General features: G+C 41.1%; 1 protein-coding gene and 1 pseudogene across 1 annotated transcript; both read left to right on the top strand.

Annotated features, from left to right (window-relative positions):
• The first annotated feature begins 16,944 nt into the window (after positions 1-16,944).
• LOC126514850 (voltage-dependent anion-selective channel protein 2-like) lies at positions 16,945-17,745 on the top strand (annotated as a pseudogene).
• Positions 17,746-27,527: 9,782 nt separating this feature from the next.
• LOC126514905 (alpha-2-macroglobulin-like) lies at positions 27,528-70,514 on the top strand. Its single transcript, XM_050164134.1, has 36 exons — positions 27,528-27,809; positions 29,688-29,871; positions 30,759-30,915; positions 31,069-31,121; positions 32,790-32,810; positions 33,052-33,220; positions 34,027-34,111; positions 35,814-35,934; positions 36,620-36,734; positions 36,881-36,990; positions 39,463-39,624; positions 40,770-40,997; positions 41,422-41,485; positions 42,853-42,995; positions 43,574-43,723; positions 45,406-45,573; positions 45,936-46,014; positions 47,200-47,326; positions 50,515-50,743; positions 52,485-52,611; positions 53,150-53,271; positions 53,720-53,771; positions 57,590-57,673; positions 58,449-58,625; positions 58,920-59,007; positions 59,803-59,959; positions 60,234-60,308; positions 61,208-61,388; positions 63,115-63,338; positions 65,814-66,032; positions 66,189-66,316; positions 67,116-67,206; positions 68,018-68,086; positions 69,535-69,637; positions 70,068-70,109; positions 70,410-70,514. The coding sequence occupies exons 1-36, from the start codon at positions 27,712-27,714 to the stop codon at positions 70,424-70,426; spliced, it is 4,419 nt and encodes a 1,472-aa protein (XP_050020091.1). The 5' UTR covers positions 27,528-27,711; the 3' UTR covers positions 70,427-70,514.
• Positions 70,515-72,089: the final 1,575 nt, after the last annotated feature.

The raw sequence follows: 72,089 nt of genomic DNA, 5'->3' as shown, positions 1-72,089 counted from the left end.
GCATTGCCTGCTCTTCCAAAGGTCCTGAGTTCAATTCCCAGCAACCACATGGTGGCTCACAACCATCTGTAATGAGGTCTGGTGCCCTCTTCTGGCCTGCACCACAGACAGAATAAATAAATAAATATTTTTAAAAAATGAAGTTTTAGTAATATAAGACAACATAAAATTTCTTATTTTGCTAAGGTTGCTAGCATATTATTGGATGCATGCATAATCTTACCAGGCAACCATCTATTAATTATACCTGATTTCAAACTTTGTTTTTATTCACTTGCCTTAGGCTTAACCTTGAAAATATATATAGAAGGCCAAAGCTTGACTTTTTAAATTAATTATATTTGTATTTAGTATGACTACAAATTTAGTTTTGAGCACATTAAAAATCTGATCACTTATAAGGTGACTGAACATTAATTTGCATTTTAAAATTATCTTTAACATCTTACAGCAAGTTAGTAGTTTTTATAAATGTGGATTTTATTGTTTCAGACATGTATCTCTAAGTAAGTTTTTGTTAACCTGAGTATACCTTTATAACCTTAGGAATTTACCACCACACAAAAACCCATTATAATCCAGAAATTCTTGAAAACTTGGCATTGTCTCCTTAGTCTAATAAACATAAGATTAATTGTTTGGTTGAAAGCATCACCTCAGCTCCCTGACACCCTTTATACAAAGAGTCTGGAATGTCTGATTGGGGCTTCACCCCAGCCTCCCCCAATCTATTTTAGAATGCTGGGTGGAAAGTTCCATTCCAAAGCTCCCTCCCCTGGGAGCTGCCTCAGTCCAAACTCCACCTCTGAGAAAGTCCACCAAACGGTGACCCCTCCCCAGGGAAGGTCAAAACAACTTCGACAGGATATTTAAACTGCCCCCTCCAAGAAAATGAACATATGGTCTCCTGGTTTTCTGTGGTTGTTTGGTCCTCCTTTCCCCATCTCCATGTTTTCCTGGGGGTCACCTGGGAATTCTGACATTAGACCTGGGCCTTTTTTTTTTTTTTTAAGGTCGGTCATCTGACCAGCAGAATGGCCGACCGACCTGGGCCTTTTCTATTTGATCTGATTTGGTCTAATTTGGATTATTGTGTCAGTGGAGAGGCTTGTTGGTCAGAAAATGCTTAAAAACAATAATAAACAAAAGCCTTAGTAAGACTAAGTTTTAAGAGTGTTGCCTTAGTTGGTTTAAACCATGTGGAAACCTTAAGATGGTGGTGAATTACACGGCATTTGATTTTAGTAAAGATGACTCTCAGTCATATGGTCTTTTTTATCCTGATGATGACCAAGATGAAGATAAGATGTGTGGTTATTTATCATTGTCATTTTATACATTATGATATAGCAGACCTAATTTTTAAAAACAAGAGTTGAATTTCTCTCACACACATTAATTAAAATTACTTATGTGTAGATATAACTATTATCATTTTGTTGATGGTTTTTAGTTAAATTTCTGCTGCAGGTTTTATAGATTTTGTAAACTATATACAATGAATTTATAAATCCTGAGATAAAGAGTTTATATAGAACAAAGATACCTCTGTCCTTTATGTGCTAATTTATACATGGAGTCAGTTAATATCGAACCTTAATCTTCCTTCAGGATACCCATTTTGGTTGAAAATGTGAAAACTGGGGATCCAAAGCTGTTTATTATGACTATAAGATTGATTCTTCTTAGTTCAAAAAATAAACTGTCACCTGAATTTAAATAAGTATCAGAGTCAGTTAAAATGTTCAATGGCTGAGAAACATCTGAGAAAAGATGAGCGATTACAGCAGGCTTAGACTTGAGCTATATCACCTGGGATGGGTACAATCTCCGAGGAACTTGTAGAATTTTTATATGAAATATATGCTCCTTGTTATTTTAAATAGTCATCTACAAAAAAAGCATTAAAAGCAATCTTTGTTAGACTTCAAAATCTATAAGATTTTTGGATAAAGATTTTGACAATACTCAAGGGATATCTTTAAAATTCTTTTTTTCTTTTTGAGAATAACAGAGGGTTATTTATTTAGGGTAGACATACAAATCAATATTCTCTGCTAGAACGGTGAACAGCAACCGAATCTTGCAGCCCGAAAAGAGACCAGACACGTGCTTTACATTGGCATAGATAGTATAAGAGGCCACGCCCAAATGCATGGGTAACTTAAAGGCTATTGGCAATAGAAATTCCTACAGCACCTCCCCCTTTTTGTTAAGTTAAGTTCTAAGCCTAATACAAAATTATGTACAATAAGAACAAATATATCAAGCAAGAAACATGTGATAAATGTTGCAATAATTATCCTATCCTAATGAGTTTAAGTCTTGTATGATAAATAGCTTGGCCAAGTCATGAGAGGAAAGTAACTACAACTATCTAGTCTTCAACCCCATTGAAGATCCGAGAAATGAGATAATATTGCTTCAGTAGACAGGAAGTGCAATCAAGCAACTTCCAAAAATGTACAACAAATGACAGACACAACTGGCTACCTGAGCAACCCAAAGTCTCATTTGCAATGTTGAAGCAACCAGCTTTGGGTAACTGACAGACCATTTTCAGAGGCAGGAAATTTTTCAAAACCATCTTACCCTGTCTTGGCAAGATTTGACAGTCTTTTTCCTTGTGTCCTGCTTATCCATTTCTGGATGCCATGTACCTTGTCAGTGGTTGAGGCATGGGCAGTTCCTTGCCCAAAGGCCAAATGTGCCAAGAAGAAAACAAACTCCGTGTGGAGTGTCTTTGGTGCTCAACATTCTGCCGGGAATAGATCAGTGATGCTAGGAGCAATCATGTCTCATGTCAACAGAATCCTAAGTTATTTAAATGCCATATTCTACAGCTCTTTGAATTGGTTGAAGATTACCTAACTATGTAGGATACAATCTCTATATATCAAAAGAACCTGATTAGTCTAACTATAAGTATGACAAACATAGATGACTATTGATCTATAATTCTTAATACCTATATAAAGACTAAAACTTCATATAAGAATATTATACAATAAACAACTATGCAACAGCTGAGGACAATGACCTCAAAATGTAAACAATGTATAAGTATCTTGATTAGAGGTAGAAATGTACATTGCAATATGATAAATATATCCTAAAAGTGTATCAATATGCAAAAATGTTTTAAGCAGAGGTAGGAGTATGTATGCATACAATATGACAAAATAACTTTGCCTACATATACAAATATTGTAGATGAAAGTAGAAACATATTCAATATAATTTAAGTTTGTATTGATATACAAGAATCTATACCAATGTAAATTGCCTATAAACAATAATAGCTCACAAGTATTGACTCTATTACTTACTATTATTATTAATGTGAGTAAGACAACACTAATCTATTATCCCATCCAATTTCGCCCCATTTTTTTCAAAGAGATCCCTGATCCTACATAATTTTCTCCCCAACTCTCAACCCTATGCAAATTATAATCAACCCATAAATGATGTCCCTAACCCTGAGGACAAACTTTGTTGGGAGAGAGGATGTTGTCTTCTAGAATGACTTCCAGCTGTCATGGAATTTTGGATATATATCTGTAGATCCCTAGTAACATGCTAATGCAGCCTGCCAATTATTATCAGTGTGAAAAAAAATCATCCTGCATTTTACCTAGTGACACAATGATTTCTATAGGTTCTTTGTCAGTGAGGGATTATTTCTGAGTTACCACTTTAGCAACCACATTATTTAACATATTTATAACCTACTCTGCTTTAGATGTTACATTTGTTGTAGAATTTAACCAAGAGTTTCCAAATCCCTAGAAGTGATAAACAGATAATAGAGTATTCAATGATATGATACATTTGTTTAAGCATTAATTAGACGAACAGAAAAAGAGAGCATCCTCTATAGAATGAATGACTAATACCTCTGGAAATTTAAACAGCATTGGCTTAGTGCTTTATGCCCCGATTGTAATTGTTTCTGTACTAGAAGTTGGGCTTGCTTTAGTTTTTGTTTTCTCCCATGAAGAGACCATTGATAATTGTAGTGATGAGCGGTGGGCTACGTTCCTGGCGCCCGGCCGCCCGCATGGCTAGCTTTACCCGAAATAATTACATGGAAACTATATTCTTTTAAACACTGCCTGACCCATTAGTTCCAGCCTCTTATTGGCTAGCTCTTACATATTGTTCTAACCCATTTCTAATATTCTGTGTAGCCCACAAGGTGGCTTACCAGAGAGCATCTTAACCTGCGTCTGTCTGGAGTGGAAGAAACATGGCGACTCCTGACTCAGCTTCTTTCTCCCAGCATCCTGTTTTGTTTTCTCCACCTACCTAAGGGTTGGCCTATCAAATGGGCCTAGGCAGTTTCTTTATTAGTAAGAAATCACTCCCACATCAGATAATTGAGTTATTTTTACTATGAAGGAAAACAAAACAAATCAAAAAACTCATTTTCCACAAAGGAACCTTTAATATTGAATTATTCCCGCTTTGAGGAAAAAGCAAAAACATTTAAACAAATACCAAGCAACAAATAAAAGACTAAATTCTAAGGCAGCCCAGCCAGCTCATGTTGGAGTCATGGGGCTCCATGGGTTATTCTTGGAACTCACTGTGTTCCACCAGACCCTGGTGGCCAAAAAACCCTGCAGGGTGGAGGGCTACAAGTTCCAGCCAGATCTCTCATGATGGTGAGAGCCCCAGTATGGCTCTGTGACCAACCACTCACTGGGAAGCCTGAACCTGATTTGACCCACCCTGCCAAGACCTGCCAAGAAATGTGGCAAAAAATTATCTGTCTGTCTCTCTCTGTGTCTCTGTCTCTGTGTCTCTCTCTCTTTCTTTGTTTTTCTCTTCCAAGCAATACATTAAATACATTACTGTACTCTAGCTTGTAAAATAATTAACAGGGATTTTCTCTCCCTTTTCATGGATTATATACTTATGAAGCTGCAGAGCTGTTGCTCTGCACATTTTGCTCTTTTAGATCTTAACAAAGATCTCAGTAATTGTATAGAATGCTTTGTCTCAAAGGACCAAGAAGAACCCGTGTTGATTTCCACTCTCTCACAGTTGTGAACACTTGGGTGAGAAGTCTGAGTTTCCTAAACCCCCAATTTCTCTTTAAAGAAAACGTTTCTTACCTTTATGGAAGGTCATATGTCTCAGGTTGTGGCAACAGCTTGGTGATTTCCTTGCAGGTGTAACAACAGGCAAGGAAAAGACAATTCATGAAGAGACAAGAATGAAATGGCTCAGCCCAATTTTATTGTAACCTCCACTGGACCAAGACTTTGAGTCCTGCCCAGATCATTTTACTTTAGCCATATTTAAGCATAGCACAATTTTGGGGAAAAGGTTTTAAGATAACAATTAACTCAGTTCCAAATGCACAACAATTTAAGTCATGTTTGCATTGAAATTCTTTACAAAGTTCATCTGGCTTCTTTCACAAGAATGGGTCTGTTGACTCAGAGATAGTGCCCATGATTTAGGGTCTAGGGAGCTTGACTGAGGTAAACATAATGCCTGAGGGAGTCAGGGTTAACCTGGTCCTAAGATAGCATAGAAGTTACTTAGGCTGCTGTAAAACACAACTGACATCCTTTCTAAGAATGGGTTTTATGGCCCAAAATTTGTGCTCAAGATTTAGAAGGAAAGGATCTGAGATAAGGAAATTCTGTGAGATGAGGGCAGAGTCTGTCTCATCAGAGGAAGAAGGACACTTAAAATAAATCCCAGCTCAGAATTGAGAAATGGATGGTTATTTATTTAGTGGCAGACTCATAAATCAGAATCCTCTGCTGGAACTGAGATCAGAAACCAAATCCCACAGCTGGAAAAGAGGCCGGTTGCATGCTCGACATTGGCATAAATAGTATAAGAGGCCATGCCTCACTGGGTGTAGTCTTTTTTATAGCACCTCCCCCTTTTGTTTAAATAGGAGAGTTCTAAGCCTATTACAAAATTATATACAATAAAGAACAAATATATTCAATAATTATCCTATCCTAACTAGTTTAAGTCTTGTACAATAAATAACTTGGCCAAGTCATGAGAGGAAAGTAACTACAACTATCTAGTCTTCAACCCCATCAAAGATCTGAGAATGGAAATAATATTACTTGAGTAAGCAGGAAGTGCAATCAAGCAACTTCCAAAATGTGCAACAAATGACAGAGACTCTGGCTACCTAAGAAATCACCCAAAGTCTCATTTGCAACAATTTAGCAACTAACTTTGGCTAAGGCCTAGAATAACTGACAAAACATTTTCAGAGGCAGGAAAAATTTCAAAACCGTCTTACCCTGTCTTGGCAAGATTTGACAGTCCTGCTTATCCATTTCCAGATATTATTTATCTTGTCAATGGCTGAGGCATGGGTAGTTCCTTGCCCAAAGGCCAGTTTTGCCAGGATGAAAACAAGCTCCAAGTGGAGTGTCTTCGGTGCTCAACATTCTCCTGGGAATAGATAGGAGCAATTGTGTCTCACTTCAACAGAACCCTAAGTTATTTAAATGCCATATTCTACAGCTTTTTGAAGTGGTTGAAGATGACCTATTTATGCAGAGTACAATCTCTATGCATCTAAAGAACCTGATTAGTCTAACTTAACTATGACAAACATAGATGACTATTGATCTATAATTCTTAATACCTATATAACTTTAAGACTTTGTATTAGAATATTAGACAATAAATAACTGTGCAACAAGTGAGAACAATTACCTCAAAATGTAAACAATGCATAAATATCTTGATCAGGGGTAGAAATGTACATTGCGACAATATTCAATATAATTTAACTTTGTATCAATATACAAGAGTCTATACCAATGTAATTGCCCATAAATAATAACTCACAAGTATTCACTCTATTACTCACTATTATTATACTCACACTAATCTATTATCCCATTCAATCTCCCTCCCTTTTTTAGAGAACCCTGAGCCTATAAAATTTCTCCCCCAACCCCCACCCTATACCAATTACAATCAACTCCTAAATGATATACCTAACCCTGAGGACAAACTTTGTTTGTCTTCTAGAATTACTTCCAGCTGTCATAGTGATGGTGTTCTTTCTATGGGATCCTGTGAAAGTAAAATGATGGCTAAGTTCCAAGATTATTGTCTGGTATAATTGAAAATAGTCTCTGAGTATTTGGTATGTTTTTTCTGAGGTTTCTATTTTGAGGTCTGGCCAGAATGTTGTAAAACAGTGCACCATTTCAGCTAACCAAGTTTGAACCATCTTGAGCAGCTGGTACCCAAAACAGGCCTTATAGCAGCACTATCAGCATTATGACGTCATAGCAACCAGTTGGAGTTGTCATTGTGGGGCCCCATCTTCTTCCTGAAAACTTCAAAGATTACTGCAGGAAAATTCATTGTTCATTGTGGAAAACTTAAACATTGTTTAATCAGATATATATTCAATGAAAAGTACAATAGAGACAAAAATAGGTATGATAAAAAGTAAATTTTTTTCTAAATTCTTTCTTCTTTCTTTTCCATAACAGATGGCTCCTGACATGAGACAGAAACTCTGAATTTTTCTTTTAACATCATGCTTGGATTTAGAGGACAGGGCTGTTGTCCAACTCCAAAGCCAGCTTTGATTTTAAGTGAGTCGTGACTATTATTATTGTAGGTAGCATAAATATATATTTATGTTCAGTAATTCTTACCCTCAGATGACCTGTCTTCATCAGTCATAATTCTCTTTGCTTGGTAATCCCAGCTGGATAATTTATCTTTTCCTCTTTAGGCATCTAGATGTCCAGGGTCTCTTGACTTTTTGAAGATGAGTATTTTCCTGCAAAGACAAGAACAAAACCCTGAATGATTGTCACCTCTGTAGATAAGCCATCATTTCTCTTTCTCAAGCAGTTTCTCTTTTTCAAACCAAATCTTTATTAATTTTTCTTTTCCTGTGGAAATGAGAGTGAAACCCCTTCCCCAACGTAGCACATCTTTTGATTTCCATTGTGATGTCAACACATCCTTAAAATACACCGGCCTATTAATTCAGAAGATTTTTTTTATTATACAGTGTCTCTCTGTTGCTGCTGTTCCTTTCTTATGAGCATTAAGAAAATTTAAGGCTAATAAAGCATTATGTAATCTATTTCTGGGGGTATTTCCATCCCTCTCTGTTTGTTTAACATATCTTTTATAATTTGATTTTATCTTTCTATAACTGTCTGACCAGTAGGATTGTTTGATATACCTGTAATCTGATTTATATTATAAATAAGGGCCATTGGTACCTTTAAAGGTTTACTAGTTGCTTTGTGTTCTTGTATGGCCTGAACGACTGATGATCTTTGTGTATAGTACCTTATAATATCCTTCTCAGAAATATGAGCTTCTGGAATTTCAGGGATGTTACTTCTATTTGTATAGCCTTAGTTAATCTTTGTAAAAAGTCACTAAAGGGTTCTCTCTGACACCGTGTAACCCTAATATATGATTCTGTTATCTTTCCTAGTTCCTGAGCCCTGTCCCAAGCATTTAAAGCTGCTGTGTTACATAGGGACAAGATGTGTTCATCATAAAAAGCCTGATCCTGAGGATCAGAGTAATGTCCGTCTCACAGAATTTGATCTTGGGAAATCTCTAGTCCTTTTGCTTTTCTCTGTTATTCTAAAATTTTTGCTTCTTTCCTCCAATAACATTTCCAAAGAAGCTGTGGTGCCACCTCTTAAAGATAATTGGTTTACAAAGATTCCCCATCAGGGGCGAAAATGTACGTGAGCTTGAGAAATCTCCAAGTTACCATGCTTAGCTCCGCTGTGGTGGAGTTTCAAAAAAAAAAAAAAAAAAAAACCCACTTAGTAAGTGAAAACAAGCTAAGCAGGCAGGGGTGGGAGACCCTCTGGGCTCTGGACCATTTGGACCTTTTAGACCAGTCCACTCAGTTTATGTGTGGAGTTGGGATCCACGTGGGGTGTCAGATGGAGATGGACTAGTGGCTGAAAGATTTCCTACAGCACAGTAGTGCTATAAAAGCCTGGATATGAGGCACATTTTCTTCATAATTTGCAAAACAGCTGCAGTTGTAAAATAGTATATATTTCACCTTAGAACTCAACACATAGAATGGCCAAACTGTCTTATCATAATAAATCATTTCAGGGAGTCATAAGCATAGTCAAACAAACTTGCCAGAATTCGTTCTCTGAGATATTGTTAGGGAAATGGTCAAAAGCGTGGACTCAAGCAACAAAGCAATGCCACAAGATTGTTAGAATGGAGCCTATTCCACCCTTTCTATGAAAGGGTCTTCATATGACAGAGCTATGAAGAAGATTGACAAAATGGCACAGAAAGGTACCTTCAATATGGAAGCTGCAGGGGCTAAAACTTGATGAAGCCAGAATTGAACATTCTGTCAGCAAGTCCCTGGCGATTGTAATGGAAAGGGAGAACAGAACAGAAAGTGATTCAATTTGTTAAGTGAAAGTGTCTAAGAATCCAACTGCTGGAGATGGGAAAGGGTAAGTCACCAAGTTAATTCACTTGGTGGCCTTTAGGGAGTTTTCTAAGTTCAGAATCCAGGATCCCCCAGCCTAGGCAGCCAGTCACTTACCACAGTGCCAAAGTAGTCCCCACTGGGGGCGCCAACACATGCAAGTGGGTTAGTGGATCTTCCTTTGCCTGACACAAAACCAATACGCAGAAGCAGAAGTTTGAACCTTTAAGTTGTGCCTTGTTCAGAGGGCAGACAACTGTGGAGGACTGTGATAGCCTCTGAGAAAAACACTTCAACACCTCACACAACACTGCTGGCTTATAGACCCTGAGGAAGGCCAGCTAATTATTAGTGATCTGGCTCACCTCTCTCCCCAGTGGGTGTTTATTACACTGGACCTGTTATCTCCCGTCTAGGTGTCTGGATCCCTCTACCACAGTATCTGGTATCTGGTTAATGTCAGAAGGTGTCAACTTTGCACTCCTCCAGGCTCCACTGGGGCTAGAGAGTTAACTCAGAATAAATACGCCATTAAAAATGTACATATGCATATTTAACTCAAACAAATGTTGCTGGAGGTCATAGGCAGATTTTATTCTACAGTGTGTCCTGCAAATGACCTGCTCTTCTCCTCCCCTGTGCAGTTTCTGTAGACAGTCCTCCCTGGTCTTTCAGCTGTTCTTGATGCATCTAGTGAGAAATGAAACAGGTACTGGGGAGGAGCAGCTTTTCTTCCCAATGTCGCCTTTCCTCTGTGTTTACATTCTACCTCAATCAGACCAGAGTGTGTGCATGTTTAAAATGAAGTGAAAATAAATAGGGAAACTGAGGAAAGAAGCCATGCATGGAAAATAACTCTGGAACACAGATTCCAATTTTCTTAATTAACATATCCTAGGGGTGGAGAGATGGCCCAATGAAAGCTAGGCTTACAACCAAAATGTCAAATAATGTGTTCTAACGAAAAAAAATTATTTTAGAAGTTTTTATAGTTAAACAACAAAAGAAAGATAAAATTAAGGAATCTTTTCCCCAAATGCATTATTGGAAATATGAGGAAAGTGGGTTATACCAAATCAAGAAAATTCTTATTTTGGATTTTAGATGCTATCTGATGTTTTTTTGTTTATTTGTTTGTTTTGCTTTGATATTGGTGGAAACTTGAAGCCTCTTAAGTTAAAGCATTCTAAAAGGTTCTGCTTGATAGTCACAAGGATGCTAGGCCACACACAGAGGTGAGCAATAAGTGGTTGTTAAGGAGACTAAAGCTAGCTCAAGATTACAACATTCATGAAGCTCTAAACAGTCCATCACCATGTAGGATCTTGCACGGGTGTGACTCTTTTCTGGTGGTGTTGGCAAGGCTTAGGTCTGGGATCTGATAGAGATGAGAATGAATAGGTAGGACAGCATTCTCCATAAGGGAAATGGTAGTCATAAAGGAAGAAATCCCTGGGTTGCATCAACTTCACTAACCACAGTGATCCAGATCTCCCTACTTTATCTGACATACATTTACATAAAACATCCATGATGATCCATGTTTGCCTTCTGTAACTGAAATAAGATTTATAGGTAGTATATAATAATAGAAATACCATATCCAAAATTAAAGCAATCAAGAATATAGTATCATCTAAAGAAGTAAAGATGGCAGATGAGGGAAATGGGCATTTTAACTCCACACGACAGCAGATGTCATGGTTCTAAGGCTCTTAAAACTTTCTTCCTGTTCATACCCACCTCAGTAGCAAGAAGCCCACTGAGGTCTCCCTTTTCCTCTCAGACCCCAACCTTCTTTCTCCCATTATTCCAGCCTCCAACACCAGCGGGCCTTCCCTGTGAACACACCAGCTGAGCAGGACAGGAAAAGGGGCCCCACACAGTCGTCACATGCTCAGAAAACCCAGAGGGGAAACAGAGACCAAGGGGGAAAAACTCCCACTCAACAAAAACAAATTCAGAAATCATCATCTAGACCTCTAATCATCCCAAACCCAGATGCCTGGATGCCAGCATAAAAACACAATCAATTACAGCCAGGGCAATATGTCTCCACTAGACCCAGCTACTCTACCACAGCAGGCCCTGAATATTCCAACATAGATGAAGCACAAGAAAAAGACCTACCCCTCTGCTCTCCTCCCAAGGAAGGAGTCGATGGTGAGGCAGCCTTTGCAGCCTGTGCTACTTTCGCTCCCTGGGATTCCGTTCCCAGGTCCAGTCCTTCCCTACAAGGAAAACTGTTGCTTGCTCTCTGGAATGATGCCCAACCAAAAGCCACATCTCTTTTCCTTTGCTTAGCGAGGAGGCACTTTTGAGATCAATGAGCTCTTCGGGGAGTACAGTAATGAATGGGGCATTTAAACTTCCCTGGCAATGCCCTTGGACCCAAAAGCAAAAGTTTAAGAAGTGATGAGATCTTAATATTTTTCAGTTTAAATATGATAGGCATCTTGTCGCTTACCATTAATTAGTGTTCTGTCCAGCCATGGCCAGCTCAGGGATCACTCTGTCCTCTCTTTGCCCTAATTAGATGCTACCTCCTCTTTTACTTTCACAGCATCTTATTGTCCCCAAAGACTTCTCCTTCCTGCAGTTAACCTGGGACACAGCAGAGAAAGGGACCCAAGAAAGTTGTATCTAAACTACAGTCATTTGGGCTTGTGTTTTTATTCTAGCAGAAGAATAGAGAAATCCTGAGTACATTAGAGGAAGAAGCTCAAATACTGAGAGCAAATGGCACAAAATCCCCCATTTTACACAAAGTGTTTTTACACAGAAAGTGTACCCTGGCTAGAAGCAGGATGCTTCATCCAGAACTCTTTAATCAGGTTGTATTCTGTGACGTCAGAGCACCTCATATTACCTTCTCCAGGGCCACGTGTGCTGCGCAGAGCACAGGTATCACTGCTAAACACAAATTTGGGATTTTATTCTTACTGACTAAACTAGATGTGTGGACTTGGTCGGCCTGGGTCTGGAACCGGAAGGGAATGAAGTGTGGAAGCAGAGAGAAGAGTGGGCTCACTAAGAGTGCCTGCAGAAGCACCTCCTCCTGGGCCTGGAATAGTGGCTCCGAAAGGGGCAGCATGGGGTCAAGACCAGGCTGGCCTCGAACTCACAGAACTTTGCCTCCCACGTGCTGAGATTAAAGGCATGCACCACCACTGCCCTGCCACATTCATCTTTTTAACCTCTACTTTAAATCTGTGTAATCTGCTTTCTCCCTCTCTGGAAAGGTGAAAAGTCATGTCACTGGAATTCTGAACACACAGCTCAGAGCAGGACCCCCTCTGTATTGTTTGAGAACATTTAGTATGTTCACAAGAGAAAACAAGCATCTTTTCAGTCAGAATTTATTGTCACATGAAATTGCCTTATTTTTTGTCTACGTGGCTTGGCTTGTATTTTTCCACAGGAATGTAAGCGTCCCAGTAGCAGAGACTGGCATGGCCTTTGTGCAGTACAGAACAGAACTGGGTACACGCTGTGCATGAAGATGTTTGTGCACTGACAGGGCAGCATCCTCTGGTTTTGCTCATCGGCTTTAATGGCAACAAACCTTCCAGGACCCGATGCAGAGCCTCATTTTTGTAGATTCTTGAAAGCTGACTGGGTGTGGGATCTACTTCAGCATCCTGAAATTCTGATGGGCCCCACTTCTTACTGGATATCTTCAAGGGATATCCCCCAAAATAAGCCCAGATTCTGTACATTTGAAAATCTTCCTCCTCAAATTTGCCATTAACAAGACCATGTCTTCATTTCAGATAAAACCCGGGCACATCTCTAAAACAGGAAAGAAAAATACACATCTGTCTTATGAAGTTTTGAGCACATGAAGTAAAATGAGCCAGACAAAGTACTAATCACAAATGTTTGTCATTTGGGTCAAATGACAGTATCCATAAATATTAACTACCCCAGTATTAACTTATTCTAAAACCATAAAGAAAAAAATCTTGTCTTTGAAGTCAGGATATGTTTTATCACCAATATATGCTCATTTATTTAGATGAGACTTTTCTTTGTCCAATAGAACATTAGATAATTAGATAATTGTGTCTTTTATGTTGATTTTATCTTACATGTGCCAGAATCATAATTTCTTCTCAAATATATTAATGCTGAAATGTTAGTAAGCCATGTCAACTATATTAAAAGACTGTATTTTTAGCCCCTTCATAATGTGGCTGTAGGTTTGAATCACATTTTCTCACACCTGAACACGCCTCGCTCCTCCATGGCCCTTCACTAACACGTGTGCCATAGTCTTGCCAGGAGAACCATGCTTCTCCCATGCACTAGCTACACAATTGCCTACAAAATTAAATCTGAATTCTGTCTTATGCAGTTCAGGCTCTGCTTCTCTCTTGCTTTACCTCCAGGCCCCAGTCAAGCTGAATCCCCTTTATTCACAGTTTATCTAACACCTCGTGTTATTTCATAATCCCATCCCTTTGGTCACATTGTCTTATCACCAGAATATTTTGCATGTGTCCGAGAGTTAACCAGGAATTCCTCTGGCAGCAGACAACAGGAAAGCCACTGCTAGCCGCCTAAACAGAGGTCCATAGGTTGATGCTTCAAGGCTGACAGGTTGATGCAGTTGCTCAAGGGTGCTAAGAAGGAGTCGGGTTGATGCTATCTTTTGCCCGTGCTTAGCAAACAGAACTTTGTTCTCATGCTGCTGCTTGATGTTTTCAAGACAGCTACTGAATTACAGACAGACATCTGCTTGCCATGGAGGAAGCATAAAGAAGGCCAACGTGCACACTTGGGTTTGTGTGTGTATGTGTTTAGAAAGCATAAAGTCCCTGTCCATAAGCCCCACCTAGCAGTTTTCTGCTTGGTCCTTGTGTTGGCTAGTTTTATGTCAACAAGACACAAGCTAGAGACATTTGGGAAGAGAGACTCTCGGTTGAGAAAATGTCCTGTGAAAGCTGGCCTGAAGGCAGCTTATGTAGTACATTTTCTCATTTGATAGTTGATGTGGAGGCACTCGGTCCATTGTGGGTGGTGCCACCCCTGGAGTGGTAGTCCTGGTTCTATAAGAAAGCGGCTGAGAAAGCCATGGGTAAGCAAACCAGTAAGCAGCATCCTTCCATGGCCTCTGCTTCACTTCCTGCCCCCAGGCCCCTGCCTTGAGTTCCTGACCTGATGTTTCTTCATGATGGACTACAAGCAGCAAAATAAAACAAACGTTTTCCTTACCAAGCTGTCTTTGGTCACGGTGTTTTATCACAGCAATAGACACCCTAAGACAAACCTCACTGGCTAGACTATATCAAATAGTCATAACTAGTTGGAAGGAGGCCAGAAAAAAGATTACTCTCTGAGCAGGACTATGGGGCATTGGGAAACAACTGAGAAAATTATTTTTTTCATTTTTTGATACTCATATCAGAAGTTATATCTTAGGTATATATATATGTATATATTATATTTATAAACTATATATTTCCCTTTCATTATCATATGCATATTTAACAAGCACCTCATATACAATCCATAGCACTGAAGGATTCTCACTGAAGTCATAAGGAGAAGAACAAGAAGTGATTGTCTATACATGACTTATTAATTATAATGAAACTATTCACAATAATATATTCTTTTAAAGTAGATATTTTTATTACACGAGAACTTATCTTCAAAGCACATTTAAATAAAAACAGAGCAAACTGCACAACAAAATATTACTTTGAAGATAAAAATCAATTTAAAGTTTCATGTGGCATCTCAAGGGACCCTACACAGACAATTTTGTTCTTTGGAAACAGCTCAAACTTCTAACTTTGCATTATTACAGATGCAGTCATGTAAACAGAGCTATATTGGAATACAGATGACTAAATAACTCAGTGGGTACAATCAATCCAAAAATATACCCTTCTACTATTGCCAAAAATGCTTTAAAAAGTTATAAGACTACTAAATAGGGACAAACTTTTCCCCTATTTGGAATTGGAAGGAATTTGGAAAAAATTAAATATTTGAATTCAAAGAAATAGAGCTAGGCCTTCATGCTATACCAATTTTAAAATGGAATTAAAAAGTTAAATTTTAAAACAAGACCTAAATTTATGGAACTTGTAGAAGAAAGCAGTGAAAAGTTCATAGTGTTGGTCTTGGCCACGATTTGTAGGGTAGAAATCAGAAGTCTAGGTGACATCAAATACAAAACGTTTACACTCTATTAACTACCTTTCTGCTGCTGTGGTAAAACACCATGACCAAAGATAACTTCAGAAGAAGTGTATTTGGGCTACAGTTTCAGAGAGAGGATCCACAATGGCAGAGAGGCATGGTGATTGGGGCCAGGGCAGAGCTGAGAGATTACATCAACAACCACAAGTATGAAGCAGAGAGAATGAGCCATTAGCTGGGTGAGGTTGTAAACTCTCAAAACCTACCCCTGGCGCCACACTTCCTTCAGCAAAGCCACGCCTTTTAAAGATTCTATAACAACCCACAAACAGCACCCTCAACAAGATGCTAATTGCTCAGATGCCTGAGCCTATGTGGTAACATTTTTCCTCCCAAACACCAGACATTAAATTCAAAAGCAATCTGGAATATGAAAAAAAAAATACTTGCAATATCTAACAAGAGACTAGTATACATACTATATAAAGAACTCCTATAAAGGTACAACAAAACCCAGCCTGAGTTAATTAGTTGACAAGTGTCCTCGAAAGATGAGGTCCATACAACTAGGAAGCCTGTGGACAGACCTTAACATTGCTACTCAACAGAGAAATGCAAACCATAACCACAGTGGGATAGCACACCGCGTCTAGTGATGGTCAGAGTTTTAAAACGATACAGGAATTAAGAAAAGGGGATGAAAATGTAGAGAAATGACTCTTGTGCACTGTTTGTTGGGATTATAGAAATCAGTTCTTGAAAAGAAAATGAAATTTTCTAAAAGAAAAAAAAATAAGGCTGTGTTTCATCATTTCCACTTGTAGGTAGAACATCCTTCCTCAGTATCTGTGAGAGCATGACTTTAGGGCACCTTCACCTTCAGACACTGAAGCTCACAGATGGTCAAGTCCTTTATGTGAAATGTAATGGTGTTTGTATATGATCTATATACACTGTCCTGTACACTAAAAATCACTGTAAGATTACTTACATATAATAGCTAATAACAGAAGTTACTGAAGCAGAAGGCAGATGGTGCTACTGGAAGTTATGGGGATGGGAAGTAAAAGAATCATTGATTAATGAATATAATAATTTCAAATCTGAGTGTTAAGAATTAAGTTTGGACCTCCCAGTGGCAGCGTCTGCAGCATGTACAACCTCCAGACAGTGAGTGGCTTCAGCTGAGAGCTGACTCAGCGGCAGCACCTGGAGGGACACAAGCAGGTTACCCCCGACACACACACACACACACACACACACACACACACACACACCGTGCACGCGTGTAACTTCACCATGGTGGAGTGTTGTGTACGCACTGCCCACAGCCAATGCGCATCCCTACATCATATGCTGACCTTGGCAAAGCTGCCAGAGATATTCTCAACAAGGGATTTGGATTTGGGTTTGGGTTGGTGAAGCCGACTATGACAACAACGTCATGCAGTGGTGTGGAACTGTCAACAGCCAGTTCATCCAATACAGACCCGGGAAAGTTCCTGGGTAAATGATATGAGTGTTGTCCGACTTTTATAGAAAAATGGAACATCGCTAGCACTCTGGGGATAGAGAGTGCGGCTGGACATCAGGCTTGTCAAGGTTTGAGACTGACATGCGTTGTGATCTCTGCACCTAGCACATGTGCACCTAGCACAGCACCTTGGCTGTGATGTCGTCTTTCATTTTGCTGGACCTGCAATCCCTGGTTCAGCTGTCTCTGGTTAGAGGACCAGCGTGCTGGGTACTAGTTGACCTGTGACAGTGCCCAATCAAAGCTGACAAGGGGTGACTCTGCAGTAGGCTACAGGACAGGGGACTTCCAGTTACACACTAATGTCAACAATGGTACAGAATTTGGAGAATGAACTTATCAAACAGTCTGTGAAGGTTTTCACACCAGTAAACTTTGCTTGGACATCAGGTGCTAACAGAACTCATTTTGGCATTGCTGCTAAAATCCCATTGGCTCTTCCTGCTTCCATTGCTGTGGAGGTCAATAACTCTCGTCTAGCCAGAGTGGGCTATACTCTGACTCCGAGGCTTACTGTGAAACTTACATTCCTCTGGTAGACCGGCAGAGCTTTAATGCTGGAGGCCACAAATTTGGACTTGCCTTGGAAATGGAGGCTTAATCTAGCTGAAAGAACCTCTGGAAATGGATATCGGAAGTCAGACCTCAATATAGTCCCATGTGTTCAGCAGGCTCCCCCAACTACATCCTCCTAGAAGCAAACCAAAAGTTGATTAAACAAGAGTTGTATTTAAAATATGTAGACAGGTCCCTATTGGCTGGTTATCTAGTTATCAATGCCGCAATCATGCAGCCACCTCTAGAGTATTTAAATGTATTCAACTGTTAAGTGTGCTACTCGGCAATAACGAAACAGACATTTATAAAAACTATGCAGAAAAATTAAACATTTCACAACAATGTTAAATATATGTCACACCACTGAACTCTGTACTTAAAATCGTTATGAGTAAGAAAAAAAGAAAAATCCATATGTTCAACATATGTGTGATATTTATAATTTGAAAATACTTGGGGGTAAGTCATATCTTATGTTCTTCATATCATTTTCTGTACACTAGCATAAGTGTGACTTACTGTTATAACCTAATATATATTTGTAAAAGCTAAAAATATTCAAGTTATTTTCTTCTCTCCTCAAATCTTAGCAGAGTTAGGCACACATTTTCAAAAGATTTTTGAAAAGATGGCAGAAATACAAAAGAGCAACATATTCTACAAAGAGAAAGAAAGATGAGAAGAAAGGCTGAGGACAGGAGCTTAGTGTGACCAGAGTGGCCCCTGGCAGTGCCCCAGAACGGCCAGTCATGGACATAGTATTAGTTATTCTGACCTTTCAAAAGCCTAATGCCTTTTTCCAGCATTACATGTTGCTGATGAGAATGGCTGGGCAAATGGACACAGTAAATTAGGTCCACCTCTGTCTAGAAAGGGGAAGCAGAAGTAAGTTGAAAGGACCATGTTAACAGGTTGCAAGGATCCACCAGCTGATAGACAAAGCATGGGGCTGTGTCTCATCCCGTGTTGCAGACATGAAGATGGAGTGGGCTGGTACTGATGCGAAACTGCCACATTTGAAGCACTGGGCAGTTTAACAGCCCACCATCCCTTTGAGTCAGGCTTTATATGAAACCTACACAGCACTTCCTCAGGGGATCTGAACCGCCGTGTGGGATAAATCCATGCTTGGTAGTCAGATGGCCTCTGCTAAGTTCCTTGTTCTTCTGCAAAAATTAAGAAGCCTATACTGGGACTCCCACTTGGTACAGAAAGGAGGAGCAAAAGAGGAAGACTTGAATGTCCTCCTCAGAATGTCCTGTCCCATGGGACTGCTCCACAGACTAGATTGTGTCTCAGATGTCAGCTCTGAAGCTATTAATGCTCTGAAGTGGAGTCCCAGGAGAACATCATATTCTTACATAACATTTGAATGAAGTTTAGTGAACACTTACCAAGTCTGAACTTAAAGCGCTCACAAAATATGATAGTAGTTCCCATTCTTGAAAATTAAACGAGTGAGCCGGGCGGTGGTGGCGCACGCCTTTAATCCCAGCACTCGGGAGGCAGAGGCAGGCGGATCTCTGTGAGTTCGAGACCAGCCTGGTCTACAGAGCTAGTTCCAGGACAGGCTCCAAAGCCACAGAGAAACCCTGTCTCGAAAAACAAAAAAAAAACAAAAAAAAAACAAAAAAAAAGAAAATTAAACGAGTGAAACACTAGTAACGAGTGATTGTGTCAGACAGAATTCCAATCCTTTGCCACTTACACTAGAAGCCCAGCCTCTCTCTAAATTATTGTGCAGCTTTCACAACTCGTACACCAATTGTCTCATTGTAACTCTCATCTGTGTTAGTGATAAATGAGCTGACTGAACAGAAACACGAAAAGGATCTCTGTCTTTATATAAAACGGAAGTCCAAAGTCTTAGGAAGGCTCAACAGAAAAGAGTCCTTTGAAAATGTTACTGGGGCAAGGGCCAGTGAAATGGCTCAGTGAGTAAAGGCACCTCCACCACACCTAATCCCAGGACCAACACAGTAGAAGGGGAGAGCTGGCTCCCACCTGCAACTTATCCTCTGACCTCCACACGAGCACTGCTATTGCACATGCATGCACACGTGCATACACACAGTGAAAATGTCATTGAAAATGTTGCTGAAGTCATTCTATCATGTATACACATTTTAAGTAATGTGCTTTAGACTATATATGTAACAGTAAGGCCGCTTGTTTGTCCCAGCTACCCAGAACCGAAATAATCACACAGAAACCATATTCATCAAAACACTGCTTAGCCCATTAGCTCTAGCTTTTTATTGGCTAACTCTTATATTAATTCAACCCATTTCTATTAATCTGTATATTGTCATGTGGCAGTGGCTGACTGGGTAAAATTCCCAGCATTTGTCTCCTGTGGCTCCACGGCTTCTCCCTCCAACTCTGCTCTTCCTTCTCCCAGCATTCAGTTCTGTCTTCCCCGCCTACCTAAGTTCTGCCCTATCAACAGGCCAAGGCAGTTTCTTTATTCATTAACCAAGACAGAAGGACCTCCCACATCATATATATACAAATATATTATATACTGTACATATTGATTTATATTGTCAATTAAATACTAAACTAGAGGGATCTGGAGAGATGGCTCAGTAGTTAAGAGCACTTGCTGCTCTTGCAGAAGACCTAGTCTCCATTCCCAGTACTCACATGGTTCACAGGCATCTAACTCCAGTTCTAGGGAATCAGACACCCTCTTCTGGCCTCTGTGGAACCAGGCCAGAAGTGTGCCTATGTACAAGCAGGAAAAACACTTACACATAAAATAAAATAAATGTCTTTAAAAATATTAAAGTCGGGCAGGGAGGCAAATGCCTATAATTCAACCACAAGGGAAGATGAGGAAGGAAAGTTAGTTTAAGACTAGCCTGGGCTATATAGTTAGACACTACCTAAAAATTATCCAACTTAGATGAATAAATGAATGAATAAAGTGGCCAAGTAGAGTCTTTAATAGTATATCAGGAGTTCATGAATTTAAACATACTGAATGCATTTAAATGCATTGCACTTCTTCTCTTGGTTATGCTTTCAGTGTCTCATCTTTGCATGGTGTAAACCTCCAAAGCTGTCAGTGAAGTCATATTGGCACAATCCTAGTAACCATAGAAGCATCCTCTAGCATCATCCTTTGGCATATCCTTTAGCAGCATTTTTTAGGAGCATCTTCTCACACCATTCTCTAGCATCATCCTGTGGCATACCCTTTAGCAGCGTCCTTTAGGAACATCTTCTCACACCATCCTCTACCATCATCCTTTGGCATACCCCTTAGCAGCATCCTTCAGGAGCATCTTCTCACACCATTCTCTAGCATCATCCTTTGGCATACCCTTTAGCAGCATCCTTTAGAAGCATCTTCTCACATCATCCTTTGGCACCATCCTTTGGCATACCCTTTAGCAGCATCCTTTAGGAGCACCTTCTCATACCATCCTCTAGCACCATCCTTTGGCATACCCTTTAGCAGCATCCTTTAGGAGCATCTTCTCATACCATCCTCTAGCACCATCCTTTGGCATACCCTTTAGCAGCGTCCTTTAGGAGCATCTTCTCACACCATCCTTTAGCAACATCCTTTTGCAGTACCCTTTAGCAGCATCCTTTAGGAGCACCTTCTCACACCATCCTCTAGCACCATCCTTTGGCATACCCTTTAGCAGCATCCTTTAGGAGCATCTTCTCATACCATCCTCTAGCACCATCCTTTGGCATACCCTTTAGCAGCGTCCTTTAGGAGCATCTTCTCACACCATCCTTTAGCAACATCCTTTTGCAGTACCCTTTAGCAGCATCCTTTAGGAGCATCTTCTCACACCATCCTCTAGCACCATCCTTTGGCATACCCTTTAGCAGCATCCTTTAGGAGCATCTTCTCACACCATCCTCTAGCACCATCCTTTGGCATACCCTTTAGCAGCGTCCTTTAGGAGCATCTTCTCACACCATCCTTTAGCAACATCCTTTTGCAGTACCCTTTAGCAGCATCCTTTAGGAGCATCTTCTCACACCATCCTCTAGCACCATCCTTTGGCATACCCTTTAGCAGCATCCTTTAGGAGCATCTTCTCACACCATCCTCTAGCATCATCCTTTGGCATACTCTTTAGCAGCATCCTTTAGGAGCATCTTCTCACACCATTCTTTAGCATTATCCTTTGGCATGCCCTTTAGCAGTGTTCTTTAACAGCATCCTGTTTATTTGGTAGAATATGAGTTCATTTTGCAGTTCCTACAAAAAATGCCCTTGAATTAGGCCTAGAATAAATATCTACCCATTTTAAGGCAAGGTGTAAAATATCTATGAAAAGTCTTTATTCCAGTTTCTGCACAGCAAGAAAAATTCAAGTTCTAGAAAATGTCACTGTATTGAACATATGTTTCAAATAAGAAAATACCATACCAGGCTAAATGATAGAGGTTAAAAGCTATTATAAAGTTACAGGTTATGCCAACAAGAAGCATTTAAATTATTTCCCCTAATAAAAATAAACATTTTCTCTTTGACACAAAAATTAAAATGCATTAACTTAAAAAAGACATTATAATGTTTAACCAGTTAATGGAATTATTTCTTATTATAGCCTCAGAGGATGATGCATGACATATGCCTTGTGCTCTTCTGCTTTATAAATAACTCGTAATTTCCTTTCAAATTGCACCATGCTATTTCAAGTTTTATGAGCATACTTAATTATAATTTGCTATAAAAATACATGAAGTATCTGAATTATGCCATTTATTATTGACAGCTTCATCTTAACATACCCTTATCCTCTGATTAGGAAGAAGGACTTTCTAATAAGAAAATGATCCAAGACAAGCTAAGCCATAAGTGGCAGACAGGGCTCCTGGAAGTGGCAAAGATGCCAAGCAGCTCAGAGACCACAGACTTCAAAGGGAAGAGTATGCATATATAACCTCCATAAACTGGTTACATTTTAAAAGATTACTTGTCTTTTATACGGCTGACAGGAGATCATATTCTGAATAGATGACATGAAAGTGTGTGTAAGATATTTTATAAAACTCTACTTTTAGCAAACATTATACAAACACATCAACTAAAATCTGTCCACGGGGACTGGAGAGATGACTCAGGGGTTAAGACCACTGACTGCCCTTCCAAAGGTCCTAAGTTGATTTCCAGCTCCCACATGGCAGCTCAGAACCATCTGAACTCCAACTCCAAGGGATCTGTTAGCTTCCCTTGACCTCTGCAGGTACCAAATAGTGCACAGAAATCCATGTGGGCCAAACACGCATAACATGCATACTCATAAAAGTAATAAAACAAATATAAAAATCAGAGCAAACACATATCTGCAAGACTTCTTGTATTAAATTGGTTTAGTCTCATTCCTCCGTATCTCCGTAGCGGTGTCTGGCTGTGGGTGCCGGTTGTCTTCAGAAACCTAAGGGGGCAAACAGAGTTTAAGTGAGAAGGCAAAACATGCTAAACTTTTACTAACTTGGGGGCACCCGCAGCAAGGACTTCGTTATAGAAATGTCTGGGAACTGCTCTGCTTTTATCTCACTGAAGTTGGGGGAGGCCATGAGATCACACTAACAAAATGGGCTTAGTCCTCACCGTGGACACGCGCTGCCCCGCCTTCCTGGCTCCAGGCCTGCACGATTTCTGAACCGGCGAGTGTAGCTTGGCACCTACTTAACGTCCTCATTTTGAAGGTGGTTGATGCATAAACGGCTGAAATGTCCTCACCATCGCAGGGACAGAAGACATGTCTGTTTCCCATGTTCTCCTGTCTTGGGCAATGTTAGCTAGTGCACACCGAGCCCAATCATAGAACTTTCTAGTCCCTATTAAGTACTTTTGCAATGTGAGGGAAACTTTTTTCTTACTAATTTTTATTAAGGCCTGTCTCCTAATCTTGCTTTTTTTCCCCAACTCCCAAATATACCCCTTGTGTTCTCCACCCTTTCTTCCTGTTCCATCAATTGCCTTTCTTATTTTCTTTCTTTCTATCTGTAAACACTCGCTACGTTCTTCCAAGATGTGTAAAACCCATCCAGGCTGTGTGCTCCCTTTCCCATGAGGCATTGTCTATTCAGGTAAAGCAACTTGTATTTTTTTTTCCTGGAAGTAGTGTTGGACACTGTTCCCATGGTGAAACCCACAAAAGATATAAACAATCTCTTTTCAAACATGAAGATTTAAAATATAGAGATTAATTTTCGCTAGTGTGATAAGGTTTGCAGTTTGAAGATGACAGAATCTGATCTACGTTAGTCCCATGAGTCTGACAGCACAGATGGCGGTACTTTCAACTCACTGGCAGGACAGCTGGGGTGCAGAGCAGATACCCAGCTGGCCATGACCAGCCACGTGGCTCACTCGGAACCAAGGCTCCGGTGACCTGGAGACTGACTGCTCCACCCACCTGTCAACTTTTTCTTTTCAAGTTCTTCACCCCAAGTGAAATGGGTTTGGAAAACGTTTCCTCTTTGTAAATGAGTATGTGGCAATGGATATATGGGGAGAATGTCCTTCCACCAGGAGGTGATGAATCTCTTTATAGCCTTTACTTTTTTTTAGTCAGCATTTCCACTCATACACACAGTGTGCACAGATCAGTTCCAACTTCCTCTTGTCCTTCCCAGCTCTAGTATTCACAGTTCGACTTCCATTTGACTTCTGTTGTCTGCTTGTGTCTGGTTTGTTTCACTTAGCATAGTATTCCACCATCGATTGCAAATGGCAGCATTTCATTGTAGTTTACAACTGAATGCTGCTCCATTGGGATGCACATTTACAGCACATCGGCTCGTCGTGTCCTCAGAGCGTCCCTGTGAGATGATTCCTTCTCTACACAAGTGGAAGATTCTTAGCCGTGGCCATGGCAAAAGCACCTTAAAGGAGAACATTCATTCCGGCTCCAGGTTTAGGTGTACAACATGGTGGGGAATTCAAAGCAGTTGGATACATCATATCTACAGTCAAAGTCGACCATGAGTGTGAACTAAGCATGCAGACCAGTGTTCCGTTGGCTTCCTCCATTTTCACGTTGTCCAAGGAATTGTACCACCCACAAGAGGTGGGTCTTCCAACCTCAGCCAAGGTGACCAAGATAATGGGGGATGTCCAGAGGCCCACGCCCTAGGTCATTCTAGATTCTGACAAGTTAACATTCACTGTAGCCATCAGACAGATGTTCCAGACTCCCCCCAGCTTTTCCTTTCCTTCTGCATCTCTAGCAGACATACACTGTAGTCATCAGACAGATGTTCCAGACTCCTCCCCACCCCCTGCTTTTCCTTCCTTCTGCATCTCTAGCAGACATACACTGTAACCATCAGACAGATGTTCTAGACCCCTGATCTCCCTTTCCTTCTGCATCTCCAGCAGACATTCACTGTAGCCATCAGACAGATGTTCTAGACCCCTGATCTCCCTTCCTTCTGCATCTCCAGCAGACATTCACTGGGATTTTCTCCTTCTTAGATCAACTACAAATGTCTCTCCTGTTTGTCATGTTCCCTCCATGTCTGTGTGAAGCTTCTGCCCTATGCAAACATGGAGACAGATGGTTCTCAAGGCTGTCATCCCTAATCTAGATGAATAGTTGTCATTCTATAATTTAATGTCACAGTGACATAACTTGTCAGGAGTGACCTTCACTGCTTATCTTCAGAATTTACCATGAGAGAGCAAGTAAATTTTATTAACTTTGGTCCATCCTGTCTTAAGAAATCATCCTTCGAAATGTTTGTTTCTAACATCTAAAAAAAAAAGTTTCAAATTCTGTTACAGATTCAATCAAGGTATGTAAGTCCTTTGTATTTTTAATTTTGAATGCTATTGTTACGGATGCCTCGGCATGAATTCACAATCACGCTGATTTAGTAAATTACTTTTTTGGTAGAAGGGTCCTTTTCTTGAGACTCAGAGACCCCCTTACTCTCCTGAGATTCCTGACTTTTGCTCTATTTGACTGCCTCTGCCTCTCACTTAGACAAGTGTTTCTTGGGCCCTTGTCTTGGGCTCTTGACTTTTTCATTGGCATCTTCTGAGCATTGGCATTTGTTCCTGTAGCCTGCACAAGCAGATGAATCTAGGGACCTCGGGTATCCAGGCAGTTTAACTTTAGCGTAAGTGAGAAATAGTGTATATTTTCATGATGCTGCCCACAATGAAATAATGTAATCCCAGTTTTGTATTATGACCCAGGACACAGACAGTTAAGGATGGAGGTGATTCACACGTAAGTAATGACACATAAGGATAGGGTACAGTCTTTACTCCTAGAACAACGAGACCAAGAATGCCACACCCGAACTGCCTAAAACTATGTGTTCTTTCAGCTCAACCCTCTGTCCTTGCCTCTGCTCCTGCCTGTCTGTTCTCTGTCTTACTTAGTCAAAGGCGGCTTAATTCACTCAGCAACTAGCTGGGAAATTAAAACAAACAAGGCTTTTTATTTCCTGTCATCTTATCTCTCAAACACGCTGTCACTCGGCAACCTCTTTCCGGTTCCATCGTGAGTGCCCTGGTGTAGAACCCACTCCGCCCACTCCGCTCAGCCCGCCATCTTCCGGATTATTTCCTTGTCCGCTCCATATTTCAGTAAGATTGAACTTCTCAAGGAATAGATCTGAACTTTCGTGTTGCCAAGGTTCTTCTCTGATTTAAAGCCAACTCTCTTCGCCACCCTTCTAATCGGTCAGCCATTTCTTTTAGGACAAATACATGTATTTTGTTTTATCAAGAGCATCATTACTATCTCTCCTCCTGAGCTCCTATGTATGTATGTCATTCTAAAGCTTAGGATGCCCCCTCCCCTGCCCCCTTCCTCAGGCTAACCACCACTCATTCTTCACAGCTTACTTTCAGACACCTTTGCTTCCTCCCAAATTGTTTCCAGGAGCCCCAGCTGGACTTTGTGCTCTCGGGGAGTCTTCAGCTTCTCTAAAGATAACGGTTGGCTACTTCATTTGTCTCTCTGGTAAAATCTATCCTATCCCCTGCCCTATGAGAATGTTAGAATTTTTGTTCATTCTTGCTTCTACTTGTCTGACATTCTATCGCTAGGTTCTGGCCAGGGAGGATCAATAAATGGTTAGGAATAACCAAGGAGCTGCAAGAACGAGTGGATGGACACTCCAATTAATAAAATTGTCTCTAGGACGTAGAGACTAGAGAAGGGAGTGTCATACAAAAATGCTGGATGGCAAAGACGCTTAGGATCTTTGTTGGCAACAGTAGACTGGGGTTCTTTGAAACTTGTGACTTTCCACTTTCTTAGACTAGAAATGTATGTGTGTGAAGGCGCCGATCAATGCTATGCTATACTGAGACTTAGAAATTTACTGTTTAGGTTAGACTGGCTGGCCAGTAAGCCCAGCATACTCCTGTCTCCTGTCCTCCAGCACTTGGACTACAGTTGAACATTAGGCAACTTAAGAACAATCATTTTTCCTGAACCTGAGGCTTCCTTTGCAACCTAGTATATAATACCTCTAAAGTCAAAACCTACTTGCCACTTTGATTCAAAATCTTTTTCACAGAAGGCTGCTGAACTGGGCCTCACGTTAAAGACAGGCTTTATGTGGCCCGGAACTTGTTGGCACACTCATTTGGAGTGAACTATTCAAGCCTCCCTAACTCTGCTTAAGCTGCACCCTCCTTGCCAACTATCCAGGCAGGAGCCCAGAGCATCAAGAAAAAGCACGGCGGGAGGCTACGGGGGTGGAGAAGCCGATTGTCCGCTTTATTGGACAAACCAGAAAAAGTGAGCAGTAACTGAAAAGTGGTTAATCCTTCTGGGAATTTTGGCTAACCGGCCAGGAATTAACCTTGGCAGTAATTAGGCCATCAATGACCTTTTTAGAGACTGTTCAAAGACCTCAGCTTTGTTTAGAGAACTTCTGTGGGTGGAACCAGCTGTTTGCAGAAAGAACAGCGTAAAGCCCGGCTGCTCCACAGCACGTTCAGGACCAGATCTCCGGCCGGTGCAGGGTGCAAGGCAGCCGGGTCTCCAGTCGGTCCTGTGGCATGGGGAAGCTCAGGCTCCCACACCCAAGCGTGGCCGTGCTGCTGCCGCTGCTGAGGCTGCTTCTGCTACCCACGGATATCGTCATATCACAAAAACCGTGAGTTCCACAGAACGCGAGAAGCTTGGCTTTAGGGTCTTGGTTTTTCGTTCTTTTCCTCTAACCATCTCCTTCTTTCTCACCTCTGAAGTTCCTCCGAGATGTCCCCAATCCCACTCATTCATTCGTCCTCCTTCACTCACCCTTAAACATTTCTGAGCTCTCTGGATTTTGGAACATCCAGATCCCCTTGTGATGCACCATCTTTCTGGATGCTTGAAGTAACAGTCGGTCTTCGGGACTGCGAGACCCTGTGGTCTTTACATTCCTCACCTTGTTTGACTCAATAAAGACACACCTCTCCAGAGTGGCGCTTTGTCTCGAGAGTCACAAATCCTTAGGAATGGCTCACAGTGTGTATGTTGATGCTGAGAAAGTAAAGGACTCAGTGACAAGACAAGACTTTTGTGCAGATTAGCTAGTGATTAGGTCTGTGTTTCGAAGAAACAAGAGTAGACAGATAGACAGGCAGACAGACAGACAGAACAATATTTGGGAGCACAGGCTCTAGGTAATTAAGGGCAGATCATACAAGAGGATGTGCAAGAATCGGTGATAAAGGTATAACTGTTATCTACCATTTACTTACTCATGTTGGAGACTGTTTTCCTTAGTGCTTGTATTTACTCAAAAGAAGAATGTTATTTGTTTTCATGAGGAATATCCAACCACGCATCATCAATGTTCACTGAGAGGTGGGGGGGGGGGCACAATTCTCAATAAAGATGTGCTTTGCAAGTATTTCTATTTTAAATCTATTATGTATGAATCATCATTTATGTATTTTGGTAAGCTGTGCATTATAACTTCTGAAAATAATTCAGTCATAAGAAATTTTTGGCACAGATTTTAGTTGCAAATTTAAAACAAGAGTTACTGTTGTATTTTCATACCCATGAGTTGGGTATAGCCAACATCCATGTTGGATAGACCACAGGCATATAAGTTTCATGCATAAAAGTATAATGTGTATATACCTGTTAATAAAAATTATGTTGTTCATGAGATATTTTTTAGCATAAGGAAATCGTAGTATAAACTTCTAGAGAGTTAGCAGCACAGAAATTTAAGATTCTATGGAGAAGTTGAAACCTAATTTAAGAGAAAGTAAGTCTTATTTTAGAGTGCCAAAAAAGGTATGTTTGCTTGTGTTTAAAAATACAATAAAAATAGAAGTTAACTTGAGAGTATGGAAGATGGGCATGGCATTTAAAAGCAGTCTTGAGAGTTGCAGCTTGAAACTGGAGTGTTTTTAGTCGTATGTTATGGTATTGAGAAACTCTTTGCCTTTCTCCTGAGTTACCAGAGGATGGGCTGTGTTCGAATGGAGCTGTTCCCTACTTTTGGAAAGTCAAATACATATTATGCAAATAAATTGTTGGTGTGTGAGCTTTACAAGTTTGCCGGATACATGCATACACCTATCTATATGTCTGCCTGTCTATATTATCTATCTATCTATCTATCTATCTATCTATCTATCTATCTATCATTTTTTGTGAGGTTCAGATTCCATATTTGTAAAACAGAAACAAGTTGTTGGTGTGTGAGTTTTACAAACTTGCTGGATACATGCACACACCTATCTATCTATCTATCTATCTATCTATCTATCTATCTATCTATCATCTATCTATCTATCTATCTATCTATCTATCTATCTATCTATCATCTATCTCTCTCTCAATAAAGATGGTCACTACAATGGCCTGGGAGCAAAGAGGACGGTTAGTTTTTACTCCATTCATGGCAGTTCGGTGTCTGTCTTTTCTTCCTATGCAGCTAAGGATGAGGGATGGTAATGGTGGAACTGTGATGGGACATAGTGACATTGATGGCAACAACTCCCTCACTCTCCTCTAACTCCTCCATCCCCAGAATCTACATGATGTTGGTTCCCTCCCTGCTCCACTCAGGCGTCCCTGAGAAGGGCTGCCTCCTCCTCAGCCACCTAAATGAGACAGTATCCGTGAGTGCTTTCATGGAGTCTGTCCAGGGAAACCAAAGCCTCTTCACTGACCTCGTGGTCCACAGGGACTTGTTCCAATGTGTCTCCTTCACCGTGAGTACAGCCACTTGGCTTACTTAGAGTAGGGATCTGGTGTTACCAACGCAAAGCACTGAGAAACTGGGTGGAGGCAGTGGAGCTGGGTGCAGGGAGAGTCCAATAAAGAATCTGAAGCTAGCAACCCAGTGGAGAGATCCAGTATCCACTTATCGGTTTCACCTACATATTATAGGCATATTGAAAGTAAGTTCAATGATCAAAGAACAATTCTATTAGTCTAAAAAAAAAAAAAAAACAACAACAACAGCACGCAGTAGAGACGGGGGAAATGTAAATTTTACTTAAAATTAAAATCATTTTTTAAAGTTTATAAAGCAAACTAGATCAACATTAATCCTCTCCCAAGAGTAAAAAGCTACACAGAGAAACCCTGTCTTGAAAAACCTATAAGTAAATAAGTAAGTAAATAAATCTGTAGAAAGCAACCTGGGCATCTGTAGAAGCCACACTGGGCATCTGTAGAAACCACCCTGGGCATGTGTCCGAAATCTCTTCAGGGCTGGATGCACAGGAGATACTTGCAATCTAGTACTAACAAAGCACTTTCTTTTTCCCAGTGTTGAGACCCCGAATAGCAGTTCCTACAGTGTCCTGTTAGTGGATAACTACTTGGCCAGATGCAGTGTGTAACTGAGTCCAGACTTCACTGTATTTTCCATACAGATCCTCAGACCCGGCTTTTCTCATTAGTGTTCTTTCTCCACTTCATGTTCAGGTCTTCCCATTTGTAAAATGTAAGAATTTTTGCCTCTGCCAACTTCCAGGATGAGAACGAGGAAACAAAATTAAATAAAAAAGGGCAAGATCTCCATAGAGATGTAGAACAAGGAGAGGAGGAGGCTGGAGAGACTCACTGGGTTTCAGACTCTTCCATATTTCAGGTCCTACCGGCTTTGTTCAATGAGGTGATGTTCCTCACTGTCCAAGTAAAAGGACCAACTCATGAATTCAAGAAGAAAAGCACAGTGATGATTAAGAATAAAGAGAGTTTGATCTTTGTCCAGACTGACAAATCCATCTACAAACCAGGGCAGACAGGTATGGTGAGATCCACAGTCAGGACAGCATCAAAAAGGAAGCTCCTCTCCCTCTGCCTGACCCCCATGGTCCCTGTGATCCTTGGTTCCTTAATAGTTGTATTGCCCACCTATAAGGACTGGTCAGGGGCTCACCAAAAATTTTTTATTTCAGTGAAATTTCGTGTTGTCTCATTGGATGAAAATTTCCACCCCCTTAATGAACTGGTAAGTCTCCTATTATTTGCATGAAACCATTGTTATTGGTATAAACTTGAGGGAGGAAACACTGGATGGCACTAACAGTGATTCCTCATGCTGCAGTAGTACAGGGTCCTCATTTGAAACAGGGTCCCAGGTCAAACAGTAGGGACCATGTTCTGCCACTACTGTGACAGATCTGGCACTCAGTCGCTTGTTACATACTTAAACTTACTCTTCAGTTTCTAACTAGGAAGAAAATCAACAATGGACAGCCGTCCAAAAATCTAAGTTCAAGTATTTCTTAGAAATTTAAATCTTTTTCAAACGCATCAAAATCTCTGCTGTGAAAGAAGTTGCAAGTATTAAGTTTATTTCTTTGTGAGGATTCACATCTTTCTACCGCAATGTGGACATCAGATCAACTCTCCATCCTCGACCAACTTTCTACTGTATCTTCTCCTCTTCAAAAGAATCGATGCTCTTTTAACCCCAAAGGCAAAAGGAAATGCCATGACCCTGGCTTCTCTGTCTCACACACCTAGTTCACACAAAATTGTGTTGGTTAGAAAAATACTATTTCTTACTACCTGAATTGTTACAACTTGGTCAACATCTGTAAGCAAGATGGATGTGGGATTCTCTTCTGTATACTGTGAATATGTTTTATTACCAATGGTTAATAAAGAAGCTACTTTGGCCTATGGAAGGGCAGAATAGAGCTAGGCAGGAAAACTAAACTGAATGCAGGGATAAAGAAGGTGGAGTCAGGTAGATAGCATGTAACTGCTGAAGGAGAAGGATGCTGGAACCTTACCAGTAGATTAATAGCAATGGGTTAATTTAGGTTGTAATTTAAGATGTAAGAGCTCACTAGAAATATGCCTGAGCCATCAGCCAAACAGTGTTGTAATTAATATAGTTTTGCGTTCGTTATTCGGATCTGAGTGGCCAGGATACTAAAGCGCAGTCTCCATTTACACAAGACCCATCACAGTAACCCTGATATTTGTCTCTCAACTTCTATTTTCACTCCACCTAAAATCAAATATGATACCCACCACTCTGTCAAGCTAACATGTATGAGCAATATATATGTCACAGGCATACACATATATCAAACAATATATCTATATATAGTATACATATATATATGATGTCATCATGTGTGTGTGTTTTCTCTTTCTGTCCATCCTTTTAGAATCAGGACAGACAGACATATTGTTCTTTTCTATTCTCAGCATCTAGAATGACACACAACATACAAGTAGATCTGGGTGGTAGAGGAGCTGTTCTCATCTTTTCTCTTCCTTAGCAACACCTATTGGTGCGTATTAATAGTTGGGCTCAACAGTAGTTACTCCCAGAGGATGCTACAAGCTTTTAGACAGTATTGCAGTATTGGTAAAATCTATTCCTAACAATAGTACACTATAGATAGATAGATAGATAGATAGATAGATAGATAGATAGATAGATAGATAGATATAGATAGATATATCCATTATATATAGGTATATATAATTATCTATATATATCCATTACCCATGGCAACTAAGTTCTTAATATTACCTATTAATCACTTGAAATGAATTAATTAAATTTGAGTAAAATTTAATTTGATAGAATATATGTGTGTGTGTTGAGTTATTCCATGTATTTGAGAACATTATACAATTCTCTCTTTTCTTTCAGATTCCTCTTCTGTACATTAAGGTAAGCAATGTGAATAGTTTACAATCAGGAGAAAATCAGTCAGCAGTCATTTCACGGGAAATCTTCTGTGGGGACTTCTTACAATCATATGCCAGAGACTCTGCAGAAGGAAGAAGCTTCACCTGCCCTCTGAGCCCTTCTCATGCACCCTCTTTATGGATAACGTGGAAGCTTCCATAGATTTCTTTCATAACCTCCCATGTTCTCTGCCCTTTTATGAATTATGGTTAATTTATTACAGGACCCCAAAGGAAATCACATTGCACAGTGGCCGAGTTTCAAGTTAGAGAGTGGCCTCAAACAGTTGTCCTTCCCTCTCTCCTCGGAGCCCCCTCATGGCTCCTACAAGGTGGTGATATGGACAGAAACAGGCAGGATCATAGAGCACTCCTTCTTCGTAGAGGAATTTGGTATGGATGGTAGAAAATCATAGAATGTTGTCCTTTATAACTGAGACCTCTAGAGCTCATAGTTTGAGTCCTTTGGTTTCCTCTGGATGATTTTGGGCTTCGAGTTGTCAGAGGCTGCTTGTTTGATTCCCATCTGTCAAGACCCAAAATAATCACACAGAAACTATATTAATTAAATCACTGCTTGGCCTATTAGCTCTAGTTTCTTATTGACTAGCTCTTACATCTTAAATGAATCCATTTCTATTATTTTATATTTTACCACGAGGCTCACGGTTTATTATCAAGGTTCTGTCGTATCTGTCTCCTGTGGCAGCTAAATGGCTTCTCCATGACTCTGCCTACTTTCTCTCAACATTCAGTTTAGTTTTCCTGACTAGCTCTATTTTGCCCTATCACAGGCCAAAGCAGCTTCTTTATTCATTAACCAATAAAAGCAACACATAAACAGAGTAGAATCAATTACATCTAAGTCCAATGGGGCATCAGTGCTTTGTGAATGAAATTTAGTTTGCTTTTTGTAGCAATACTGAATGACCAAAATAAAACATTGTTTCAATAGTGAGAGGGGGAGGGAGGAAGAGAAAGTAAGGAGGGGGGGGAACTCTTCAATGTTATAGTTCCTTAATCAAAATCTTTACTTGAGAATGAAGTTAAGTGTGGATTGGAGAATAAATAAATTGGAGAATAGAGATACCTCTACAAAATACTGGAATATCGTTAGAGAATTGTTACAAAGAAGTAGACAATATTAAAGTCTCCAACTCTGCAGCGTGACCACTAACCTCCTTTCTTGCGGTTCACAGTGCTGCCCAAGTTCGAAGTGAAGGTGGCAGTACCAGAGACGATCACCATTATGGAAGAAGAGATGAACGTGTCGGTGTGTGGCGTGTGAGTTGATAAACACAACAGCGACAGCCCTTTGAGGCAGACTCACCATCTGAGATACTTTGATTTCCTCAGGAGCAGGGGCAACATGGGAAACTTAAATACCTCAGGAGTGTTCCCATAGGCCATGCTTATCCTGCTCCTTTTTGTGTGTGTGTTTCCTTCTTATTTCCCTTTATATCATCTCTATCAACTATAACTATCATGAGGTGGGGACCATCTATAAAAGGCCATGTGGCTGGGATAGATGCTACAAGTGAGAAAACTGAACACACACACACTCGCATACACTCACGTACATATGCAAGTGTACTGAAGGATGCTGGTTTTCCCTTAGCCGTAAGTGACACCTTACTTACGAGGTGCACTAAGGAGAGAGAAAAGTAATGCCCGCGTATAGAGGAATTTCGGTCAGTAACAGGTCACTTACTTGACCTTGCAAGCAGTGGGTAAAGAAAGTGGGTTCAGAATCCAAATCGTCCTTAACTCATCAGGCTGTTTGAGCTGTCACCTCCCTCTCTGCACAGCCATTTTCACAGAGAGACTAAGCATGCTCTTTCAGGGTGATCCCTTTGAATGCAGAAATGTCTGAAGGACCTTCGGCGCCCACGAGACCTGCAGTGGCCCTCACAGACCAGAAAGCAAAAAGACCGGTGCTGCATTGAGCTTGTGCGTGTGGCACACACACTAGCAGCTCCTTGGAGTCATGGCCACCGAGGCCCCTGTGACTACTGACCGATGTTTTTGCAAAGAGAGGAAGGGGATACTTCAAATTTCCAAACTGGGAAGGACACAAAGCTATCACATGTGACATTAATGCCACAACTCTACTTCTTTTATAAAAAGTAAACAAACATATACATAGAGATGTACACCGAGAACACATTCTGGTAGATTGGACTCTTGAGTCATTTTGAAAATGTTTGCTGTTTCTATTAAGTATATTTTGTGTCTGTAGGTATTACTGTTCCTTTAAGAATGTAAAGTCACACAAACTCTCTCACCTACGGACCCTAGCTTGTCATGCTCTTATGAGTGCGTACAAGGAGGGGTGCATATGGGTACACTCTGTGAGATCAGGAGACCATTTGGAAGAAAAGAGAAGAGAAAGGTAGTATTGTGGCCCCAAAGTGGAGAAGAGAGATGAAGGGACTGGACAAGAAGAGTCGTGGGAGAATCAAAAAAAAAAAAAAAAAAAAAAAAAAAAGCTTTTGAAAATGTCATAAAGAAACCTAATACTGTGAGTCCTAATTTAATTTTTTTGATAAAACAATCTATTTAGCCTTTGTAACAAAGCACCACTATTTAGATTATACTGGGATTTAAAAGTTAAAAACTGAATATGGTGGTATATGCCTGTCATCTCAACACAACGGAAGCCAAAGCAGGAGGATGGTGAGTTCAAGGCTACCCCAGGCTCTAAAGCTGTCTCAAAATAAATTAACTTATAATAACAATTAAAAAACAAAAAAGCAAGATTGACAAAACACCTGACAAAAGAAAAATGAGGTGAGTTCCAGCACGTGCTGTAGAGGATTTTCTGAGTCCAGTCGGTTTGTCAGCTTCCGGTGTGTGATGAGTGACCTCAGCAGAAGGCAGAAGGAAACACTGTGGATAGATGTGCTGTAGCTGAAGGGGATCGCGGAAGAAAGCAACGGGGATGTCCAGTGCTGCTTTGAATCATGTGGCTACGTTCTCATGGCAGATACACCTATGGGAAGCCAGTTCCGGGACATGTGGCCGTGAGAATTTGCAGGAATTACAGTCATCCTTCTAACTGCTTTGGCGACGAGTCATTGGCTTTCTGTGAGAATATCAGTGAACAGGTAGGCTCAGAGCTGTGCCTTCTGGGAGCTACCAACAAACTCGTTGTTTGTTAGCAGTAACAAGCTGTTAAGCTGGGAGACCGTCTATAATACCTTTAAGAAACTTTTAAAAACAATGACTTAGCTAAAAAATAATTACTTGTCTTTTGCGATTGCCCAATGTACATGTCCCAGAACAACAAGTCGAACCATCCAAAGCCGTCTCAGGTATCTTGTGTAAAAGAACAAGACACGCCACACATCTTTAGAATCACTTTGATCCTGAACTGTGTCCGTTCTGTTTTCTTTCTAGAAGCAAGAATCTATTACAGTGCCCTATGTAGATGCCAGGGAGGTGAGACAGTCATCAGATAGATGGCCAGTTACAAGCTGTCTGCCGTGGGGGCAGGGACCCAGCATTCAGAGAAGTGTTAGCGCTGCTGTAGTTAGATAACCTAAACCGTTAGCATATCTCTCAGCTATTCTTTCTAGCAAATATCAGGCAGTGAGGAATTACATCTGTCAATTATACACAAGATATCCTTATAAAATTACCCATAAGTAGTCCCTGGATAGTGCATAATGTGTCATAATGTGAACAGTATGCCTAGATTACTTTACTATTCCCCCTAAATTCTGACCGATTAACTGATCCATCCAGTATAATTTGCAATATGTTTTTGTGTTTTATTTTCTCCCTTGTTAGCTAGACAACCAGGGCTGCTTCTCACACGTATTGAAAACCAAGGCTTTCCAGCTAAAGAGGCAAGAGTATGAGATGCAGCTTGAAGTGAACGCCAAGATCCGAGAGCAAGGAACAGGTTGTGTGTCACATGGGCGTGGGAGAAGGAAAGGGCACGGATTTCTTGCCTGGGCCAAATTAGGAACTATAAGAAAGAGGCAACAATGTAAGAAATTCCTGGCTATCAGCCGTCAGCTGTCGAAGAACATCTCCCCTCTGTTTCAGATGTGGAAGGAACTGGAAAGGGGACCGTTAAAATCACAAGAACCTTGAGCAGCCTGTCATTTGTGAACGTGAACTCATACTTCAGACAAGGGATCCCATTTGTTGGACAGGTGGAGTAGCTTTCCATTCACCAAGCCGTGTGCTATCAGAATTCACATGGCGCATACGATGTCTGCTAAAGTTGTGCCTTGCTGGTGCTCTCAATCGATGTAGCCCAAGGGGGAGCATATAACCAAATGTCTATTACCAAAAGTTATGATGTATAAAAATACATGCTTTTGACTTAAAGTTGAATTTGAAATCTCTAAAATTATCTAAAAGCTTATCAAGTTGGTAAGGTTTTTTTTTATCAGTTTTAGAACAGCATTGTTTCAAATCAGTAAGTCTTTTCATGGTCTACTTAGCAGATTTTATAATGTTATCCCCTAACCTTGTCAAAATTCATAATGACAAGTTACATTACCCTTCTAACATCAAATCCATGTAAAAATGGACATAGAGGTTGTTTTTTCTTTGTGCCTAGGGTTTTTCATAAATATTATCTTATCATTAGTTTTCTATAAGAACAAATACATATTTTTTCTTTTGTCTTTTCTCTCTTCTCTCTCTCTCTCTCTTTCTGTGTGTGTGTGTGTGTGTGTGTGAGAGAGAGAGAGGGGGGGGGGCAGAGATATTATTCCTCCTCGGGTGCTATCACTTTTTAAAATTGTTTTTATTGAGATATATATTTTTTCTCTATTCCCCTCCCTTCCTCTCCTCTCTTTCTTCTGCCTTCCCCCATGATCCCCACACTCTCAATTTACTCAGGAGATCTTGATTCTTTTTCTACTTCCCATGTAGATTAGATTCATATATGTCTCTCTTAGGGTCCTCTTTGTTGTCTAGGTTTTTCTGGGATTGTGAATTGTAGGCTGATTTTTATTTGCTGTATGTCTAAAAGCCACTTATGAATGAGTAATATTATATTTATTTTTCTGGATCTGGGTTACCTCACTCAGTATAATGTTTTCTAGATCCATCCATTTGCCCACAAATTTCAAGATGTCATTATTTTTTTCCACTGTATAGTACTCCATTGTATAAATGTACCACATCTTGTGTATCCATTCTTCAGCTGGGGGGCAACTACATAATTTTAGACAGCCCTAAATATAGAGTGCTGTTTGAGGCTTCTACCCTTTCGCAATGGCCCTTCTTGCAGACCTGTGACAACTTTCTGTTACGAGTTTTCTAGTGTAAGCAGATGTACAAATGACCTTCGTGACTCCAGTAGTCTGAGGAGACCGTTGTGCCCAGCTCAGTGTGTACTGTGTATTGTGCAGAACATATTCAAGAAACTGTAACCATTTCCTAAAATCCAAGTGTAGTCCATTTACAACTTCTTCAAGGTCTAGTGCAGTGTTCCTAATTTAATGCTGGGAAATTGCTATCCATCACAGGACCCCTTAGCAAACGACAGAATAGTAAAGTTGGGTGCCATTCTTGTGCTTGCACATGAAGCTACAGCTTCTTGATAAACCTAGATTTTACTGGTAATTAGGAATACTGATACATGCCAGCCTGTTTTGTTTTCTGCTACCAAATGTATGAGTGATATGCCCATTGCCTTGATCTCATCATTATACACTGTTTACATATGTATTGAAATTTCACATTGGATTTTATAAATAGATACTATGTGTTAATTAAAAATAAAAAAAAAACATTTCAAAGTGAGGCTGGAGAGACAGTTCAGCTGTTAAAAGCTAGGCTCACAACAGCAACAAAAAACTCAAAGTAGCTTATAGTTTAAAAGAAGTCATCAACTTTATAATATGGACTGGGTTGTTTCTTTTATCTATCTATCATCTATCTTTCTAGTCTATATATCTATCTATCTTGTCTATCTATCATCTCTCTATCTCTCTCTATCTATCATCTATCTATCTATCTATCTATCTATCTATCTATCTATCATCTATGTATCATCTTTCATCTATTTTTCTGAGTTCAGTATTAACAACAGCTAGGTTTTAAAACCTGATTTACTGCCAAGTGTACCTCCTCTGTTTTACTTTTTGGCCTATGGAAGCACGCCCTCGTGTCTGCCTATTTTCCAGAAGGCTGACCGTCTAGGATGAGAAGCAGGGGCATATGTAAGTCAACTGGAGAAGCACTCGGGACCTGTATTAGGATTCTTTGCTTGCATACACAATGACACGCCGTGGCACTAAGCCATAGGGAGTTATCCTGTCCTCCACAGGATGGGTATCTGAGGCTCAAATAACTTGACTAGTGGACTAAATTTTCTACCATCCTGTAACGCTTGCCTTCTAGAGCTCCCTGTGTGTTGTGTGGCGCATACACTGTGAATGAGCCACAACACATCTACTAAGCCTCTCCTGTTTCTCCTTGTTGCTTCGTCTCTCCTTAGACTCTCACTTTGCTTCCTGGGGTTAATTACTGCTCCCCAAGTATACATTAGTGGTGTATTTACCTAGCATCTGTCTCTTTTACCACCTTGTCGCTCCTTGAAGAGATCCACAACCCTGGGACTGTGTACATGTGACACCTAAGGATAGACATTTGCTTTGAATCTGCAGGTGCTCTTGGTAGATGGGAAAGGCACCCCTCTTCCTTCTGAAATGGTCTTCATTGAGGCAAATGAAGCTAACCACCACTCAAATGCTACCACTGATAAGAATGGCCTGGCGTGGTTCTCCATCAACACCGATGACATCCTGGGAACCTCCCTCTCTATCAGGGTGAGTGTGGGAAAGGGGTTGCTGATGGCATGCCTAAGTCATGACAGCAAAAGTGCAACCCAAAGAGATGAAATCTCCAAAGTGTGGTTTAGTCCTGTGGAGCGAAAACAGCCCTAGAACTGGCAGACAATTTAAGAACAAGTTGTAATAGCTTTAATTAGAAAGCTATGATTAAGTATGGGTGCTCTGCTTTGTCAGATGGCGCATACACTGTGGCAAAATATTATTTCAGTTTCTCAAAAAAAAAAGTACATTAAAATAAAAACAACTAGGGGTATCTCTAAAATTTAGCACTCTAGCTATTATGTACACTATTGTCCGCCCTGCCGCCCAGGTGCACGACCGTAGCTAATGATAATGCAATGCATATTTCAAAAAGCTAAAAGAAAGTATTTTAATGTTTTTACCATAAAAAATAATAAAATATTTCTTTTCTATTGTCCTGGCTGCCCTGGAACTCACTCTTTCGAGCAGGCTGGCCTCAAACTCACAGAGGTCCACCTGCCTCTGCCTCCCGAGTGCTGGTTTAGAAGTGTGCACCACCACCACTCAGCTTTCTTTTAAATATTTTTGAATGTTTATGTCAACAAATAGGATATTCAATCTGAATTAGATGCTATGAAATTCAGAACTATAGACCGCACTCATCACACACCTGAGATAGGCCTGGGAAAGATATCAGCTAACTCTCCAGCTCAGCTCTAGGCAGTGTTTTTTGCAGTCACGTTCTCAAATCCCTAAGGTTGCACCATTTCATTTACTCGTAAACTCAGTTGGCACTGATTCCAAAGATGCGGCGACTTTGAGAAGCAGCTACTGGTGTTTACTTTCCCTGGTGAGGTTTTGTAGCTCCAGGGTCAGTCCGCATGGCAAAGCAGCAAAGGGACCTGCAAGCCAGCTAGTCACAAGACACTCAGCTCTCGGTACTCTCTTCCGATACATAAATACCAATCTCAGAGTGTTCTGTGGTGGAAAGGCACACCCGTACCTCTGTACACAAGGCAGGTAAAATAAGGGCTTCTCTGACTTCTCCTCTAGTGGGAAAGACTTCTAGCTACGGTTAAGGAGGGTAGCAAACTTCCAGAGCATGCTGAGGACCATGGCCTACCATCTGGTGGTATACCATTGTTTCTCTAATTCACTAGGCCAAGTACAAGGACAGCCTCGTGTGCTATGGATCCAGATGGTTGGCAGGAGAGCATGTGGAGGCATGGCACACGGCCAACGCAGTTTTCTCGCCAAGCAAAAGCTTTGTACACCTGGGATCGGCACCTGGCAAACTGTCCTGCGAGCAAACACTGAAGGTCCAGGTGCATTACACCCTCAATGGAGAGGGCGTGCAGAAGCTGAAGGAGCTGGTCTTCTGTTACCTGGTGAGAAGGGAGGTTAACTGCGTTACTGCCTACAGATGAAGCTCTCTGTGGACATCACGGCTTTCCCTTCCTTTGAAAGCTTACTGTTTTCATGTATATGTGTACCCGTGACTGTATGCTTGTGTATGGGTGCCTGTGGAGGCCAGAAAAGAACAGCCAGTCCCCTACAGCTGGAGTTACAGGTGGTAGTGAGCTGCCCAGCATGGTACTGGGAGTGGAATCTGAGTCCTTTAGAAGAAGCTGCACAGCTTTTGACTGCTGAGCCGTCTTTCCAGCCCCTGGCTTCTTACTCTTGTTTCTTTCTAAAGTCTAACTTCTCATGGGGCTAATTACTTTCAGCAGGGGCTCAATAAGACAAGCCTGTACATTAGAAGCTAGGTTAAGGTCTCTGTTGGAAAAAAAATGTTAATTTCCTGTCTTGCAGATAATGGCAAAGGGCGGCATTGCTCGATCGGGGACTCACACACTGCCCACGGACCAGGGAGCCAGTGAGTATGGTATTATCTCCACTGTTCTGCTCCATGCTGACCACCCAGCCTCATTGCCTGTCAGGGATGCTCCCAAAGGGTCTCTCCCCGATAAGTCACAACAAAGAGGAAGTCAGGGAGAAAGGCAATGTCCTTTTTGTCATTCTTGATCAAATAGTTTCTTTTTTTCCAGTATATTTTGCTTGGGTTCCTTAAGCTGTTGATAGGGTCATGAGCATATTGTAGTTGTTTCAGAATTTCCAGCCAGAATTATTTGTGGGCTGCTATTTCAATGTGAAGGACATTCGAGAGCTGTATAAACTTCGAGTGCTTTCTACTTCGCAGGTTTTATGCTAAACTCTCTCTCTCTCTCTCTCTCTCTCTCTCTCTCTCTCCACCTCTCTGCCTCCCTCACTCCCTCCCCGCCGTGTGTGTGTGTGTGTGTGTGTGTGTGTGTGTGTGTGTTTCTCCCCTGAACTTAGTTTACCAAAGTTTAGTTGGGCATTTCTAGCATGCAATGGGGCTCTGCTCAGGAAAAATAGAATAAGAAACATCTGAAGGCTCCCCTGTTCTGATGGGGTCTAAACACTGATTTACTAGAAAACTATGAGCAAGCACCTTTTCCTCTTTTGGTGCCAAAATGGAGGCACTGCAACTGACGCAAGAACATTTAATGCAGACATGACAGCATCCAAAGGCATCAAAGCCGGCTTCTGTGGGAGTGTAGGCTTCCTCTGTTGGAGAAAAGGACACCACTATATGTTTCACAGAGGGAATGAGTGTAGTGTTAGGAGCAGCAGGCCACTTCCTGCCACCCGGCTAGCTTTACCCGAAATAATTACATGGAAACTGTATTCATTTAAACACTGCTTGGCCCATTAGTTCCAGCCTCTTATTGGCTAGCTCTTACATATTGATCTAACCCATTTCTAATAATCGGTGTAGCCCACGAGGTGGCTTACCAGGGAAGATCTTAACCTGTGTCTGTCTGGAGTGGGAGAATCATGGCGACTCACTGACTCAGCTTCTTTCTCCCACTATTCTGTTCTGTCTACTCCACCTACCTAATTTTCTGTTCTATGAGGGCCAAGCAGTTTTCTTTATCAATTAACCAATGAAAGCAACAGATAAATACAAGACCCACCTCCATCAAAAGAGGACATAAGTATAAATACAGGAGAGCGGATTTCATGGAACTGCTTCTCCAGAGCCAGGGTTCTACGAGGTAGCCATGCATTTGTCATGTGGACTGTTGGTCACGTCCACTCATTGGAGTTTTCATTGGCTAGGCCAGGGGCTCGGACCAGCTCTGTGCGACGAAGTGACTCTCATTTTCACTCTGAATGTGTCTAACCCATGGTTGCCGTCTCCCATTCTCTCTGCTCCAGAGAAAGGCCATTTCTCCATAGTAATCCCAGTGGAGTCAGACCTGGCTCCTATAGCTAGATTGCTCCTTTATATCATTCTGCCTGGTGGCGAAGTCGTTGCAGATACTGTCAAATATGAGATTGGAAACTGTCTGGTCAATAAGGTGGGTGCTTCCTATAATCAATCAAATTTCTACATTTAGGACTCGCAGTCCCTGTTGCTAGCCGCTCTTTTATACATGTGTGGATTGTCCCAGCGACGTCCTACGAGGTCACAGCAGAGTCTCATTAAGAATTTGTGTTATTGCATCGTTTTCAAAGTTCTCTGTGCGTATGGCCTAACTCTCGATGCTTCCTTTCTCTCTCTGTGATGGGATATGGGGAAGCACGCAAGCAAGTCTAAATGCCACATGAAGCCTGAACAAAAACACTTAGAGCGTTTTGCAGGCCACAAATCCAGAGTTCATGAGCTTTCATTGTATATCTGAGATACAAGACTGACACGTCAAACCTGACCTTTTAGAAGACTCTGTAGAGACCATCACAATGGTCTAATCAATCTTGAGAATCAGAGCAAATTCCAAGGCACAACAAAGCCTTTCTCATGTAGGGTAACACCAACCACTGGGAAAACAACCAAAGTTGTTACATGCTGGAGGCGAGGAACACCTGGGAAGTGTAAGTGACCCCGGGTGGAATATACAGAAATTGGTTTTCCTGAACTTTCTTTCCTCTATGCCAGGTGGATTTGAGCTTCAGCCCAAATGATGGCCTTCCGGCCTCTCGTACCCTCCTCAAAGTCAAAGCTTCTCCTCAGTCCCTCTGTGCCCTACGAGCTGTGGACCAAAGTGTGCTGCTCATGAAACCCGAGGCTGAGCTCTCCGCATCCTCAGTGAGTCCTTGTCAGCTTTGCAGATGAGCGACAACCATGTGGTGTGAGGGCCTTGAAACAAAGGGAAATGCCCGAGCAATGTAAGACCTATCGAAACTATGGTGAGGCTGAGGGAAGGGAAAGAATACGATCAAAATCTATTACAGGGAAGTCTCAAACAGTAAATAAAAACATAAAGACAACTATAGTTCCCTATAGGTTAATAGTTTTGAAGTCTTTGACAGGCCCCTTGCTCACTGAGGAAGATGCTTGCACACATTCTCTCCTACTTTCTGTTTCCTCATCACACTCCCAGCTTCTGTGAGTGGATCAAAAAACAAACAACAAAACAAAAACAATGCAAGTGTTTTGCTCAGTATATTCAACCAGAAAACCAGTGTTTTGAAGGTCAGCCTGGTCTACACAGCAAATTCCGGGACAACCAAGACTACATAGAGAGACCCAGTCCCAAACAAACAAACAAGCTAACAAGATTTTAAAAAGGAAGTAGAAGTAGAAGAAAATATAACTTCTTGGTCTTTAATTTTTACTTTATGTCATTGCTGTATGTTTATGACGTGTGTGGATGTGTGAAGGCTACAGAGTAGATCACAGGTTGAGAACAACTTTCAAGCGTCAACTTTGCCCTTGTGCAGTGTGCTCTGGGGACTGAACTCGGGCCCTGGGGCTTGCGTGGCAGACACACCCGCTGAACCATCTCATCAGTCCACGCTGCTTGGGCTTTTCAAGTCATATTTTAATAGAAAGTGTTAAAAATATATTTAAAGGACATGTTAAGTGCATGTCAATAAGCAGAACAATAGCCCTGGTTTGTGTATGTGTGATGTGATTTTTGTGCTTGTCATAGCTCTGAAAGGCCAGCAGCACTGATGGACACAGAGTAGACAGCTAGTGCTTCTGTAGTCATGAAGAGGGAGCGTTTGGGCCTTTGTAACAGGACATGAGCGCCTTTCAAGCCTTTGTTAGTATTTTACTAATAAAACAGTTTTACCTGGTGGTCATCCACTGAGCATGCTCTCAACACCTGCTGTGTTCTCGGGCTGTATAAGTGCTGGGACCTGGTTGGGAGCTATGAAAAATCAGATATTTGTGTCCTACAGAATTTACATTCTCATAACTGAAATGGACCATCTATGTTTGGGAGAAAATCAAAGCAGGGGCGGGGCTGGGGGCGGGGCTTGTGAGGATGACCACGCACTCCCAGTCCATTCTTCCCTGGCCACCGTCTCTTCTCCTTGAAAGCACATCCGTGCCTCTCTCAGCACTGGGTGTCTGTTTTACTTCTCTCCCCTGAATGGATTGAAGGCGTTGTGTCCAGAAGGTCAGAGGTCAGCCCCAGAAGGTCAGAGGTCAGCCTGTAGGGACTGCATGATGACCTGGAGCATTTTGTCTCTGTCCCCTCCCACACGGAGGATGTCTACAGTACTTGCTCTGTCTGGGACAGGTGCCCTTCATTCTATGCAGAGTTTCTTGCTAACTGCAAGGTGGCGACAGAAATGTCACTTCATTCCTTCTTCCCAAAATATAGTGCCACCCACAGCACAACTGTGTCTCTCATCATTAAGGCATATCTCAGTGCTTGAGGAGAGGGAAAGTTGGTACTGATGCTCTTGGTCCTGTGTTTTGTTTTGTTTTAATAAAAAGCCACATCAAGCTAGCCCTACCTGCTTGTGTTTCTGCAGATTTATGATCTGCTCCCAGTGAAAGACCTCACTGGCTACCCTGAGGGTGCGAATCTGGAGGAAGAAGACAGCAAAGACTGTATCAAGCATAGCAATGTCTACATTAATGGCATCCTGTATTCCCCGGTGCTGAATACTAATGAGGAGGACATGTATGGCTTCCTAAAGGTAAGCTCCTTACCTTAGAGACAGCTCTGAAGGCTCTGAAAGTATCCTGTGTGGAAAAGTGTCTTGTCACTGTTGGAACCAAGTGACATCTCCGAGCTCACCAGCAGGAGCAGATCTGCCGAATGCAGCGACTTCAGGACCAATTTTAATGACTAATAATGTTTTCTTTTATTGAAATTTATTGTTTTGTGATATTTCTAAGTATCATGTATAAAATCATGACTGTCGGGGGAGTTTAAGGGACAAAATTAACACCATGAGCGTGCTAATGTTCCTGCTTTAAATACACACACAGGAAGTTTACTTCAGATGGAAGGACTTGTGCATGCTGTGCACTGATCATCTGATCATCTCCTTTGTAGGACATGGGGTTGAAGGTATTCACCAACTCAGATATCCGTAAACCCAAGGTCTGTGGATGGTCCGGAAACAGCAGAGGAGGTTAGTGCCGAAAACACTGACCCAAACGACATAAACAAAACATGATCAAAATTAACAAAAGACTTGATTCGGATGTATGAAGCCCATTGCATAATGTTCGACGATATTAGCTCAAGTCTGATACTGTCACTCCTCTGCCAAGTACAGAGCACAAGAGGCCGACTGTCGCCAGTGGCCTAAGAGAGGTGCAAATCCAACGCAGGCACACAGTAAAGAAAGGAAGGGCTCTGAGGAGCCAGGAAATCTGTCTGTCTTTGCTGATAGAGATGAGGGGCGCATGGAAAAGGGATGGTGCCCAGGAGCTCAACAAGCAGGCTGCCTTCTCCCAGTCAAGCAAAGACGTTGCTCAATGGCCCTAAAGTATCAGTGAAGACTCTTCGCCGTGTTGGGGGATGCCAGCTGGGTCTTTGCTGAGTCACAATGGGCAGCATGGGTTTAGTATTAAATTGCTAACTAGTGACTGGCCATGTTAAGTACAGAGAAAAGGAAAAGTCTAGGGAAACATTCCGTGAGAATTCCTTTTCTGTATGACGTTTACTACAGAGAATCGGATGTCTTTATTTATGAAATGTAGACTCCGTTATTATTAGGATTTATAGGCAATATAGGTGTATGATCTGCCCGTGTATCTACTGTCTATCAGTACGTCCATCCGCGTACATTTCCCTAAAGGGAGTGGCTGTCATGTTCAGGGTATGGGAGAGCTGACTGACATTCGGACTCACTATGGCGTACAGAGCTTTTCTAGCCCTGCTTCCTCCATTGCTGTAAACTCTTTCTCAAAACCGCTACCATATCTTTTTAATTTGCTCCCACAGACAAACATGTTAACGGCAACCTAGGCTTCTGCGCTCCCCACCTCCCCTTCACCCCCCCCAGCACCCTAGGTCTCTTCATGGGGCACAATGGGCAGTAGCTTCCTGGGATTGCACAAGCCCCTCCCTCCCTTTTGTATACAATCCAAGACTTTCTGCCATGCTTCTTTTATTCTGTGCTTGAGATTTTCTTCCCCTGGTTCAGTTTGTTCTAATGCCTCAGAATTCAGATGAAATGCCAGTTCCTCTGAGAAGCCCTCCTGATTGTCCATGTGTCCTTCCTGATCTTTCTGTGGAGGCGCCTTGGTAACACAACATCTCCTGACCCCACTCTTGGCATTTATTGCCCCTGTCTCCTCTCCTACCACAGGACCAGTTGCGTACCAACTCTCAAGCCAAAGCCCCAAGGAGGATTTCCTAAAGGCTCCTGAGTCTCCCAAGGAGATTATACGGAAATACTTCCCTGAGACATGGATCTGGGACTTGGTGGTCTTGGAGTAAGTAACTTATTTTTTATGTAAGATGCAGAAATATAGATCCATGGCAGTTTTTCAACTGTAGTGGGTTTTCCCTTCTTAATGTATCTATTGAGGATTGTGTAACGCGTGTCTCACTTTCACTGTGGCAGCATCCGTACGGTTGAGTGATGTAGAAGCCTCCTAGGTTAAGTTGATTTCTAAGTATTTGTTTTATCATAAATGGGATCACTGTCTTTATTTATTTTCCAGATAGCTTGTTACTGGTCTAGAAGTGCAAACATACTTTCATATATTGATTTTGTACCGAACAGCATCATTGAGTTTATTGATTAGTTTTGTTTTGTTTTGTTTTTTAATGAACATTTGAGATTTTCTTCATTTGGGATGAGCTAATCTGTAAACAGGAATGATCTTCGTCGTCTCCAGCTTGGGTACTTTTGACTTCTCTTCCCCCTCTAGTTAATTATTCTCGACAGTGCTCGGTTGAACCAGAGTGGGAATGGGCTCCTGGTCTTGTGCTGGGTATTATAGGCGGAGCTTTCAGGTTTGCTTCACTGGGTACAGTGTCCGGGGTTCTCAGAAGCAGTCTGTGTAACCTGGAGAGAATTTCCCTTTGTACCATCAGGAAGGGATGCTGGCATTTTGCTCTGTACCTGTTAAGATAATCACATGGGCTCTACTCTCTCATCAGCTAATGTGGTGTGCCACATTGATGGCACTGTTTCTCATTCAGTGAGAGATGTGCTCACCGCATCATCTCTTTAATGTCCCATCAGGCTCAGTTAGCTGTTATTCTATTAGGGATTGTGTTATGGGTTTCTGTCTCTTTAAGAGACAAGCCACGCCCACCCCCTCCCCCATCAGCTGAGGCAGGCTGATCTTCAGCCTGAGCTCGCTCTCTTTTCCATCTTCCTCTCGGAGAGGCAGCTTCGCTTCTGCCTCTCTCCCCACTTCTCCGCTCCCCCCTTCTCTGTCTCTGTCTCTTTCTCCCCCTCCTTCTCCCTTTCCCCTTCATAACCCCCTGAATAAATATTCAACCTCACCCTGCATGTTGTGTCTATCCATGTCTCTGTCTCCTGCCTGTCCACCATGTGTCTCCCTGCCTGGGACCAGCCACTGCTCGGGGACCAGCAGCCGTCTCTGCCTGGGACTGGCTGCTGGCAGGGTCCACTGTCTGCTGCCACGTGGCCCGCTACCACCATTTGGGACCTACAGCATTTCTGTTGCCTACTGCCATCGGGGATCTTGAAGCATTTTAAAAATAAATATAAAAGATTGTGTCTTGGTTTATTTAAGATATTGGCTTACAGACTGATTTTCTTGTGGGGGTCTCATCCAGCTTGGCTATCTGATTGAGGTTGGTCTCTATTGCCATTTTTGAATGTCTTTAAAAGGCTGATACTAATTCTTCCTTAAATTAGGGCAATTGAAGAATGAAACAATCTTGTTAGAAAAGATACACAAATTTGTTTTGTGCTTTTTAACATTGTTAAGACTTGTTTCTTGACTTAGCCTGTGATCTACCCTGGAGAGTACCCACTGTGTGCCTATTATTGTCCCTGAAAGTTCTAGATAGGTCTGTTTGGTTGATTGTTTTTTTAAGTTTATTATTGCTTCATGGGATCTGTCTGCATATTGTGGCTGAATGTGAGATATTGGGATCTCCCAGTATTCAAGGGGCACCTCACAGTCAGCCAAGCCAGAGATTCTAGATGCTTCTCGGATCTTTGTGCTTGTTCGCACCATCTACTTGTCATTGTGGTCACCAGAAACTTAGCAGTTGCCAAGATCTGTCAGCTCCTCGAGACAGATGAGATGGAAACTGACCCGCTGAGACATGGTTAGAAATCATTTGCATGTTAACTGTTTGCCCAAATCCTTTGTTCCTCTTGGAGAACCCAGGAACTGGGTTCACACCTTGCAAAGCCGAGGAGAGGGTCTGTGACAATGGCTCCACTCTTGTTCATATTGCACATGTTTCTGTTCATCCTTTCAGTCCCTATGTCCAGGGGCCAACCTTGTCCTTGCTTCCAGAGACAGGCGAGCTGGTTGGGACACTTTGCCCTATGTCTGGAGCCATCTGAAACAGCAGAAGGAGCAGCAGAAAAGGCCCATGCAGCTGTTTGGGTTCCCAGAAGACTATGAGTTTATTAAAGTCCTGACCTCTGGAGAAAACAGTGTCAATAAGTGTGGCTAAAGTTATTTCAGGCCACAACTAGGAGCTGGATGCTTGTCACCTGCTCTCTTTGTGCTGAGCCCTGGGAGAAAGGCACTGGTCAAAAGCACACATCCATGGCACCTTTTCTCTTTGTTCTCCATGGAGTCAGAGATCTTGAGAATGCAAGCATCATCCCTTTCCTGAGATGGGTGATTTAGGAAGCAGACCAGACCCGTGGAGAGAAGTACAAAAGCTGAGATGCCTGATGCATTGACAAATTCCTTCCAGTAGAAGCCAGGAACTAATTTTGTCACCAAAGCAAAAACCTGGGGTAGAGTAGTAAGAAATACCCACCTTTCTATCCAGGCTTTTCTCACTCTTCTGGGAGACCTCTCCTTCTCTACAGTGGGCTAATGAGTCCAACTCTCAGAGAGCAATGGGCTAAATGAGTCTCTTCTAGGAGAAACTAAAAACTCTTACCTCATCTTTCAGTTCCCACCTGTAAGTTCCATCCCTGTTTTGGGGAGAAGTTACCGTGTTACCTATATCTTTCGAGTCAGAAGCAAGACTTTCTAGATTTAAATTATAAGATTCTAAAAATATGAGCATAAAGATCAAATGTAAGCAAGTAAAATGTAACATATTAAAAACCAGTCTGCTCCTTTACTGATAAGCAAGAAAAGTCAAGCTTAGAATATTTCTGGCCAAACAAACACTGCAGTGGCCGAAGTGAGATCTGTAGACCCACCCGAGTGGGATCAGGTTTTATAACAGAAATTGAGAAAAATATCGATTCCATGCACAGTTTATAACTATGTTTTTCTGTAAGGGATTAGATTTAGTTATCAGGAGATAATTGTAAAATGAACTTAATTGAAGACAGAAGACAATCTCACTGTTTCCCCACAGGAAGTCTTGACTTTGCTCTTCAGGTACCAATATTTCTATTGAGCGCATTTAAGTTATGGCCACAGAATCGTTTACAGGGCTCTCTTTCTAAAGGGGATTTGTTTAGCCGCTCACCTCCTTCACATCCCCCCACCTGCAGCTCAACAGGAAGAACTGAAAAGGAGCTGACGGTGCCTGACACCATCACTGAGTGGAAGGCCGGAGCCCTCTGCCTGTCCAATGACACTGGACTTGCCCTCTCTCCTGTGGTGTCTTTCCAAGCCTTCCAGCCCTTCTTCGTGGAGCTCACGATGCCCTACTCTGTGATTCGTGGAGAAGCCTTCACACTCAAGGCCACCGTGCTGAACTACCTCCAAAAGTGCATCCGGGTAGAGATTTATTTTCTCAGTCAAGCACAGGCAGATTAAAAGAAAGTTACATTCTTTTCTTTTGTTTTGCTTTGCTTTTGTTTGTTTTTGTTTTATGTTTTGAGACAAGGTTTCACTGTGCCCTTTGGTGCCTGTCCTGGAACTTGCTCTGTAAACTAGGTTGGCCTTGAACTCACAGAGATCCACCTTCCTCTGCCTCCCAAGTGCTGGGATTAAAGGCATGAGACACCTGGCTGAAAGTTGTATTCTTAGAAATACCAAAAAATTTCAAAAAAATAAAAAAGTAAACCTATGTCCTGTCTACAAATATGGTCAATAGAGAAAAACTATTATGCACGTATTCAGAGATTATGAAAATGGATATCTCTAAGAGTCAACCAACAAAGACAAGTTTCTGACATTGATCACCATCCTTTAAGGTCAAGTCATTTGTACAATAGAAAGATTTCTGACCCCAGCAAGCATCGCCCTACCCCGTCTCGTGTTTTAGAGTTGGTGCACTCAGCTTCTGTCTTCTTACATGTTAGTTCTTAGTGCGCTCATTATACATAATTTCATTTAAAAAGCTGTTTTGTACATCTTGCCTCAGCCCAAACCAGAACTACTTAAAGACTTTTATGTAGTGACTGAGCTGGAAAGTAGTCACGCAGGAGTCCCAGAAAGAGCGCTCCCCCAGGCAATAGCCCTTCGTTATCTTTCTTCTGGCTCCACCACTTATAAGACCAAGCTATCCTCCAAGGGCTGAGGTTCATCTGTGAGGTGCTAATGAAGGCAGCACAGCCCTGTGTCTATTGATGCCGTTGACATCAGGCGACATGAAGTCTAACCATCTTCAAGTATGCTTCGGTTTAAACTTGGTCTCCCTATCTTTAATTTTGCTTCTTTTTTTTTTATTTTAAAAGCGACATCTTGTTCTTTGACATATAAATAGTGAGCTTTACAAAAACTGTTCAGCTAAATTCACATAAATCCTCCTCCACAATCCAATGACCAAATTAAAAATTAGGTTACATTCTTTTTGTAGTTTACAGAAAGTGTAACTAGATAAAAACCATCTTTAATTCCCAGCTTTCAGGGCTCCTTCCCCTCTTCCCATCTTACATCCTCTCCTTTTTCTTTCTTCCTCACTTTATTGTTTTGGCTCTTTCTTCCCCCTTTTCTTTGTATTGTTTTGTCTTTCATTTTTTTTTCTACCAAATATCCCAGAAAGAGATAACTAGACATTCTATGTTCCAGTAAGTTCTAGGCCAAGAAATAGCACAATTTCAAACAATTTTAGGACTCGCAAACATTCTTAACGCGTGTGCATGTGTGTTAAACCACACCAAGAAATAATTAAAGCTACAATATTAATGACTTTTGATCACCCATGTCTATTCAAATCTATATAGAATTCTCATGATTGGTGATACATGAACTATGTGAATTTCTTCATTGAGTGTTGCTTTTACTCCCCTTGATATCTGAAAAGTACAATTGTGTTCTTAGAAACCTGTAACCATTCTAAGAAGGTGGGTGATGGGTAAAGTGTTTGCTGAAAAGCCATGGGAACACGAAGACATCTTTAATCCTAACCCTAAAAGAGCAGAGACAAGGGGCTGACTAACCATTCCAGAGAAATCAGTAAGATCCAGGTTTAGTGAGATATTCTGTCTTAAGACAATAACGTAGAAAGCAAGAGAGCCAGACAGCAATGCCATACTCCACAGTGTACATAATTTTGCTTCTTGTGTGTTTCCAGGTTGCTGTGCAGCTGGAGGCATCTCCTGATTTCCTAACTGCCCCAATGGAAAAGGAGCAAAATTCTCACTGCATCTGTTTGAACGAGCGTCACACTGTGTCCTGGGTAATAACTCCAAAGTCATTAGGTGAGCCGAGGAGTCCCAGAGGATCGGGAGTCACAGGGGAAGCCGTGTTCCTTTTCCCAGACAAAGACCCCCAGGCAGGAGGACTGATTTTCTTTGACTTGCATTCCAGAATGCCAAACACTGCCAGGTTTACTGGTGCACACCTTCAGGCCAGCCCTTAAGAAGGCAGAGACAGGGTCAACCATGAGTTCAGGCCAACCAGGGTCAATCAGGAGTTTAAAGACAGTCAGGGTCCTTCATGACTTCAAGGCCAGTCAGGGTCAATCATGAGTTCAAGGCCAGTCTTGCCCATACCACAAATAAAATAAAATACCAACCACAGCAAAAAGAAGTCTTTTCTTGTAAGATAAGGGTGCAAGGGACCCTCAGTTCCTCACCTCTACCTCTAGTGTCGCTGGCCTCTAGTAAATGTTGCTTCCATTTCAGGTCCCGTGTTTTTCCTAATCTGAAGCAAACCCTTGCAAATTCTGAGCTTGAGAGCATGGAGGAAGGGGAAATGTACTCATCTCTACTTGGCTTTTTTTTCTTTTCCTGCAAGGAAATGTGAATTTCACTGTGAGTGCAGAGGCTCTCAACTCTCAGATGCATTGTGGGAATGAGGTGCCAGTGGTCCCTGAACGTGGAAAGAAAGACACCATCATCAAGTCCCTGTTGGTTGAAGTAAGCAAACCTGCCTCCCTGAGAGAACACACTGAGTCACAGGAGAGTGGAATCAGTTAAGGGTCTGACTATTTTTAGGGTTTCAACTCTTCAACTCTTCAATTTCTTCTTCTAATGTTAAATAATGCACAGTGTATAATAAGGTTCATAATAGCATAAATATGTAGCTACTACAATAACATTAATATATGTATGTTTCACAATATTTTCATCTCTCTATTCATCACCCATTCATCCATCTATCTGTCTGTCTACTTATCATCTATCATAATTTTCTCTCTTTAATTAATTGCATTAATCTTCACTCATTTGTATTTATTCATTTATATATGTATATAATGCATAAATCCTTCCCTTAACTATAAGGATCTCTGTCCTGAAACAACACACGGACCCCTAAGGTCAATGCATTTTATCTTAACTTTTCTTTTTTTTTTTTTATCTACAGCCTGAAGGTCTAGAGAATGAAGTGGCATTCAACAGTTTCCATTGTCCAACCGGTAAAGTCTCAACCACTATAGCTAAGCTCACTTTGACTAAGACTTGTATAACATTGGAAATTCAAAGATTTTTTTTCACATTTCCCGTGGGATAAAACAAAAAGTGCCATCAGTACTGTGACAGATGAGCTAGAAAGTAGTTCCTAAAGAGGTCAGGGTGCGTTGGTGCATGCCTGTAATCCCAGCACTTGGGATGCCAAGGCAGGGAATCCAAAACAAACAAACAAAAACACCCATCCTAACCAAAGAATGCTTCCTGAAAGGCAAGGAGGCAGTTCTTCTTGTGTTCAGATTACCATCTGGTTCTTTTGACACTCATTTTTGAAGACTCTCTTTTCTCATTCTATTCTTTGCTCTTCATTGAAAGTTGTCTACACACATGTGGATTCACTTCTCATGTCTCTATACTTTTACAGCGGTCTCTCTATGTATATTTTAATGCAAATGTCATGTGATTTTAATAATGTCAGTTTTGTAATGTACTTACATACAGAGTAATGCCTTGAGTTCTGTTCTTTTTGCCCGTGATTACCTTTGCTATTTTTTTCTGCTCCCACATCTATTTTAAGGTTGTCTTTTCAATTTCTATGAAAAATGATCATGAAATTTTGAAAGAGTTGTATTAAATTTATAGATTGATTTGGGTCATACAAGCATTTTCACACTATTTTTCTAATCAATGAACATGGGATGTCTTTCTATTAATCTGTTTTATTTTTCATTTCTTTCAATGTTTCATACTTTCCAGTGTGTCTTTTTTAAAAATCTCTTATCTTAGTTAAATTTATTCCTACACATTTCCCCCCAAAACAACTAAAACCAGGATTGTTATTTAGATTTCTTTTAGATCCTGAGACCTATTTTGATTTTGTGTGTATGTGTTGCCTGCATGTGTGTCTGTGAACCACGTGTTTGCATGATATTCATGAACATAAGAGGGCATTGGATCCCTAAGACTGGAGTTAGGGATGGTTGTGGCTCAACTCCAGGTCCTCTGGAAGAGCAGCTACCAGTGAATCATCTCCCCAGTCCCTGATTCAATTTCTCTTACAGTAACAGTAATCTGCAAAAGTAAAAGTACTTCTTTTACAGATTTTTGTGTGTTGATTTTGTGCCCTGTTTATTTACTGCTTGCAATGACTTTAGAGTGGAGGTTTCCTGCAATCATCACACCAGAGTGACTGCCATCTTTCTTTATGCTTTGATTTTCTTCTTCTTCTTCTTCTTCTTCTTCTTCTTCTTCTTCTTCTTCTTCTTCTTCTTCTTCTTCTTCTTCTTCTTCTTCTTCTTCTTCTTCTTCTTNCTTCAGGAAATTCTGTGCTGGAATCCGTCCCCACTTCCTCCCCCCCCCCCTCCTCCTCCTCCTCCTCCTCCTCCTCCTCCTCCTCCTGGCAATTCCAGCCCTGTAAGTAGAAGTGGAAAAAGTAGGGTGTCCCATCTTGTTCCAGATCATAGAGAAAAGGTTTTCAAGTTTTCTCTGTCGAGTAAGTGTTGCCTTTGGTGTGTTAAGATATATTCCTCTGTACCTAATTTGGTGAGGGATTTTATCAGGAAAGTGTTTTGAATTTTGTCCAATTGTTTTTCTCCATGCAATGAAGCAGTAATGCTTTTCATCCCTCATTTTGTCACCGTGGTATGTGACAGTGACTGGCCTGTGGTGAATCACTCTTGTAACCAGAGGAATGATCCCAGTTAATCATGGTGTATGATCCATTACATGTGGCATTGAATTTAGCTTGTTGTCACATTGCTGGTTGTTGTTAAATCTGTGTTTGTAAAGACACTGGCCTGGAATTTTCTTTTCTTGTGATGCCTTTGCTAGGCAAGGCTAATCTCACAAAAATTATTGGAAATATTCCTTCTGTAATGTTTCTGGAAGACTCAGAAAGACTGGTGTTATTTCTTTAGCTAGTTCATCAAATTCAACAGTACAGTCATTAGGTTCTAGATTTTTCTTTAATGGAGATTTTTAATACCAAGTCAGTATTCTGATTCATTTTTGGTCTGTTATGATTTCCTATTTCTTTTTGATGAAGTATTGATTGATTGCAGATCTCCAGAAATGTGCCCATTCCTTCTAAATAATCTATTTGTTACTGAATAATTCTATCTTTTCTACCTGTTCGTGGTAGCTTATCTAGTTCTAATTGCCAATGGAGAATATTAGTCTTGAGATCTTCCTGCTCTTTGGGTTTGGACACTTAATACATTTTCCTCTTAGAACTGCTTTGTCTGTGGTAGGTTTGGATATTTTGTGTTTCCCTTTTCATTTGTCCCATGATGTTTTTAATTGGATCTCAATTTCTTCATCAATACACTAGTTCTTCAGGAGCTGGCTACATAATATCCACACAATCATGATTTTTTACGAGATTCTCCCTGTTGTTATTTCATGATATACTGACAAAAAGGTGATTTCATATTGTTTGATCCTGTGGCCTAAAGTATGATCTACCCCAAATAACATTTCGTGTGCTTCTGAAGAATGGGCGGTCAGGAAGAGCAAGGTCTCCCCAGAACAGAGCTCTAGATCCTCCTCCTTCAGTTGCCTAGGCTCCTGCAGGTGGTCGGGTTTCCCTTTCTGCAGCTTCCCTGATGTGAGCCCCAGGAATGGTCTTTTTAGAAAGGTCTTTAGTGTTATTTACCTCTCCTGTACTCCACACTCTATCCTACCGTCCACTTCTGACCCAGTTTAACCCTTCCTCTTCCGTTATTTCCCTTTATCCTTACCAGCGCAACCTGTCTCCCCTCCCTTGGACAGCCCTCCTTGGGGCCCCTTGGTCATTTCTTGATGTCTATGGTTATTCCAAATGAAACATACATTTGTTTGTTTAGGGCTTGTTTATAAAATCCTGTCATATCATTTGACCACATATTTGGGTATTTTGTCTTTTTTGACCTGAGTGGAGATAACGCTAATTATTTGAGGAACACACTGGGTTTTCTTTCAACCTTACCTATGGCATCTGACTTCTTATGTAACTCAACATTAATTTTATGAGAAAGAGATGATAAATACCACAATTCTTTCATTTGCCTTTTCATATATTCCTCAAGATTAAAGTGACAGCATATATTTAACCATCAATTATTATTACTCTATTTCAAGCAAATCAAAATCTTTTAATTGTTATTACTTTATTGAAAGCAAGTCAAAGTATTTTCTTCCACTTGGTTACTTTTATGTTTGCTTATTTGTCTTTTTTTTTGCAAAAATTTTGATAATAGCTTTATGAAAAGGATACATAGGAAATAACTATTATATTTTTCTATTTTATTTTATTTTTAATGAGTCAGGTACTATTCATTTCTTTACTCCTATTTTAGAAGTCTTCCATTAAAATATACTATATTCATATCTAAAAGGAAGAACATGACTTGTAGAATTTAGAACTATTTAGGGAGTTTCTCTTTGTTTATTTGTACATATGCATCTTTGCCGGATTTTCCCCTCTCATGATTGTTGAGAGAGAGTTGTGATGGTGTGCGCTACAATAGGTCCTGTTGTCCTGAGCACACCGTGTAGGCTCTGCAGTGACTGTAACGGAGCCTCTGCTTCAGCCTCAATGACCAGGCGCCTTCTTTGGAAATGCTACTTCACATCGGGGGAGAACAGATGGTTTGGGATGAATTATGACAATCTCCAAATTTCAGAAACCCCTAATATCAGAACAAAAACTTGTTTCATTTTTAAAAAGGAACAACTTTTCCGAAGTAGCTTATGTGTAAGGCACAATTCTAGTTTCCCAGCCATCAACGTCACTGAAAGACGAAGTGTGGAATGGCCTTTTCTGGTGATGATGTGCTTCTTGCCCTAGGTGCTGAGGTGTCTGAACGGATAACCCTGAAATTGCCACCAGATGTAGTCAAGGACTCTGCCCGAGCCTCTGTCACTGTTTTGGGTGAGTTCACTCCTTAGGGAATCTGTACGTTAGATTCTGCTGAATTTCTTTTTCATTAATATTTACATAGATAGATGATATGTAGAGATAGATAGATAGATGATAGATAGATAGATAGATAGATAGATAGATAGATAGATAGATAGATAGATAGATAGAAGAGATAGATAGATGATAGATAGATAGAAAGATAGAAACAGAGTTATTTGTATTTACCCAGCAAAATGGTTGTACTTTATAATTTTTGACCTTTTAAATTAAAATATATTTACACCATTTTTTTCCTTTGTCCCTTCCAACCCCTCTCAGGTACCCCCTTGCACTCTCTTCTAAATTATTACTCCTTAAAAAATTGTTGTTTCACACACACTCATAAATATATTAAAACAACTTCTCAGCCTATACAGTGTTACTTTCTATAAATGCTTTTTCGAAACAAACAAAAACAACAAGAACAATGTGGTAAGACACACCTACAATGCCAACACTTGAGAGCTCAGAGCAGAGAGATAGAGAGTTTGTGGCCAGCCTGGGTTTCACAGCAATGCTTTGTCTTAAATACATACATACATGCATGCATACATACATACATGAAAATGTAACTCTCAATGTCTTCTCCTCTTTGAATTGTTTATTGTTTCTAGTAATTCTTCTGTCCCTGAATTGCACCCTTTGCAAAATTACTCATTTTTTAACGTGGCTAATTACTCATTTCTTTTCAGTATTTCAGATCTAATCTTAAATTTTATTATTTCCCATCGCTGCCATTCTCTAGGAGATATATTGGGTTCTGCCATGCAAAACACACAGGATCTCCTTAGGATGCCCTATGGCTGTGGAGAACAGAATATGGTTCTGTTTGCTCCTAATATCTATGTCCTGGATTATCTCAATGAAACCCAGCAGCTGACCCAGAAGGTCAAGGACAAGGCCATTGATTATCTCAATATGGGTGAGTACTAGATGAGGGACTGAAAGTCGGCAGCATAGCGTCAGTTGGATTGAGTTAATTATCTTTACGATCACATATTATCCCACTGTCATGGCTACCATAATAGAAAACATTAGTGTGATTTATTTCAAAGGAACTATCTACTTTCTAAACTCCAATAAAGCATTCCAAACTCTGAACATACTATATACGGACAAAAAAAAATTAAGAAAAGTCAGAAGAGATGGCAAACATTTTCATCATCTTTCTGGCTTCCATGGGCATTCAACCTGCCATACTGTTTCACTATTGCAGGGTACCAAAGACAGTTAAACTACAAGCACCAGGACGGCTCCTACAGCACCTTTGGAGAGAAATCTGGCACTAACGGTGCCAGTACCTGGTAAGAAGCCAGTTTCCGGAGGTCTTATTTTGAACCATCACTTTATATGTACTCCAGCTATAATAGCAGCGACTCTGTCAAGTCATATGTTGTTAGATCTAGAGTGAACTATGCTACACAAAGGCACCAGTATTAGCGAGTTTAATATGATATCCAAGAACATGCATGCTAAATATGTTCCTAAAAGCCATCCTGGCCATGTTATACCAACATAGTCTCTTCTAAACCATCTCCCCTAACCCAGAAAGAGATATCGTGAGCATATCACTTGACTTCTAGATAAGCCATATCAGCTTCAGCTTCTATCATCTTTCTCAGGTCATGAGAAAGGATGAATTCTCTTACCATGAGAGAGGACGAATTCATTGGGAGAAAAGAATTAAGAATGGTGCAAAATCTTATTTTTACATTCCTAAGGAAAAACAGACTTAATGTTACTACATAGGAGGGCAGGGCATGAGAGGATTCTGCCATCTCTAGGAAGACACCTTTCAAGAGAAGGGTCTAGGACATGCTGTTTTCTCTTCAGACCATATAAACCTTTTTGACTTTTAAAAGGGCCTTCCTCAAAGAGCTAAGAAAAACAATTGGGGCTAGAAACCTACAGATTCTTTACGGCTAAGGCAATTTCTAGGCCTAAAGTCTTTTCCATGAGACTAAAGGAGAGGGCATCTCCAGCGCACACACGATTGGAAACTTCTTCCGTGTAAGGGGGTAATTCATGAAGCATGCTGATGGGAAGTGGTTCTAACGTCATGATAATGGCAAATGTACAATCACTTCCCCCTCACCCAGGCTCACAGCCTTTGTGCTGAAGAGTTTTGTTCACGCTCGAAAATATATCTTCATCCATGAAACACATACGGCACAAGCCCTCCTCTGGCTCTCCCATCAGCAGAAGGACAATGGCTGTTTCAGGAGCTCCGGGTCCCTGTTCAACAATGCAATAAAGGTGAGTCATTCCAGAGCTAGTTTTGATTTATTCCTTATAAGATCTGTGAGGACAGAGAGAAGACAATATATGGTAGAAATTACCAAGAGATCCATCAAAGAACAATAAGACCTAGACATTACCAAGAAAGAGAGGATAGAGTTCATATTTAATGTGACATAATGACTGGGGGATGGGTATTAAAAAGTGATACGTTCCACAACACAGCATCAGAAGAATAACTAATTAATAGAATTCTTAGAACTACTCTGATCTTTCTCTTGCCCATTCACAGGGAGGAGTAGATGATGAAGTTACCTTGTCTGCCTACATCACCATTGCTCTCCTGGAGATGTCGCTCCCTGTCACTGTGGGTACCACTTCATTCCCTGTGAAAAAGTGGCTCTGGATGCAGCAAAACCCTGGCCCATTGTCTGAGACTTGAGCTTTTATCACCAAAGTTAGCTTCCCTTCTTTGCAGTACAAATATTCCACAGATCCTCTTGCTCAATCAAAGAAGAAAGGTTTACGTTTTCTCAGGGAGGCTTCTGTGCTGTTTCTCTCCCATGACCATCTCCACTTCCCAAAGAATCCTAAAGATATGATTGATACCAGACTAATGATTGATAATGGATTACTTTTTTTTCCTTTTGAGAAATTTATGTATGTATGCAGTAACATGCAATCATACCCCCCCTGTATTTCCTCCCTCCAAGTCCCCTCCATTTCTTCATCAACCCCTCCCTTCCCTACTTCATGTCTTTTTTGAAAAATACAACCCACTAAGTCCAGTTGGTGCTACTCCTGTGTTCATGAGTGTGTGGCCATCCCCGAAGCATGGGACTTTGACCAGGGATTGGGCTCTTGAAAATGCATGATCCTCTCTCCCTCCAGAAACTACTAAGTACCAAGAATGCCTCAGTAGGGGGTGTAATCTGGAGAGCACCTACCCCATCTATGCCAGAATTTTGTCTGGCTTGATCATGTGTAGGTCTTGTGTCGGTAGCCCTAGCTACTGGAAGCTCATAGTCTGGTGGCTATGCCGTATTCAGTAGCGAGCATCTCACAGCACTCCTCCCTACCCTGACATCTTTTCTGTCTCCTCTTGTGTGATACCCTGAGCCTGGGTTAGGTGCGATTCCTTCTATGTATAAGAATAAACTGGAAACACGTCTTTATCTCTAGTGCCGTGTTCTACTTTGTGTGCTTCCCTGGGAAGGCCATCACCTTTGTTCACATAGCTGTTTCCTTTCTGCCTGCTTTTCTCAGGATACTGTTGTTCGCAATGCCCTCTTTTGCCTGGACACAGCCTGGAAGTCAGCAAAGGAAGGAGCCCACGGCAGCAATGTCTACACTAAGGCGCTGCTGGCCTATGCATTTGCCCTTGCTGGGAACCAGGCCATGAGGACAGAGATTCTGAAATCACTTAGTGGGGAATCTGTGAAAGAAGGTGAGAGCAGGTCTGAGATCTTTCTCCTGCCAACATTCCGGGCACCAAAAAATGCACGGTAGATTGTCCCTACCCTGCATCTTGTGACCTCTGTCCTCTCCGCTCCCTGCTGTCTATCATCTAGTTACCTACATATTCCATATAATTTTTAAAAAATCTATGACTTTAAAAATGAAATCACACATCAGAAAATAAGAAGCATCAAAGAATAAGAACAGCTTGAAGCTCAGCCTTGGAGACTCACTCCAAAGAAACTATTTGTGTGAAGCTGGGTGAGCTTCTTCTGTAAACAGGGATAAGGTTTGCCCTGCAGGTTGTTGCATTAAGTGAATAATAAATGTAAACACTTAGTGGACTGGGTGGCACATGGTAAATGTCACAGAAATACCAGCTGCCATCACTTATTACTAAAACTGCAGTCCCCAATCCACATCTGACCCTTCCTTGGTGACCTCATGAGAAAGTTCTGGCATTTTGTCTCATTACAGAATTCAGTCACGTTGACCAATCTTTCTGGTTTCATGCGATAGTTTACATACATCACAGTTTATGTGAGAAGTTAACGAAAAAGAAAATACAATACACATGCTCAATAACATTAACCATGTCCTCTTTGGTAGTGTTATGAAATGTTCTTAATATGTTGAGAAATGCTTCAGATAATGCAAAGAGCATAAAGAACAGTTAGAAAATACTGGGTAACTCATTCCCAGAATAAGAAATAAAGTATTCCCAATGCACACAAAAAAAATTCCATGTTTCATTTCCATCTTCAGAGGTTAACATTATCTTGAGTTCATTATTACAGTACATACAGGTGTATTTGTTGCATTTGTCCATAAGTAATACATTAATTTTATAGTTTTCATCTTTTCATATATGCAGTAGCATATATGTTGATATTCCTTCAGCTTCTTTTCTGTTTAATTTTTAAGTTTAAGATTATGCAAATAAACCTCCTTATCAACACCTGTGGCTTTAGCTTGTTAATTGTCACTCCTACTTATTATTGAGACAAAATCTTGCTAGGTAGCCTAAGTTAGCCTCAAACTCACAATCCTCCTGCCTCTGTCTCCCAAGTCCTGGAGAGACAGATGTGTGCTGCTATGTCAGACCCCTTGTTGAACAACCACAGTGGCTACACGGGTGCACACGCCAGCTTCTCCAAGCTATCCTTCTAGAACCGTAATGACTCACTATAGACCTGACACTTTTTGCTTTGCTGAATGTTGCCAAGTTGCTCGCCAGCATAAGCTCACTTTCCACAGCAATCCTTACCAGTTCCATCCCTTAGACAGGCATGTCCGCTTTGGGTATTTTAAAGACGAAAAGAGTTCTTGCAATCTAATGAGCATAAGCTTCTGTTATTTCATATGCTCTGTGACATTCACAGGAGACTTCTCGGGAAAGGTTTTATTAGGTATCCACTACAGTCTAGTTAAGCTCAAGATCACATCATAAACAGACTGCCCACTGCCTGTGAGAAAACTTTCTCCCAGGGCACAACCACAGTGGCTGTTTTAAGTCACAAGTAGTTAAGGGTCCTGTGACTCTACCAACAGCCCCTGCCTTGATGGGACGGAAACGTCCAGTTCACATTTATACCAAAGGGAACATAATTCTCTAAGGTTTGAAAGATTACATCTCACTTTAGCTCTGCCCTGGTTACTTTCAAACAATGATATAAATATTTAGTCATTGATGGATATCTTTTTCTCACCTCCAGACATCTCCATCCACTGGGCCAGTCCTCAGAAACCCATGGTGCCAGAGGGTATTTGGTACCAAGCTCAGGCTCCCTCTGCTGAGGTAGAGATGAGTGCCTACGTGCTCCTGGCCTATCTCACAGCCCAGCCTGCTCCCACCCAAGAGGACCTGACTGCTGCAACGCTCATTGTCAAGTGGCTCACAAAGCAGCAGAATTCGCACGGTGGCTTCTCCTCCACTCAGGTCAGATATTGGTCAGAACCTTTTACTTCACGTTTAAATGGTGAAAGACTTGCTAACTAGATAACACACACGAGAACAAAAGAGTGTCAGTGACCTGAAGGATTATAATAGACAAAAATAGTGGGGAGAAATTCAAAGACAGCTAGAAAAGTGTTCTTAGCCAACGGCACCCCACCCCGTCCCTGTATTCCCATAGTCTCCTGGTTTCAATAACAAATCCATGAGCCTACAACAGTCCTAGGGCACCAGAAGAAGGAAGGGAAAATTACCTGTCATTCTTCTTGCAGGCAGAGGCTCTCTTTTGAACTGTTAATGGGAACCCTAACTCAACATTCTCTCCTTACAGATGTGTCCATTGGTAGGTCTATGTTTAAACTAGACAGTTTTGATGTTCCCCAGACACCTCTTGGTACACAAAAATATGTGTACTAGGAACATAATGGACTGTCTTTACTCACCCAGTCTCTCAAGCAAAAACTATGGATTCCTGCATCTAACAATTCATCAGCACACGCCCAGCAAGAAGCTTCATTTTCAGAGAAAGTAGATGTTAGCATACATCTTCTCTCAGAGAAAAGAGGATGTGGAGAAATATAATCTTGCCCTTTTCTATTCCATTAAAAATAAGATTATTTTTTCCACAAGAATGAAAAAAATTATTTGATTAAAAATCATTTTCACTGATTTCTTAGAAATGTATCGTTTAAATGTACCCTCCCAGCTCAGAGTCAATGGCATTGAGAATATAAGCATGGCCAGGAGGAAGTGAACACAGGTGGTATTCTGACAAAAAGGGAGAGTCGAATGAGAAGAGCACCACAGCAGGGGGGGTGTTACTAAGCTCCCTGCTTCCTGTGGAGAAACTGAGGCCTGACTCTGAGCAGGTATAAAAGACTTTGGCTCCTCGTCAGCACAGGAGAAGTTTAATTTGGAAAGGGAACCAGACAACACTCTGACTGGTTCACAGGGCAATAGGCTCATAATGGTACAAAGGGCCTCTGTAAGTAATTAGGTGATGCTAATAAAGCATTCCATTCCCATTTACATATGTTTTCTACACCCCATACCACACACGTTTATATAGGGAGACAGAGAGAGATCAGTTTACTGTAGGGCACACAACCCAGGGCATGTTGTGATGTTATTAACCCATTATCCACCCGGGAGTTGTGATTAGTCTTTAAAGCTTAAATAAATGAAGAGGATACAAAACTAGGAAACCTAAAACCCTGTGACTGCTAACAGAACTTTGGGAAATCAGAGTTTTCCTATCTATATTAGCGCTTCTTTCATTCCATAACAAAATATCGGAGAGTAATCCCGCAAAGGAAGGAGGCTGATTTAGCTTCCAGGTTTTGATACTAAAAGCCCAGAGGACATGCAAACACATGAAATAAGGCTCTGGCACAGGCTGCCTGCCTGTAGAAGGATCAGCGGACTGTGTTCCTGCCTGGCTCCCCACACAGCTAGCTTTATACCGGAAATAACAACACACAAACTGTATTCTTTTAAATACTGCCTGGCCCATTAGTTTCAGCCTCTCATCTTGCTTTAACCCATATTTATTAATCTGTGTAGCACCACGAGGTGGTGGCTTATCAGGAAGGATCTTAACCTGCATCCATCTTGGAGAGGAGAGCTATAGCGTCTGTCTCACTGCCTTCTTCCTCCCAGTATTCTGTTCTGTCTACTCTGCCTATCTAAGTTCTGCCCTATCAGGCCAAGCAGTTGTCTTTATTAATTAACCAATGAAAGCAACAGATAGATAGAAGACCCACCTACATCACCTGCCTGCTGGCTTCCTCATCTTGTAGAGAATTGCAGTTGAGGTAACATATGTGGGAAGATGATACTCTGTTTTAAAACAGGAAGCCAGGGATCGGTGTAGGTCAGAGTTGTTCTTTTTATAGCAACGAACTAGCAAGAACTCCCTTGGATTCCCACCAGAACATAATCCCTCCCAGGAGCAATGCGGCCAGTGCATTAAGGTCCTCTGTATTAATTATGATCCTGTTGCTATGATATAGCACTATTATCAAGGAGACTGAGAGAAGGAAGGGTTTATTTGGCTTATGGTCCCAGAGGAATAAGAATCTGTCATGGCAAGGAAGTCTTGCAGCAAGGGGCAGACATGGTGGCAGGAACCTGACACTGAGAGCTCACTCTTAATGTCAAGCATGGACCAGGGAACAATGTGGTAACAATGCAAGACTTTTAACTCTCAAAATCCACCCCAGTGGCATTCTTTCCTTCAACAATGCCACACCAACGGTAAAATTCCCCCCAAACAGTGTCACCAACAGGGGAACAGACACATATTCAAATATGGGAGCCTCTGTGGGACATTTTCATTCAAACCAGAACAGCCTCCTACTTGCTTTGGTCCCCCTCCAATAGCACCGTTATGGGGAGTAAGCTTCAGACTATGGAGCAACCATAACAATCCTTGAGTGAGTGGTGCCATTCCTCTTTCAGGACACAGTGGTAGCTCTCCAAGCTTTGTCCAAATATGGAGCAGCTACTTTCACAAGAGCTAAGAAAAATGCACAAGTGACCATCTTTTCTTCAAATTTATTTTCTACAAAATTCCAAGTGAACAATGACAACCAATTATTACTGCAGACGGTCAAGTTGCCGATCGTGCCTGGGGATTACACCGCAACGATGAAAGGAGAAGGATGTGTGTACCTCCAGGTGAGACTTGGGCTGAAGAGAAGGGTCCCTGGAATTGTTCTCCCTGTAAAATCATAACCCAGCAAGCAAATGACCAAGTCAGAGAAAGAGTCAAGGCAGCTGAGGGGAATTTCAAGAAAAGGACAAAAACCGATTCCTTTTTTAAATGTTCCGTAGATATCCTTGAAATACAATGTCCTCCCGGGAGAGAAGAAGTCCCCGTTTGCTTTACGAGTGCAGACTCTACCTCGGACGAGTTATGATTGCAAAGTTTACACCAGCTTCCAGATCATACTTAACGTCAGGTAAGACTCGTTTTCATAATTCAAGGTCAAGGGGAACAGCCCATCTTCTCAGTGGAACGTCTCACTTAGAAGAACTGTTGGATAGTAAATATTTGGACCTGTTTTAAAAATAAGATATTCTTTTAAGTTTGTAAAACTGAGTTTCTCAGTAATGGACCTTATGTTGCCTGTCCGCTACCTTCCAAAGTTAATTCCCTCAAAGAATTACTTCTGATAATAAACAAACAATATCACCCTTGTCTATTACTTGAATTCCTTCTATATGATGAAGTTTTATAGTAATCTTGGTCTTCACGAAAAAAATTCTTAGAAGATTTAAATAAAAGGAAGTAGTGACTCTTCCATTGTAATTCCACTGTCAATAAGTAAATCCAGTCATATAGTATAATGTTTGGAAAACAGCAAACATATCCACAGCAATAGTCAAGTGGCCACAGGACTTATAAAAACTATCCACAGGACCCTTGTGAGTTGACTGACTGCTCTACTTAGGGAACTGTGGAAGTAAAGTGTGAATAACAAAATCCCAGTGTAGATTGGGGCCTCGAGGGCATGTCACCTTGCCAAACTTCCTTAAAACACAGGGCAAGTGAGTTCACAAATTTGAAATCCGATTCCAGACCTGGTCTCTATGAATTTACTAAGTTCTAAACAAATTCTAACACACAGCAGGCTTTTTAGGGTCCTTGGAAAATCTTACGTATACTTTGTAGAACCATGGAATAGTCAACATATAGACATAGAAAAAGAATATTAAATAATACAGGAAATCCTAAGTCTTCCTTCCCTGGATCTTCAGCTACACTGGCTGCCGTTCTGACTCCAACATGGCAATTGTTGATGTGAAGATGGTGTCTGGCTTCGTCCCCTTGAAACCAACAGCGGAGATGGTATGTTCACGATAAGCCCAAGATAGCTATTTTGCATCTGCAGACCGAGATAATATTTACTAAAATACTATTATATTAAGTCTTAAAGAATTATGCCTTCTCCAAATGAAGTGTGTTTGTGCATGTTGTGTGTGTTTAGACATCATGGCTACCAGGGAAACTTGCATTCATGTTATCTTTTTCCCCTCTTTATTTTTTTATTTTAATTCAAATATAGTTACGTCTTTTTCCTTTCCCTTTCTTTCTTCCAACCTCCCCACATTTCCTTTACTCTCTCTCAAATTCACGGCTTCTTTTTCTTTGTTATCCTTGCATATGTGTGTTTATATGTGGTAGATAAGCAGTTATGGGGCTCACAAGATCTATTGTCCTTTTCAACAGTTGTCTAATTGCATAGATCTTAGCATCTTAAGGGGACAAAGCCTAAGAAGATCAGCTGGTGAAATAATAAGAAAATGACTAATCATAAACTTCTGTGTCACAGAAGTTTAGTGAAAATGAGATTGTTTGAGGCTAGAAGGAAAAAAACAAGGGAAAAAAATCTCCTTTATGAATATTACTTGAACCTTGAAAAATGAGTAACTCTCCTTTCTTCAGATACATCAGCTCTACAAGTGCACCATATGCCATACTAATAGCATGCCCTTCGTCCAAGTTACCTTTCATTTTTACTTTTACTTTTTTGTTTATACGGGACCTTTGAAGAACTTCTATCCTCAGGGTATTTTGATGATTAAACAATTTCATTTTCCCTGGAGTCTCCAGGGCTCACATCTATTTATTAACATTTGTGGCACCTCTAATTCTTTAGGTTGAGAGTTCCGTGAATGTGAGCCGGACAGAAGTCAGTAATAACCACGTCTTGATTTACTTGGATAAGGTGAGTGCCCTGACTAATGCAAAACACATAGAAAAAAAACCCTGAAGGAACTCTCTGGAAAGTGAGCATTTGTATTTTAGAGTCATTGCCTCAATGCTAGAGACATGTGACTTCTAGCATTACAGTGACTGCCCTCTCCTTGGACATATTTTACCTGAGATTATGAGTAGAAATGCCACACTAGACTACTGGGGTATGCATACTTCCAGGCACCTGTAAGACATTCTCCATAACAGTTTTCAGTATGTCAGCCGGTGAGCGTGGAGATGCTGAATAATGCAAGGAAGTGGTTATTGTGATCAATCAGTCATCATCATCTTCATCAACAAAGTAGAGGAGAAGATACCATCAATCTCAGCTGGCACTTGGACCACACAATAGTAAAACACCAGTGGTGTAGGAGGTCCTTCTGTCTAGGTGTTGCTTTCATTGGTTGAATAAAGAAACTGCCTTGGCCTGGATAGGGCAGAACTTAGGTAGGCGGAGAAGACACAACTAAATTCTGGGAGAAAGAAAGCAGGGTCAGAGAGAGCTGCCATGGAGATGCCAGGTCAGACATGCTAAATCTTTTCCTGTAAGCCACAACCTTGTGGTGAACACAGATTAATAGAAATGGGTTAAATCAAGATGTGAGAGTTAGCCAATAGGAGGTTAGAACTAATGGGCCAGGCAGTATTTAAATGAATACAATTTCTGTGTAGCTATTTGGGGTGTAAGCTAGCTGGGTGGCCAGGACAAAGGGACCCTCTCTCCATCAACACACCAGTCCACCCACGGACTAATAATTGAAAAGACAGGTGTGACAGTACAGCTATGCAGGTCTGGATTGACAGGAATTTCAGTTGACAAAGCAGCAGTGGCTCACCCTTCTTTGGGTCTCTATCTGCATTTTTATAGGATGGAAAGACAAAACTTCACTAAACCTCTGAAATTTAAAAGATGATGTAACAGGTAGTCAACAGAAAAGGAGTACACACATGTGCACTCACATGTGTGCACACACACCACAAACAGAGCCATGCACTGGCATTGATTAATGCAGGGGTTCTCAACCTGTGGGTCACAACCCCTTTGGGGGTCACATATCAGATATCCTGCATATCAGATATTTACATTATGGCTTATAACAGTAGCAAAATTACAGTAATGAAGTAACAATGGAATAATTGTATGTTTTGGGGTCACTATAACCTGAAGAACTGTATTAAAGAGTTACAACATTAAAAAGGCTGAGAGTCACTGGACTGAGGCCTGTGTAGTGATGAAGTTATGTTGAATTTATTAGAAGTAATTTTTCTCATTTACTCTGAGGGCTTTCTACACCATACACCATGCTGTTAGCAGATAAAGCCACCACCCCCACCCCAAACCCCAATTAACACTTATCTGTCTAGTCAAAGGGAGAAGAAAGCTTCCAGGAAAGTCATTGATATCTTTTTGATTTCCAGGTGTCAAATCAGAACATAAACTTATCGTTCACCGTTCAGCAAGCTATTCTAATAAAAGACCTGAAGCCTGCCATAGTGAAAGTCTACGATTACTATGAGAAAGGTGAGTGTGAGCGGCCCGAGCAGACATCCAACCCCCGATCACAGAACTTAGGAAGGCGTTGGGTGACCCGTTAGCACTGGCATCTCATCACTTAGTGCTGTCCCCATCAGGCTGGATACTTGACTTTTCATCTCTTTACTTCTATGGGAGAAAACACATTTTAAGTGTATCAACCAGCAAAGCAAAATAGCTGCACAGTTACCTTTCTGTCAGATAAACCAATTGTAGGGCAATACGAGATTTAAGGATGAACAACAATGGCCTGTCAAGAATCTGGAGTAAAAGAAAACTGTGGCTCACTATCCCCGGAAGGATGCTCCAGGCAGCGAGCAGGGCATCAGGGGAATGACCCGGGCACTTGTGATGCAATCGCAGACACTCGTCATGAGGTCACATAATGGTGTTTGTTTCTGTTTTCCCTTTCTCTCAGATGAGTTTGCAGTCGCTCAGTACAGTGCTCCTTGCATCAAAGGTAACTAGATCACACTCCTTTACAGGATTGTCTCCCAAATTTCATTCTCCAAAAAGTTCTATGTAAACATTCTTCTTAGGAATTATTTTGCTTATATCAAATATTATTATAGAAAAACATGTGTGTTGGAGAGGCCTGATGCCTCTTCAACCCTCAGCTAGTTTGCAGCATTGCCTGTTGGGGAATTATCTACAATGGATCTCATTTTCTACTGTATTCATTGCACTGTCTTGGACACTATGCTGTTTGTACTTACAGGCAGGGGCCCATCTTAATTTTCTTTTCTTTTTACTGCGACAGGTAATGAAAATGCCTGAGGATCCATGAATAAAAAATGTTGTACTGGAGCCCTGTTCTTAGGACTTCATAAGAAAAGCAATGGTTTTGTATTTCTAGATATTTGATAAATAAAACATTTTTCATATCTATTAGTCACCATTCTTTCAGTCATCATTTTTGAAATTTCCATGCTTCCAGATCTAATACGCAATAAAAACTGATGAAAAACAAGAATGGAAGGAATTCGAAATACCAAACAGTGATACAGTGGTGTTGGTTTGAATAGGCTTTATGGGGTGGAAATGGCACAAAAAGTATCAGATCAAAGCTAGGAGAAAGTAAACCATGTTTGGTTGTGGGAATGCCTTAAGAAAGAGCCAAAGAGTATATTTTTATGAGCTAATAAAAGATTCACTTGATCGGAAATACAAAATTGGATATGTTTTATTGGAAAATAGCCTCACTGCTTGGGATTTATGTGTTCCATGAAAGGATAAATTCTGCCAAAGGGTAGTGAGAGTGACCCAGCCATTAACTTTGATGCTCAGATTCCGCAGTGGATGACTTCTAAGACTAAAGCTGTGATCCGTGCAGATGCGAGTATCTCAGAAGGAAGACTGTCTGTGACTTAAGTCCAGTGTGTGTGTGTGGGGGGGGGGGTGATATGCTGGAGTGCCTGCAGCCCCTGGGTCATCCAGTCAGGGTGCAAGGACAGACAGCATCGAGGGGGTGTTAGACGCAGAAAGCAGAACCCTCATGTGATCTAGTCCCCCATGACCCACTCTTTCCCTTCCTTATTTTATTTTTCTTGCATTCGATATTTAAATCACCCTTTATGTGATGGCATACACAGAAGATCCCTGAGATTTGTAGGGGAACGCTGAAAGAAACTGAAGACAGAAGAATCCAGAGGGAAGACACTGGAGGCAATCCTGGCCACCCTAGCCTCCATTTGGCATGAAAGCGGCAGGGTTTACTCTGTCAGGAGATAAGTGGAGGTGGTATAGGCTGACACCATGGAAGGACTTCGAAATGTAATCAATCCTTAGTTCTGTTTTCTGGGTAAACACACAAAAAGGACAGTCATGTTTTGTGGTAAATTATCCCGTGAGCATCTCACAGCTCTAGTCCCTTTCTCTTTGTCTGTGAGGGACTCATAATGGAAAACGTGTTTTCAGAGAGTCCTTGTGGCAATTCATTAGCTGTCACACCCAGTCCAAAATGCCAACTGTTTGCTTTACATCTGCAGAGCACGAGATTATTTCATAGCCTATTCTGCAGTAAGCATAGCAGCATGTGTTTTAAAGCCAGACTCGGAAAGGCAAATATCACAGAGGGGAAGAGGGGTTTTCTCCTTCTCTGCCCATGAGTTGCTATGATACTCTGTCTTCTTTGAAGCCATTTTATCGATGAGGCTTCATATTAAGATTTTTTTTGTTTGATTTACTCAGTTGTTCATATACAAAATCTCAATTTTATTATTACCAGTATTTCTGCCTCTTAATTTTACTCCTCTTTTATGTACTGTATTGTCTTCCTTGTTTTATTTATCTGTTATTGCAGTCAGAAGGCTGAAGTAAGGGAGACCACACACCTCAGGCCAGTCTGTGCCTTATGGCAAGAACTCAGAGACGGAGAAGGAAGGAGAAAAAGAGGGAGGGGGAGGGGGGGAACAAAGAGCTTGCTGCTAATCTCGAGGAA

The sequence above is a fragment of the Alexandromys fortis genome, unplaced genomic scaffold, assembly GCF_014885135.2.
Source record: "Alexandromys fortis isolate MF-2015 unplaced genomic scaffold, M_Fortis_MF-2015_v1.1 scaffold_150, whole genome shotgun sequence".
Lineage (NCBI taxonomy): Eukaryota > Metazoa > Chordata > Mammalia > Rodentia > Cricetidae > Alexandromys > Alexandromys fortis.
The sequence above is the reverse complement of the archived record's forward strand: the minus strand, read 5'-3'. Positions and strand labels throughout refer to the sequence as shown.

What these genes read in the sequence shown, in the direction of transcription:
- LOC126514905 (XM_050164134.1), top strand. Translation starts at nt 27,712, where the DNA reads ATGGGGAAGCTCAGGCTCCCACACCCAAGCGTGGCCGTGCTGCTGCCG. An exon ending in ATCGTCATATCACAAAAACC is followed by an intron (nt 27,810 to 29,687) that starts GTGAGTTCCACA and finishes CTCCATCCCCAG; the next exon opens with AATCTACATGATGTTGGTTC. An exon ending in CTGAGCTCTCCGCATCCTCA is followed by an intron (nt 43,724 to 45,405) that starts GTGAGTCCTTGT and finishes GTGTTTCTGCAG; the next exon opens with ATTTATGATCTGCTCCCAGT.